The sequence below is a fragment of the Nannobrachium achirus genome, assembly GCF_963921795.1.
Source record: "Nannobrachium achirus genome assembly, chromosome: 18".
NCBI classification, from domain to species: domain Eukaryota; kingdom Metazoa; phylum Chordata; class Actinopteri; order Myctophiformes; family Myctophidae; genus Nannobrachium; species Nannobrachium achirus.
The window spans coordinates 18,094,142-18,163,750 of NC_137825.1; the positions used below are offsets into that span (position 1 = coordinate 18,094,142).

The 69,609-nt window shown below is 42.4% G+C and overlaps 5 protein-coding genes across 5 annotated transcripts; 3 read left to right on the forward strand and 2 right to left on the reverse strand.

Moving 5' to 3' along the window:
* The first annotated feature begins 184 nt into the window (after positions 1–184).
* Positions 185–8,379, forward strand: LOC308303453 (outer mitochondrial transmembrane helix translocase). The gene is made up of 10 exons (XM_080747832.1): positions 185–204; positions 1,861–2,049; positions 2,318–2,416; positions 2,604–2,724; positions 3,428–3,628; positions 3,881–3,987; positions 4,179–4,268; positions 4,611–4,661; positions 5,206–5,336; positions 5,748–8,379. The coding sequence occupies exons 2-10, from the start codon at positions 1,870–1,872 to the stop codon at positions 5,872–5,874; spliced, it is 1,107 nt and encodes a 368-aa protein (XP_080603958.1). The 5' UTR covers positions 185–204; positions 1,861–1,869; the 3' UTR covers positions 5,875–8,379.
* Positions 8,380–19,971: 11,592 nt separating this feature from the next.
* Positions 19,972–24,047, forward strand: LOC308302928 (outer mitochondrial transmembrane helix translocase-like; the record flags this gene model as incomplete). The annotated part of the gene is made up of 9 exons (XM_080747246.1): positions 19,972–20,088; positions 20,342–20,440; positions 20,674–20,794; positions 21,494–21,694; positions 21,942–22,048; positions 22,231–22,320; positions 22,630–22,680; positions 23,202–23,332; positions 23,807–24,047. 9 exons carry the CDS (start codon positions 19,972–19,974, stop codon positions 23,931–23,933), a joined length of 1,044 nt encoding a protein of 347 aa, XP_080603372.1. The 3' UTR covers positions 23,934–24,047.
* A 3,758-nt stretch (positions 24,048–27,805) lies between these two features.
* minpp1b (multiple inositol-polyphosphate phosphatase 1b) lies at positions 27,806–36,796 on the reverse strand. Its single transcript, XM_080747910.1, has 7 exons — positions 36,299–36,796; positions 35,271–35,462; positions 34,589–34,783; positions 31,779–31,876; positions 30,727–30,857; positions 30,111–30,244; positions 27,806–29,615 (listed from the first exon to the last, which is right to left on the reverse strand). Exons 1-7 carry the CDS (start codon positions 36,681–36,683, stop codon positions 29,353–29,355), a joined length of 1,398 nt encoding a protein of 465 aa, XP_080604036.1. The 5' UTR covers positions 36,684–36,796; the 3' UTR covers positions 27,806–29,352.
* On the reverse strand, positions 32,262–33,534 carry LOC308303757 (kelch domain-containing protein 3-like; the record flags this gene model as incomplete). Its single annotated transcript, XM_080748252.1, has 3 exons — positions 32,262–32,361; positions 32,687–32,862; positions 33,046–33,534. The coding sequence occupies 3 exons, from the start codon at positions 33,532–33,534 to the stop codon at positions 32,262–32,264; spliced, it is 765 nt and encodes a 254-aa protein (XP_080604378.1).
* A 16,456-nt stretch (positions 36,797–53,252) lies between the features above and the next one.
* sgms1b (sphingomyelin synthase 1b) lies at positions 53,253–60,366 on the forward strand (the record flags this gene model as incomplete). Its single annotated transcript, XM_080747020.1, has 5 exons — positions 53,253–53,735; positions 56,446–56,563; positions 58,680–58,833; positions 59,311–59,477; positions 60,181–60,366. Exons 1-5 carry the CDS (start codon positions 53,299–53,301, stop codon positions 60,364–60,366), a joined length of 1,062 nt encoding a protein of 353 aa, XP_080603146.1. The 5' UTR covers positions 53,253–53,298.
* Positions 60,367–69,609: the final 9,243 nt, after the last annotated feature.

Below are 69,609 nucleotides of genomic sequence, written 5' to 3' on the forward strand. Positions count from 1 at the left end.
GGACTGGGGGGGGGTCCCTGCTTCATCTCTCTCTCTCAGCTAAGGGGTCCTTGGCCTTGAAGACCCCTTCTTAATTTATCATGAATTCCTATACACCAGGGGGCAGGAGGTGGTTCCATCCACTCCGGGGTAACGTTTTAGTTTTCCTTCAACAATCCACGCCGAAGAAGACACTCAACACGGAAGGGTTTCAGACGCGACGAGGTGAGTAGAGGCTGTCCGCCGGCAAATAATATGTGTTTACTCACTTTACAACGTACAGTTCAATCATATTCACCACCACAACATAGCTGTGAATTAATACGATGTGATGTAACACGGTCCCAGTCTGACTCAGTCCTGTAATGTAGTATTTGAGAGGGAAACAGCCACAATGCTAGTAGGAAGGTCAAGCTATCGCTTCAGGGGAAATATGTAATCATTTAATAATACATAAATATATATAACAACACGAGCCATACTTTACTCTTTAGACTAATTATATGTAGAATAAAGTGTATATTTATATTATGTGAGTCAGTGAGTGTGGGAAATAAATCTATGAAATACAGTACTGTGAGAATATTTGCATAATATACATTGATAACAAGTGGCTCAGATAGAAAGAGAAAGCACCTACTGTGGTGCTAGAGAAGTTTGGGTCCTTTCAACTGATTGATTGATTGATTGATTGAAGACTTTATTAGAAGTTTGCATAGGAAAAGGTACAGTTTCATGACGGTACAGTTCACTGTTACAAGGTCTACTAAAAGGAGATCCATGAAAAGACTAAGCTTATTTCCACAGGAAACCATTAAAGTATCTCATATAACATTGAATGACAGACGAATAGAACACAGTACTATACAGTAGATATGTAAAGAAAACTACTGATGATCAAGTCTGGAACATTTTAGAATCAATGTTTTTGATTGTGAAAAAGTCTAGAGCAGGGGTCTTTTTCAGGCCAAGGACCCCTAAGATGTGAGAGATATGAATGAAGCAGACCGCTATCTCAGTTTTGTCCTTAAGTTGGAGTACATTGTGGTCTGTCCACTAGTCATTGATTTTGTCGCCATCGACCCCACCAGGAATTTACAATCACTAGATTAGTTTTTGTATTGTTTCCTTTCCCTATCTCAAATGAATGAATAGACCAATTCTAATGTTTCCTCTGTCAATCTCTGTGTGGTAGGAGGTGAAGATTGTGTCAAACTTGTTCCCTCTGCTCTGACAGTTTTTGTTGGAGGTAAAGATGGTTTAAAGAATGTTTCCGGGTATAGCTAAACAGCATTAGTCGTAAATGGAACCTTACGCCCGAATAGTGACTGACACATTTCAATTTGCGACTGCAACACTAGCTAAATCAGTTCAAAGTAAACATGTGTCCCTTCAATAGCCTACATGTCTCAAAACAGCGGGGCTTGCGCTTGAAAATATCGATAACTTTATCATAGTCCAGACCACTTAAGTGTCTCTCAAAGTATCTCTCTTCAATGGTGCATGTTGTCATGGGCAGTGTAATTAGTGCCTTTAAGAAGTAATGGACACTGGCGAAAGCGCCATCTGAGCACACATCCAAAACCTTAAGTAGTGTCAGTCAGTCAGTGTGCCACATTTAGCTCCCTTGCTTTCTTTGATATCAAGGTGAGTCCAAAATGAAGCAAGCTCATGTTCTTTAACTGTAGCACCAAAAGCACAGCCAGAGACATTGATAAAGATGGTGTTGAACTTGTTTCCTCTGATTATCTTTTGTAGGAGGTAAAGATGGTGTTGTTTCCTCTGATTATCTTTTATAGGAGGTAAAGATGGTGTTGTTTCCTCTGATTATCTTTTATAGGAGGTAAAGATGGTGTTGTTTCCTCTGATTATCTTTTATAGGAGGTAAAGATGGTGTTGGACTTGAAGGAGGTTCCGGTGGACCACATTGTGCGACCTCTGGGCCGCAATGAGGTCATTGGCCTGCTCTTCCGTCTGACCATATTTGGAGCCGTCACCTATTTCACCATCAAATGGATGGTGGACGCCATCGACCCCACCAGGAAGCAGAAGATGGAAGCTCAGAAACAGGTAAATGGCTCCCTTTTTATTACTATTTAAAAAGAAAAAATTAAAATTTAAAATAGTGAAAATAGCCGATCTACAAGCTCACAACGCAAGATCAGCTATATTCACTAGTTTGGGTTCTGGGGAGGGTACTCTTTTGGGTCTCAAGCTAGAACGTTTGGGAACTACTCTGTCAAGAAATAATCAGTGATTCTCAAAATGTCTCTATCTGTGTGTGCGTCTGTCTGTCTGTCTGTCTGTCTGTCTGTCTGTCTGTCCATCCATCCATCAGGCTGAGAAGTTGATGCGTCAGATCGGTGTTCAGAATGTGAAACTGTCAGAATATGAGATGAGCATCGCAGCTCATCTGGTCGACCCTCTCAGTATGCAGGTACACACACACACACACACACACACACACACACACACACACACACACACACACACCTGATTGAACGATACTTACCAATTACTTATACTCCATCCCACTGCTGTGTTGCTCGCCAAAAAGAGCAGATCTTGAAGGTAACAACACGTTGTGATGCAACATGTAGGTAACTGTTCTCCCTGTCATGTAGATAACGTGGCGTGACATCGCTGGTCTTGACGAGATCATAACGGAGCTGAAAGACACAGTCATCCTTCCTGTTCAGAAGAGACACCTGTTTGAAGGGTCCAAGCTGCTACAACCACCCAAAGGTAAGACAGGGAGAGAGGGAGACAGAGCAAGAGAGACAGACAGAGACTGATAGAGATGGTGAGAGAGGGAGACAAATAAATATCAAATTGACACAGAGAGAGAGACCTAGAAAGACAGATTGACACAGACAGACAGACAGACAGACAGACAGCCAGCCAAACATCATTAAACGTTATCATGATGACGCATGACCTCTGAAACATTTTTGTTAGGCGTCTCCTATGTTGGTCTGAATACATGAACACATTGACTGCCAAGAAAGAAAAAAAGAATGTCCTGGTTGCCTGCCAAGCGATTTCATGATTTTTCTTGCCTTTTTATGTGTTCGCTGCTTTTTTCCGTGCACAAGGCGTGTGCACGATCGCTAAATCCGTGTGCACGATGCCATACGGGGAGTCACAAAATCTCGGCAGCACTGAACAGCCGAATTAATGACGGTACCCGCCTCCCCCGAACGTCTGAATGGCGTCATATTTTAGTTTGGAAAGAGCCGAACCGAAATAAATTTGTCTCTAAAAGTCCATCGGCCCTTAAGCTCCAACATCTGTCTTTGTCCATATGTACACCCAGAGTCACATTGGCCAAGTTTAGTGGGTCGCTTAATGAAATTAACTCATAAATGGCACCACTCACTTCACACTGGTGATTCTTCTAAACTTGACTGTACTACAAAGTATATAATTGTTCTGGTCCTGGTAACAGGTGTGTTGCTGTACGGCCCCCCTGGATGTGGGAAGACGCTCATTGCCAAGGCGACGGCCAAGGAGGCGGGCTTTCGCTTCATCAACCTGCAGCCGTCCACGTTGACTGACAAGTGGTACGGCGAATCACAGAAGCTGGCTGCCGCCGTGTTCACACTGGCTATCAAACTCCAGCCCTCCATCATCTTCATAGATGAGATAGGTATTTAACGACACTAATGTGAATCAATTAATTTAGTATCACTAGTTGCGCTACAAGCTAGAATAGATGGATATACCAAACAAAACGAGTGTACCAAACTAAACACATTTTAAAACGAGTTCTGCGCATTGAGACAAGACAATCACATTTACGGAAGCTTGGGTAGGCCTACAGTAGTTGCTCTGCTAGAGCTCTGACATCTACAAACTCATTGCTAGAGTGATAATGTGTGTGTTTTTATTTATTTTTTAGATTCGTTCCTGAGGAATCGTTCCAGTAACGATCACGAGGCCACAGCCATGATGAAAGCTCAGTTCATGAGTCTCTGGGACGGACTGGATACCGACTACAACTGTCAGGTACACACAGACAGACACACACACACACACACACACACACACACACACACACACACACACACACACACACACACACACACACACACACACACCTGTTGATCTGTTTTTTTCTTTTACTATATAATATTTCATCCTAACAGGAGAACTGAAAGATAATACCAATTACAGTTGTGTCTGTCTGTCTTGTCTAGGTGATCATAATGGGAGCTACTAACCGTCCTCAAGATTTAGACTCGGCCATCCTGAGGAGAATGCCCACTAGATTTCACATAAACCAGCCTGTAAGCTTACACACACACACACACACACACACACACACACACACACACACACACACACAGAATAATGTGTTCTGTCCGTCATTCAATGTTATATGAGTTAAAGAGAAGGATCTCAAAGGAAATAAGCCTTGCCTTACCTGAGTGTCCTTTTAGTTGACCCTGTATCAGTGAACTGTACTGTCACGAAACTGTACCCTTTCCTATGCAAAACTTCTAATAAATACTTCAATCAATCAATCAATCACACGCATAAGTACACACACACACACACACACACACACACACACACACACACACACACACCTGTACGTTTCAGCTGTTTGTGTTTGTGTGTTCATACAGAGTCTTAAGCAGAGAGAACAGATCCTGAAACTGATCCTGGAAAATGAAAGGGTAAGTGTGAACTCAATGCATTTATTTATACAGTGAAGCAGCGAGAGCATTTAAATCATCTCTCCTACGATGGACTATACATTAAGCAGTACACATCTGTGACCAAAACCTCGTGTCGAGGAGCCCTGACTATTTCTCACAATCAGAATCATCGTTTATGTTGTCACGTCACAGTTTTAGAGGCGTAAAGAAGTGGGTGACATTCATTTCTAGTTTTTGTGAGAAGAGGGAACAGAGACGTAGTGTAGAGCAGGAGAGGTAAACAGAAAAGGGTAAAAATAATAAGAAGAAAAATTACCTCGCCCTAAAACATCAGAGCTTCTTAATATGGCACAATTAAGAAGCAGGAGTTAAACTATTAATCTGGCTGGTCGAGTCATCATTGTGATGTCAGAACAGGTCAGCTATATCCATATCTGGAGTCTGTGAGGTCAGATGTAGAGGTATTGGCCAGCTCCATCATGATCTGCAGGTTGTCATACAAAAAAGGTTCTGACGTTTATATCAAATTTGAGACTGGATTCACACGTTCTAAATAATGTAGGTGGAGTTGTCTGTGGACCTCGCCTACGTTGCCAAGGAAACCGAGGGCTTTTCAGGAAGTGACCTCAGGGAGATGTGTCGCGACGCCGCACTGCTGTGTGTCCGAGACTTTGTGCACACACAACATGACAGGTAACACACACACACACACGCACACTATCACATACTACTAGGTGTGAGAATGCAACCCAAAATCTTCTACTTAATATTTTCCATCATGGCAGTATATCGTCTCTGTCCAGCAGAAACCTTGTGTCTCCAAGCTTCAGATTTGCACGTTCTTTCGTAAATTAAATCCCTGCCTTGTCATATAAGACTGTTGCACAAAGCTAGTGAAAATAGGCGATCTACAAGCACACAACGCCTCGTAGAGCCGTTGTGTGCCTGTAGATATGCTATTTTCACTAGTTTAAATCATTTTTAAAATGATGAATACAAAACGAATGCTTTTGGACAACAACGATATTTTGAATTCTCTTCATCCTAACCCCAGCTCTCTCTCTCTCTCTCCTCTGTCTCTCCGTCTCTCATTGTGTCTCTCAGTGGATCAGAAGAGGACATGGTCATTCGTTCCATCAGCCAGGCAGACCTGCAGAAGGCCATCAGTAAGATGAGGAAGTCCAAAACAGCAGGGGGCCAGGGTGCCCTGATGCACGCCGCCCTGGACTAAAACACACACACACACACACACACACACACACACACACACACACACACACACACACACACACACACACACACACACACACACACACACACTGTACATACGTACAGAATACACATACAGTGCTGTACATAAAAACTGAATGCACACATGCTGTACATACAAGCAGTATACACACAGTATTTGCAACACACACACACACACACACACACCCACACACCCACACACAGCATGACTATGTGTGATAGTTAGCCTGAGTGCTGTTAAGTTTACCAACATGTACTGTACATAGTTACATGCCATGGCTATTATATATTTTCTTTTTGTATTGTTGTTATTGTCTCATAATACAAAGTCAGACCAGGGAGATGAAAGTATATAGAAGGGATATTTCCCTTCGTGGCAACACTGCTTCCGTATCCGACACGTGAGAGGAATAATCCTAAAAGAAAACGGCTAAAGTCCCGGACCTACTAGGCTGGGTGCTGGATCAAACAAAAGTTGAACAGTTGAGAAGAATAAATAATAAAAAACACCAATATATAATATATTATATATAGTATATCGTCATTGTCGGGTGGAAACCTCGTTTGTCCAAAACCGTTCTTTTCGTATTTATCATTTAAAAAAAATGAAATACTCCTTTATCTCGAAGTTTTGGAGGAACCTTTGAAAAAGGCAGGAGGACGTTTGAGTGCGGCAGATCTCTCATCCAGCCTCTTCCAGAAGGCTACCTCTGACTCCTTGCTGTCAAAGTCAAAGAAGACCGGGTGTTCCTGGCCTGCTCCGGGTCCGGGAGTGTTTCACCTGGTTCCGGGGCCGGGTCTGTTCCAACTGGATTCAGGGACGACTCGAGTGAGGGTTTGGGACGCCTGCTTTCTTGTACCTGATGGGCTTGAGCTTCATGTTGAGCCACAGCGTTTCAATCCTCAAGGATTTGTCTTGAGTCCCTGTATTTTTCATGCTGATCTTCTGTGCCTTCAACGAAACGTTTGTGCTTTTCAGCAGGAATGGTCGGGGAACCAAGGATGGTCGATACGTAGGGATGCGGTTGCAGCTACAGGTTTTCCGCACGGCTCACGATTTAAAATCACACCATCACAATGATGATGCTGGGCTTTACGGTACTTTTACGAAAATACGTGCACATTTGGAACTTGGAGATACAAGGTTTCTGCCCGACAGTGACAATATAATAGTAACGCTTCGAGCCACCAGCCTTTTCCTCAGTCCATCGTGAAGGTGAAGGGATTTGAAGAAGTAAGTTAACCCTGTAAAAGAAACACCTCATATATTCCAGATTATATAAACATTTCGGACATTTCTGTTCTTCGGCATGGCAAATGTCCATTTAAGTTGAAATTCTGTGTGTGAAATGATGTTGAGTTTGATTTGTGTGTTGAGGTTACTGCACATTGGTGTGGCAAATGTCCATTTTAAGTTGTCCGTGTGTGAAATGATGTTGAGTTGGATTGTGTGTTGAGGTTACTGCACACCAACAATGGGATGTTGCAAATCCTGAATACAGAAAAAAACATTTTAAACCCCTTTATTGATATCTCTCTATCTATATCTATATACTGTATATATATAGAGAGAGAATATGTTTTGTTTATTTCTTTCAGTATGATTGAGGGTCCTTAAACACAAGGGTTTTTTGTTAAGACTTTTGTAGTGTCATGAGTACACTTCCCAAGTGATAACATGTTCAAATCTGAGCCTTAAGTATTGATCTGCCAGTGAATGCTGAATAGGAGTTTTCTTCATCAGTGGTTTTCTACCTTTTTCCCATGTTACAGACTCCCAAAATGATTTGACTGCGGACCCTACCCCCCAACATATATTTTGTGCCAGGGACTTCCAGAAGCAAGGATTTGAGTTAAATGTTAAAATATAAAAATATATATCTTGTTAAAAAACACACTGTTAGCTAATTTAGCTGAGGACCCTGTGGTACCCCCCCCCCCCCCCGATGGACAAACCACTGTTCCACAGCAGTATGACGGTACTGGCTCACCAATGCAGTAGAATAAAGATTGATACCAGGGCGTTGTGTCCACGCACGTCAAGCTCGATTTATACTTCGTCTTACCACAGTGTCGAGCTCCGATAATAGCCAACCTACAAGCTCACGTGGGTTTGTAGGATGGCTATTTTTGGTGTGCGACACCATTTTACTTTTAAAGTTCTAATGACGCCGTTGCCGTCCGTTTTCAACCAATCCCACGCAGCATTGAAACATGACAGCCTTCTTTTATTCTTTTTCTTAAACACCTCGCAGAGGGAATCGAACCCTCAACCTGGGTGAACCTGTACCCCGTTCATTATTGAGTCACAAGGGGTGAAGGAAGAGGTTTTTTATTTTTTACTTTGTCAATCTGTGTGAATATCTGTATAAAATGGTAATATTGCATTGTTGTTAATTTCTGACAAATAGATAATCTGTTCATTTGTTTTGCTTGGTTTGACACTGAAGCGGATGTGCTTTGAGGAAATAAACAGTGGATAAGACTTGTGTTTTGTTCTGAACATCCATTTCCTCTCCTCAGAAAACAATGTCTCCTTCCGTTTGCCTCTCCTACTATACCGTCTCCCTATCTGCTTTCTCACTGCCTGCGTCTCCTATGCCGTCTCCTCTCAGATGTCCTACTCTCTGCCTCTGCTACACTGTCTCCCTCTCAGCGGTTCTACCTCCTGTCTCTCCTAGCCTAGCACAGCTAAACTCTATCCACCCATGTTCACACGAGAGAAAGATATATATACCCACACAGTTAACTGCAGTGTGATACATTATGGCCACGCCAGGCTATGTCTCTCCTAGACTTTCGCTCCCTCAGCTGTCCTACTGGATTGGTGGGGCAGTGACTCACAGGAGAACTGTCAGGGTTGAGTGGAAGGTGTTTCCATTTTGGTTGAATCACATTCTCCTAGAGTAGCATGCTGGAGTTTGGAGTCATGGCCTCACGTCACGCACAGTTGCAGACAAAGAGTTGAAATAGAGCAGTGGTTCTAAAAGTGGCAGGGTTTGGGGATCCCTATTCATGGGTTGCATTTGTAGTCCTAAACCGGCCATATTGAGGACCAACACAGGTGTTCAATGTGTCTGATTGGCATAGAACATATGTTCTACATTAATCAGAACACCTGTGTTGGTCCTCAAAATGTCTGGTGTAGGACTACAAATGCAACCCATGAATAGGACCAGCTAAATGATTGATGGTTAGGAACCAAATGGACCCTTGCAGGTCTGTAACTCCGCAAGTGTACAAATGGACCTATAATATGGAAACTTAAGGGTCCATTTGGTTCCATGTGTACACTCGCAAAGTTATGGGTGTCCATGGCCTAATTCATACCAAAAGGGGGGTCCTTGAAATAACACTAGACACTGAACATGAATCATGGCAGCATCCTCAGTGTGGCTGGGACTGAACTGCACTGCGTGTATCCAGTATGCCATACAATCTCCCTGCTCTCTCCATGACACATCTTCTCAATACTTTCATATCTGGATGCATTGTATTACCCACAGAGACGTCATGGTATATTCTTTAACTCAATATCTGATATGTTGTAATGTTAAGTTTGGCATTACACAGCTCAATTATGAAAATTAAATTGCATAAAAGTCTTTCTTAAAGCTTTTATTGAGTAAAATGTTTAAGGCACCAGGTTTCAAAACTCTACAAACCTCAACTGATTCTAACCTTTACTTAGTGGTAGGCTACCTGTTAGCCTTACAATCAACTGCATGACAGTTTAATTTAAATTATAAAGGTGGTCCATTTCATTTTTATTTTTTAGAAAACACATTGACAAAAACACAATAGTGATTTCAAAATTGCTTATTTTCATCTAAACGTCACTCTTGAACAGAGAACTCTGAACCTGGTCAAGACAGACACGTGTTCAACTCATTTCTACAATTTCCAATGTACGGAAGGCATTTAGCAGAAGCTCTTATCAGAGTAACTTACAAGTGCAAGATGGGAATAAGCAGAGGAAGCAAACAAGGCAAATCTGGAACTTTAGGCTGAAAATACTTATATCAAAACCAATACGATTTATCGACTAAATCAATTATCTAATTAACCACTTAACCCTGTTGTACAATGGTGGTGATATTGATTTGAAGTGATATCGTATCGCCCAGCCCTAACTTATCCTGAGTCAGCAGGTAAGAGCACTTTGACAACACAAACTGATGGGGATTGAACCTGTGACTTTGGGGTTACAGGTCTTAACACAATTGCTAATATCCATCAGTCATCAAATAAAAACAGTGAAAGTAAATAGAATCAAAAGGCAGACAATACAAATGTGCAAAGAATGAAAGATAAGGGAATACAATATAAAAACCCACTCAACCATAAATATAAAGCTGTAATAGAAGCAGAACCCTAACGGTGCAGAACACACTGCTTCTTTGGAAACCAGCGGTTGATGTTATTATAGATAACATAAAGAGCACACATTCATGAGGTTTAAGCACTGATGCTAGGTACCTGTTGCATTAGCTCCAATCCTAGTTGTCAGCAATTATTGCCAGTCAGAGATGAGCTTACTACCTTGCCTAGACACAGGAGGGCCACATTTTCTTATTATTCTGAGGAGCTATATACTAACTAGACCAGGTCAACCTGGTTGTGCCAGACCCCTTGTCTGTCATCATCATTTATGACATCATGCCTTTTGTAGGTATGTCATCATCATGTCATCATCATATATACCCTTTATATAGAAAACCCGGACCGACATTTGCTTATGTAGGCCTACCCATTTCATGGGTCTGGCAAACAGTGAAATCTGATCAGGAATTGAATGTTGGGTATAGGTCCCTAATAGACCTGGTGACGTAAATAGTTGACGGTTATAAGATCTATAAGTCAGTTTGATTGATTGATTGAAGAATTTATTAGAAGTTTGCAATAGAAAAATCACACTCGTGTGAACTGAGCGGTGGTGTGTGTGTGTGTGTGTGTGTGTGTGTGTGTGTGTGTGTGTGTGTGTGTGTGTGTGTGTGCCCCCTGTGTGTGTGTGTGTGTGTGCCCCCTGTGTGTGTTTGTGTGTGAGTGTGCCTGGCCTATGCCTGGCCTATCCTGAACAACAGCGCCCCTCCCTTAACATGTGTGGTCAGAAAAGGTTACTGCAGGCTACATACCCGGAGACAGACAGACAAACAGACAAACAGACAGACAGACCCACACACACGGCCACGTATAGGAGCGTTGTGACCACCGCTCAAAAAGTACAGTTTCATGACAGTACAAATCACTGGTACAAGGTCAACTAAAAGGAGATCCTAGAAAGCCGAGGCTTATTTCCACAGGAACCACACTTTAAGTATCTCATATAACATTGAAAGACAGACGGATAGAACATAGTACTTTATCTAGGATAATATCAGTTTCAAAAGCATAACATCAAATACAAAGGCAGAAAGAAGAATAATAAAAAGGGGGGGGGGGGGGGGGGGGGGGGGGGCATGGGGGCTTAGTCTATTTACAAGTCACGGGTAGCAGCTGTCTGAAGGTGACTTTTCATACCAATTTTGAAGGAGGCTAGGGATTTGCTCTCCTTTAGGGCTTGAGGAAGGGCGTTCCACATGTTGATTCCAGCAAGAACCGTGGACTCTCTGCGTCCACGTCTGAGACGCGTCTTATGACGCGTCTGATGACGCGTCCGTGCTTAAATAGCGGTCAAGACGCAGCTTTGCGTCCAGGACGGAGCTCCCGCGGCTCAAGACGTGAAACCGCGGCTCAAGACGCGATTCGAGTCAAAGGACGGGGCTTTGACACTACAATCGCGTCTTTTCGCGTCTTTTCGCCAAAAGACGCGGCTTGGATCGCGTCTTTGAGCCCAAAGACGGAGCTGGGACACTACAATCGCGTCTTCCGTCTCATGACGCGTCCGTGCTTAAATAGTGGTCAAGACGCAGCTTTGCGTCCCTGCACGGAGCTTGCGTCTTCTAGACGGCTCAAGACGCGATTCGAGCCGAAAGACGGGGCTTGGACACTACAATCGCGTCTTTGATCCCAAAGACGTGGCTTGGAGGCTACCGCGTCTGGCTGGAACTCGGAGCGGAGTCAAGTTCATTGAAAATAACGGGGCCGTATGTTTTGACGCGGCGCCTCCGTGAGGCCGTTGAGGCTAGTGTGTGTTCCCCTTCAGACGTCTGCTGTCTGCTCTCCGTGGAAAAAAAAAAAAAAAGGGTGTCTATTGTATGTATTTTTTGATGGAGAATTCAAATATGACCTTCTTTTTTGCATAGGACAACTCTAACCTGCATCAATTGGTATTTTATGATTGCCAATTGTACCCTATCCATCTAAAAAAACAAATTGGATCTCTATTGTATGTATTTTTTGATGGAAAATTCAAATATTACCTTCTTTTTTAGATAGGACAACTCTAACCTGCATCAATTGGTATTTTATAATTGCCAATAGTACCCTATCAATCTAAAAAAAACAAATTGGATCTCTATTGTATGTATTCTTTGATGGAAAATTCAAATATTGCCTTCTTTTTTAGATAGGACAACTCTAACCTGCATCAATTGGTATTTTATAATTGCCAATAGTACCCTATCAATCTAAAAAAACAAATTGGATCTCTATTGTATGTATTTTTTGATGGAAAATTCAAATATTACCTTCTTTTTTAGATAGGACAACTCTAACCTGCATCAATTGGTGCATCAACCTTCTCTCTATCTATCTATCTATCTATCTATCTATCTATCTATCTATCTATCTATCTATCTATCTATCTATCTATTTATACTTCACCTTTAGTCAAGAAGAGAGTTCAGCCTCAGGAACTTGCACACCTGGAACTGTGTCATGACTGTGTCATGGAGCTAAGCAGAACTATGTGAAATACTCACAATGAGTCTGATGGACCAATCAGAGTGGTGGTGGGGGGAGGGATCAACAATAGACAGAAACTGGATAATGCTTTGTTAACTGTCCCACCTAAGTCCCTGCTAGTCTGAACAAATCACCTTCCCTCTCATAACACTACTACTACTACTACTACTACTACTACTACTACTACTACTACTACTACTACTACTACTACATTTATATAAAGCTGCTCTTGCATTTGAATTCAAGTCTGACACAAGTTAAGGTTAACTTAGGTAGTAGTTCATTTTGCTGGCTTTTGTGTGTGAGTGTGTAGGCCCACAAATTATTATAATTGTCTGTCATTAAGTGACTCAAAGGGAGACGTCTAATGGGTGTTTATTATTTTAATATTAACTGTGGGAAGATTATATATATTTTATTTTGCACTTAAAGTGTTGTGATATTATTCCTGAAGGAAGAGGGGTATTTTCACAGCCCAGGCTTTGAACCTAAATGCTGTTTACATGCTCTATAAATATTTATTTCTATATAAAACTCAGTTGTGTGGAGTTATTGTGTGCCTTTTCTTGTAGCTAAAGAGTCCATTTGTTCACTAGACATTAAGTCAAGGTTACTATTTTGAGTTGAAGCCAAGTGTTTTATTACTTTGTGGTTTAACATTATTTAAAAGGCAAATTCATTGTTATGGTTACTTTAGAAGACTGCTTTTGCATTCATGAGTTATAAAGAGAGCCAAGCTAATTCAAAGAGTTAAGTTAAAGGAACACAAAACGTGACTTAACTCACAGCTGCCATTGGACAGACAGTTATAACATACTCTTATCTTTCACAGAACAGACAATTATCATTTAGTTTATCTATTTGAGACATGTAGCTGCTCTAGGGGAAATAGAGCATTAATTTGGGATCAGCCTATTCAATTGATAATGACCAATGGGTGCCAGTTTCTAAGTAGTTAAGCATATTACCATAACAATATATGTGGCCTAGACATGGATATTGCCCACTCAACTCGTAATCTACAGAAATGTCCACCACATCACACAGTATAAAACCTAGTAGAGAAATCTGCCTTCTCCTGTATTGTATTAGTGACATTCATTAATAAATAGTAAAATAACAGGACAGAGCAGAACAGGCCTCTGCTGTGTCTTTATTATGGGTGCATTCCAATGCAAATGGATACTCTGGAACAATCTGAAACAATGTATCTTTCCTGTGGCTGTTATAATGAACACAAACAGATCAGAACGTAATTTAACATTAACCAGTTACATTTATCATACAACAATGTAAGGGATGGATTCCTTTCTATTGTGTGAGTTACTTAAATGCTGATCAATATGTGAATCTGGCTCTTATCAGGTGGGTGTCCCTCTCCCTGGCCTGTGCTGTCCTCAGTTAAACCAAGACAGTGCTGTTGTCACCAATGTGGAAAAAGCTTCAGCTCAATTTATTATCTCAAAGTAGACCAGAAAATACACACAGGAGAGAAACCATACGGCTGTGTCCAATGTGGGGAAAAGTTCAGTTTAATGGCTGCTCCGAAAGTGCACCAGAGATTTCACACCGAAGAAAAGCCTTACTGCTGTGAACACTGTGGCAAACGTTTCACTGTAAAATCTAGCCTCGTACAACACAAGAAGATTCACACTGGAGAGAGACCTTACTGCTGTCACCAATGTGGGAAAAGGTTCACTCTGAAGACGGCTCTGAAAAGACACCTGAAAATCCACACTGGTGAGAAGCCATATACTGCTGTCTCCAGTGTGCGAAAATGTTCAGTGATATGCATCATCTTCGGTGTGAAATCTCTGGTGCACTTTCGGACTATCTTTTCACCACATTGGACACAGCCGTATGGTTTCTCTCCTGTGTGAATTCGTTCATGTATTTTGAGATAAGACAATCGAATAAAGCTTTTCTCTAGTGTGAATTCTCTGGTGTTCTTTTAAAATCCCCTTTTGAACAAATCTTTTCCCACACTGGTCACAACAATAAGGTTTCTCTCCAGTATGTGAACGCTTGTGATCTTTTAGCAAAATACTTCCCACAATGTTCACAGCTGAATGGCTTCTCTCCTGTGTGTATTTTCTGGTCTACTTTGAGATAATAAATTGAGCTGAAGCTTTTTCCACATTGGTGACAACAGCACTGTCTTGGTTTAACTGAGGACAGCACAGGCCAGGGAGAGAAAACACCCACCTGATAAGAGCCAGATTCACATATTGATCAGCATTTAAGTAACTCACACAATAGAAAGGAATCCATCCCTTACATTGTTGTATGATAAATGTAACTGGTTAATGTTAAATTACGTTCTGATCTGTTTGTGTTCATTATAACAGCCACAGGAAAGATACATTGTTTCAGATTGTTCCAGAGTATCCATTTGCATTGGAATGCACCCATAATAAAGACACAGCAGAGGCCTGTTCTGCTCTGTCCTGTTATTTTACTATTTATTAATGAATGTCACTAATACAATACAGGAGAAGGCAGATTTCTCTACTAGGTTTTATACTGTGTGATGTGGTGGACATTTCTGTAGATTACGAGTTGAGTGGGCAATATCCATGTCTAGGCCACATATATTGTTATGGTAATATGCTTAACTACTTAGAAACTGGCACCCATTGGTCATTATCAATTGAATAGGCTGATCCCAAATTAATGCTCTATTTCCCCTAGAGCAGCTACATGTCTCAAATAGATAAACTAAATGATAATTGTCTGTTCTGTGAAAGATAAGAGTATGTTATAACTGTCTGTCCAATGGCAGCTGTGAGTTAAGTCACGTTTTGTGTTCCTTTAACTTAACTCTTTGAATTAGCTTGGCTCTCTTTATAACTCATGAATGCAAAAGCAGTCTTCTAAAGTAACCATAACAATGAATTTGCCTTTTAAATAATGTTAAACCACAAAGTAATAAAACACTTGGCTTCAACTCAAAATAGTAACCTTGACTTAATGTCTAGTGAACAAATGGACTCTTTAGCTACAAGAAAAGGCACACAATAACTCCACACAACTGAGTTTTATATAGAAATAAATATTTATAGAGCATGTAAACAGCATTTAGGTTCAAAGCCTGGGCTGTGAAAATACCCCTCTTCCTTCAGGAATAATATCACAACACTTTAAGTGCAAAATAAAATATATATAATCTTCCCACAGTTAATATTAAAATAATAAACACCCATTAGACGTCTCCCTTTGAGTCACTTAATGACAGACAATTATAATAATTTGTGGGCCTACACACTCACACACAAAAGCCAGCAAAATGAACTACTACCTAAGTTAACCTTAACTTGTGTCAGACTTGAATTCAAATGCAAGAGCAGCTTTATATAAATGTAGTAGTAGTAGTAGTAGTAGTAGTAGTAGTAGTAGTAGTAGTAGTAGTAGTAGTAGTAGTAGTAGTAGTGTTATGAGAGGGAAGGTGATTTGTTCAGACTAGCAGGGACTTAGGTGGGACAGTTAACAAAGCATTATCCAGTTTCTGTCTATTGTTGATCCCTCCCCCCACCACCACTCTGATTGGTCCATCAGACTCATTGTGAGTATTTCACATAGTTCTGCTTAGCTCCATGACACAGTCATGACACAGTTCCAGGTGTGCAAGTTCCTGAGGCTGAACTCTCTTCTTGACTAAAGGTGAAGTATAAATAGATAGATAGATAGATAGATAGATAGATAGATAGATAGATAGATAGATAGATAGATAGAGAGAAGGTTGATGCACCAATTGATGCAGGTTAGAGTTGTCCTATCTAAAAAAGAAGGTAATATTTGAATTTTCCATCAAAAAATACATACAATAGAGATCCAATTTGTTTTTTTAGATTGATAGGGTACTATTGGCAATTATAAAATACCAATTGATGCAGGTTAGAGTTGTCCTATCTAAAAAAGAAGGCAATATTTGAATTTTCCATCAAAGAATACATACAATAGAGATCCAATTTGTTTTTTTAGATTGATAGGGTACTATTGGCAATTATAAAATACCAATTGATGCAGGTTAGAGTTGTCCTATCTAAAAAAGAAGGTAATATTTGAATTTTCCATCAAAAAATACATACAATAGAGATCCAATTTGTTTTTTTTAGATGGATAGGGTACAATTGGCAATCATAAAATACCAATTGATGCAGGTTAGAGTTGTCCTATGCAAAAAAGAAGGTCATATTTGAATTCTCCATCAAAAAATACATACAATAGACACCCTTTTTTTTTTTTTTTTTCCACGGAGAGCAGACAGCAGACGTCTGAAGGGGAACACACACTAGCCTCAACGGCCTCACGGAGGCGCCGCGTCAAAACATACGGCCCCGTTATTTTCAATGAACTTGACTCCGCTCCGAGTTCCAGCCAGACGCGGTAGCCTCCAAGCCACGTCTTTGGGATCAAAGACGCGATTGTAGTGTCCAAGCCCCGTCTTTCGGCTCGAATCGCGTCTTGAGCCGTCTAGAAGACGCAAGCTCCGTGCAGGGACGCAAAGCTGCGTCTTGACCACTATTTAAGCACGGACGCGTCATGAGACGGAAGACGCGATTGTAGTGTCCCAGCTCCGTCTTTGGGCTCAAAGACGCGATCCAAGCCGCGTCTTTTGGCGAAAAGACGCGAAAAGACGCGATTGTAGTGTCAAAGCCCCGTCCTTTGACTCGAATCGCGTCTTGAGCCGCGGTTTCACGTCTTGAGCCGCGGGAGCTCCGTCCTGGACGCAAAGCTGCGTCTTGACCGCTATTTAAGCACGGACGCGTCATCAGACGCGTCATAAGACGCCGTGGACGCAGAGAGTCCACGGCTGTCTCTCGTTGATGGTGTAGCAGGAGAACGAGTTAGAGCCTTGTTTAGTGTTAAATCTACGTTGATGATGATTAGTGGAGCTGCCTCTGGTGTTGTGGTCGTGAACATCCTTGACCTTTAAGAAGTAGTTTGTCAGGTACATGGGAATCTTGGAGGTGTAGTGTATCTTGTACACCAGGCCCATTGCAAGATGCTGTACTCTGTCAGCTACTTTGAGCCATCCCACGCTTTCGTGGTGATGATCGGTAAGGTGGGTCAGAGGAGGGAGACCAAGCACAACCCTAATTAGTTTGTTTTGGGCTGTTTGAAGCTTTAACTTTAAGGCGGCTGGGGCGTCGCGATACCAGACAAGGACTCCGTAATCAATGAGGGGCCCAATAAGAGCTCCTTCTAGTGTCTTTCGGGATTTAGTATTGATCAGCGGGGCAACCCTTTGCAAGAAGCGAATTCGTTGGTTGACTTTATTGATTACCTTGGTGGTCATTTTTTCACTGGATAGGTTAGCCTCCAGGATGCAACCCAGGTAGCAGATGTAGTTTTTATTTTCTATCACAGTGTCACCTACTTTAATTGTGAAGTTCTCAACTAGGCTAAGTTTCTGACTAGATCCAAAGAGGATACATTCAGTTTTGCCTAGGTGAATTGAGAGTCTGTTGTCATTGAGCCAGGTGCAGATCTTGTTAAGTTCACAGTTAAGGGCCTTTTCAACCTGCAATAAGTCTCTGCCGGAGACTAGGAGAGCCGAGTCATCCGCGAACAGAAACAGATTGCAGTCACAAGCAGATGACATGTCGTTTACGTATATTAAGAACAACAGTGGTCCTAGTATACTCCCTTGAGGTACTCCACAGTTTACTGGGAGGGGGGGGGGACAGGGTTCCGTTGACTTCCACCATCTGTTCCCAGTGCACTTATTTATTTCCTGTTTATGTTCTGTTGTTCCAGAGACCACACAATTATACATGCATGCAGAAAGCTGTTGTCAAACTACAAGTTCACACGTTGTGAGCTTGTTGTAGATCTGCCATTTCCAATACTTTAGTGTTTGTGTCATGAAATAGGGAATCAATTTAAGAATATAAATATGGAGATACAAGGTTTCTGCCGGACAGCGAGGATATACTGTACTGTTACTGTATCATGTTGTCAGAATATCTGAAATGAAATCAACGTTCCCTGCAGGAAATCTCAATGAAGATGAGGTCTGAATCCAATTAAAGCCCAAACCTATGTTTCCAGAACCAGGCTAATCAATCAATCCCATGTCTGTCACAATTATTACATGATTAAATTATTTTGCATAATCGTCATAATCGTTTCCATGTTGAAATGTTTTCATACATTTTCCAAAAATAGTGGAAATAGCCAGCTTACAACATGTCATTTTGTGACACTGTAAACTTGCAGATCAGCTATTTCGGCCTTCTTTATTTTTTATGTATACAATTAAATATGTCAGTCATTTCTTTGTATACTTAAATTATTTGTCATATCTGCCCCGTGCAATTTTTGATTACAAAGACTTAAAAGTCAAACAGAAATACATAAAATCAATTTATATGTTCCAGTGTTCAATGCCAAAAATCCCTGATTAAATCGTTAATCGCAGTAATTTCTATGACAATTAATGGTCAACTTAAATGTGGTCATTTCGACAGCCCTGACCCTCCCAGAGTTCAAATGACAGAGGACTTTTAGCCTACTGTGTGCATGGGTTTCAGAGCTCGGTGTTTTTCCTGTGGTCGCAGGTCTTTGGCGGTTCCACCTCACACTCCTTGGTGAAGTCGCAGCCGCCCAGCAGCTCCTCGTAGCACTTGCGTACGTCCTCGTACGGCGGCGCGTCCTCCTCCAGGCCCGGGAATCGGACCGGCGACTCGTTGAGTAGCATCTGCAGCCTGGCGCCGTGGTGGGGGCAGACAGTCGTACAGGACGAACAGCATGTTGGCGGCGTATGGGACGATGAGACCGATGCGGAAACATGAAAAATAGAACATTAAAGGCCCATTCCCACTGGGCCAGATAACAGATATCTGGAGATATTTCTCCAGATATTTTTCCATTCAAAGTGGATGGTAGATACAGATAAAAAAAATATATACCACAGATATTTGCCACAGATACTTTTATCTGTGGCAAAACATTTTTTTATCTGTATCTACCATCCACTTTGCATGGAGAAATATCTGGAGAAATATCTCCAGATATCTGTTATCTGGCCCAGTGGGAATGGGCCTTTAAACATGAAGAAAAACAACCAGGTGCTCACAGACGATAAAAGCAATGAATGTACCGGGGCGGGGTCACATTAAATGTAATACCTACAATTCCAAGTGCTTGTCAGGGCGGGGGTCCACACGGCCTAATAAAGTTTGAGAACCCCAGTAATAGAAGATTTGAGAAGATGTGTTTGTATACCATGCTGCTGTGTGTAGCCATATTTGGAGCCGTGTCAGCCGTCACCTATTTCACCATCACATGGATGGTGGCCGCCATTGATCCCACCAGGAAGCAGAAGATGGAAGCTCAGAAACAGGTAAATGGCTCCCTTTTTATTACTATTTAAAAAGAAAAATTTAAATGGTGAAAAGTGAAAATAGCCGATCTACAAGCTCACAACGCAAGATCAACTATATTCACTAGTTTGGGTTCTCTTGGGTACTCTTTTGGGTCTCAAGCTAGAACGTTTGGGAACTACTCTGTCAAGAAATAATCAGTGATTCTCAAAATGTCTCTATCTGTGTGTGCGTCTGTCTGTCCGTCCATCCATCCATCAATCCATGCATCAGGCTGAGAAGTTGATGCGTCAGATCGGTGTTCAGAATGTGAAACTGTCAGAATATGAGATGAGCATCGCAGCTCATCTGGTCGACCCTCTCAGTATGCAGGTACACACACACACACACACACACACACACACACACACACACACACACACACACACACACACACACACACACACACCTGATTGAACGATAATTACTAAACATTTATACTCCATCCCACTGCGGTGTTGCTCGCCTAAAAGAGCAGATCTTGAAGGTAACAACACGTCTTGATGCAACATGTTATTGTCAGCTAGACACACACGCATTAGGCAACTGTTCTCCCTGTCATGTAGATAACGTGGCGTGACATCGCTGGTCTTGACGAGATCATAACGGAGCTGAAAGACACAGTCATCCTTCCTGTTCAGAAGAGACACCTGTTTGAAGGGTCCAAGCTGCTACAACCACCCAAAGGTAAGACAGGGAGAGAGGGAGACAGAGCAAGAGAGACAGACAGAGACTGATAGAGATGGTGAGAGAGGGAGACAAATAAATATCAAATTGACACAGAGAGAGAGACCTAGAAAGACAGATTGACACAGACAGACAGACAGACAGCCAGCCAAACATCATTAAACGTTATCATGATGACGCATGACCTCTGAAACATTTTTGTTAGGCGTCTCCTATGTTGGTCTGAATACATGAACACATTGACTGCCAAGAAAGAAAAAAAGAATGTCCTGGTTGCCTGCCAAGCGATTTCATGATTTTTCTTGCCTTTTTATGTGTTCGCTGCTTTTTTCCGTGCACAAGGCGTGTGCACGATCGCTAAATCCGTGTGCACGATGCCATACAGGGAGTCACAAAAACTCAGCAGCACTGAACAGCCGAATTAATGGCGGTACCCGCCTCCCCCGAACCTCTGAATGGCGTCATATTGTAGTTTGGAAAGAGCCGAACCGAAATAAATTTGTCTCTAAAAGTGCATCGGCCCTTAAGCTCCAACATCTGTCTTTGTCCATAATGTACACAACACAGAGTCACATTGGCCAAGTTTAGCCGGTCACTTAATGAAATTAACTCATAAATGGCACCACTCACTTCACACTGGTGATTCTTCTAAACTTGACTACAAAGTATACACTGTAATTGTTCTGGTCCTGGTAACAGGTGTGTTGCTGTACGGCCCCCCCGGATGTGGGAAGACGCTCATTGCCAAGGCGACGGCCAAGGAGGCGGGCTTTCGCTTCATCAACCTGCAGCCGTCCACGTTGACTGACAAGTGGTACGGCGAATCACAGAAGCTGGCTGCTGCTGTGTTCAAACTGGCTATCAAACTCCAGCCCTCCATCATCTTCATAGATGAGATAGGTATTTAACGACACTAATGTGAATCAATTAATTTAGTTTCACTAGCTGCGCTACAAGCTAGAATAGATAGATATACCAAACAAAACGAGTGTACCAAACTAAACACATTTTAAAACGAGTTCTGCGCATTGAGACAAGACAATCACATTGATGGAAGCTTGGGTAGGCCTAGTTGCTCTGCTGGAGCTCTGACATCTAAGAACTCATGGCTAGAGTGATAATGTGTGTGTTTTTATTTATTTTTTAGATTCGTTCCTGAGGAATCGTTCCAGTAACGATGACGAGATCACAGCCATGATGAAAGGTCAGTTCATGAGTCTCTGGGACGGACTGGATACCGACTACAACTGTCAGGTACACACAGACAGACACACACACACACACACACACACACACACACACACACACACACACACACACACACACACACACACCGTTTATCTGTTTGTTTGTGTTTTTCTTTTACTTTATAATATTTCATCCTGACAGGAGAACTGAAAGATAATACCAATTACAGTCGTGTCTGTCTTGTCTAGGTGATCATAATGGGAGCTACTAACCGTCCTCAAGATTTAGACTCGGCCATCCTGAGGAGAATGCCCACTAGATTTCACATAAACCAGCCTGTAAGCTTACACACACACACACACACACACACACACACACACAGAATAATGTGTTCTATCCGTTATTCAATGTTATATGAGCTAAAGAGAAGGATCTCAATGGAAATAAGCCTTGCCTTACCTGAGGTTCCTTTTAGTTGACCTCGTATCAGTGAACTGTACTGTACCCTTTCCTATGCAAAACTTCTAATAAATACTTCAATCCATCAATCAATCAATCACACACACACACACACACACACACACACACACACACACACACACACACACCTGTACGTTTCAGCTGTTTGTGTTTGTGTGTTCATACAGAGTCTTAAGCAGAGAGAACTGATCCTGAAACTGATCCTGGAAAATGAAAGGGTAAGTGTGAACTCTATGCATATATTTATACAGTGAAGCAGCGAGAGCATTTAAATCATCTCTCCTACGATGGACTATAAATTAAGCAGTACACATCGGTGACCAAAAGCTCGTGTCGAGGAGCCCTTACTACATATCTCACAATCAGAATCATCTTTATGTTGTCACGCCACAGTTTTAGAGGCGTATAGAAGTGGGTGACATTCATTTCTAGTTTTTGTGAGAAGAGGGAACAGAAACGTAGTGTAGCAGGAGAGGTAAACAGAAACGGGTAAAAATAAGTCCTCACCCTAAAACATCAGAGCTTCTTAATATGGCACAATTAAGAAGCAGGAGTTAAACTATTAATCTGGGTAGTCGAGTCATCATTGTGATGTCAGAACAGGTCAGCTATATCCATATCTGGAGTCTGTGAGGTCAGTTGTAGAGGTATTGGCCAGCTCCATCATGATTATCATACAAAAAAGGTTCTGACGTTTGTACAAATTTGAGACTGAATTCACACATTCTAAATAACATAGGTGGAGTTGTCTGTGGACCTCGCCGACGTTGCCAAGGAAACCGAGGGCTTTTCAGGAAGTGACCTCAGGGAGATGTGTCGCGACGCCGCACTGCTGTGTGTCCGAGACTTTGTGCACACACAACATGACAGGTAACACTAACACACACGCACTGTACAGTACACACGAACACGCACACTATCTTATACTACCAGTAAGTCTCCCTAATCGGGAGATAAGCAACCGTCAGGTCTCATACACAAACTTTAGAAGGTTTGATAGGCAATCAGGAGGGAATATGGGAAATGGGACATATCCATGTCGATCTAGGTGTGAGAATGCCACCCAAAATGTTCTACTGAATATTTTCCATTATACACTTTATGGCAGTATATCGTCTCTGTCCAGCAGAAACCTTGTGTCTCCAAGCTTCAAATGTGCACGTTCTTTCATAAATTAAATCCCTGCCTCATGTAAGACTGTTGCACAAAGCTAGTGAAAATAGACGATCTAGATCTGCTATTTTCACTAGTTTAAATCATTTTTAAAATGATGAATACCAAACAAATGGTTTTGGACAATGGACAACGACGATATTTTGAATTGTCTCTCATTGTGTCTCTCAGTGGATCAGAAGAGGACATGGTCATTCGTTCCATCAGCCAGTCAGACCTGCAGAAGGCCATCAGTAAGATGAGGAAGTCCAAAACAGCAGGGGGCCAGGGGGCCCTGATGCACGCCGCCCTGGACTAAAACACACACACACACACACACACGCACACACACACACACACACACACACACACACACACACACACACACACACACACACACACACACTGTACATACATACAGAATACACATACAGTGCTGTACATAAAAACTGAATGCACACATGCTGTACATACATGCAGTGTACACACACACACACACACACACACACACACACACACACACACACACACACAGCATGACTATGTGTGATAGTTAGCCTGAGTGCTGTTAAGTTTACCAACATGTACTGTACATAGTTACATGCCATGGCTATTATATATTTTCTTTTTGTATTGTTGTTATTGTCTCATAATACAAAGTCAGACCAGGGAGATGAAAGTATATAGAAGGGATATTTCCCTTTGTGGCAACACTGCTTCCGTATCCGACATGTGAGAGGAATAATCCTAAAAGAAAACGGCTAAAATCCCGGACCTACTAGGCTGGGTGCTGGATCAAACAAAAGTTGAACAGTTGAGAAGAATAAATAATAAAGAAATCACCAGTATAATATATATAGTATATCGTCATTTGTCGGGTGGAAACCTTGTTTGTCCAAAACCGTTCTTTTTGTATTTATCATTTCCAAAAAATTAAATGCCCCTTCATCTCGAACTCGAAGTTTTGGAGGAACCTTTGAAAAAGGCAGGAGGACGTTTGAGTGCGGCAGATCTCTCATCCAGCCTCTTCCAGAAGGCTACCTCTGACTCCTTGCTGTCAAAGTCAAAGAAGACCGGGTGTTCCTGGCCTGCTCCGGGTCTGGGAGTGTTTCACCTGGTTCCGGGGCCGGGTCTGTTCCAACTGGATTCAGGGACGAGTGAGGGTTTGGGACGCCTGCTTTCTTGTACCTGATGGGCTTGAGCTTCATGTTGAGCCACAGCGTTTCAATCCTGAAGGATTTGTCTTGAGTCCCTGTATTTTTCATGCTGATCTTCTGTGCCTTCAACGAAACGTTTGTGCTTTTCAGCAGGAATGGTCGGGGAACCAAGGATGGTCGATACGTTGGGATGCGGTTGCAGGTACAGGTTTTCCGCACGGCTCACGATTTAAAATCACACAGTCACAATGATGATGCAGGGCTTTTATTAATCTACGAAAATACGTGCACATTTGGAACTTGGAGATACAAGGTTTCTGCCCGACAGTGACGATGTAATAGTAACGCTTCGAGCCTTTTCCTCAGTCCTTCGTGAAGGTGAAGGGATTTGAAGAAGTAAGTTAACCCTGTAGAAGAAACACCTCATATATTCCAGAATATATAAACATTTCAGACATTTCTGTTCTTCGGTATGGCAAATTTCCATTTAAGTTGAAATTCCGTGTGTGAAATGATGTTGAGTTGGATTTGTGTGTTGTGGTTACTGCACATTGGTATGGCAAATGTCCATTTTAAGTTGTCCGTGTGTGAAATGATGTTGAGTTGGATTGTGTGTTGAGTTTACTGCACACCAACAATTGGATGTTGCAAATCCTGAATGCAGAAAAAAACATTTTAAACCCCTTTTTCTATTGATATCTCTCTATCTATATATATATATATATATATATATAGAGAGAGAGAGAGAGGATATGTTTTGTTTATTTCTTTCAGTATGATTGAGGGTCCTTAAACACAAAGGTTTTTTGTTAAGACTTTTGTAGTGTCACGAGTACACTTCCCATTTTGTTCTTTTTCCAAGCGATAAAATGTTCAGATCTGAGCCTTAAGTATTGATCTGCCAGTGAATGCTGACAGTGGTTGAAGAAAACCTTTTCACTTGTTACAGACTCTCCCCCCCCCCCTCCAACATATATTTTGTGCCAGGGACTTCCAGAAGCAAGGATTTGAGTTAAATGTTAAAATATAAAAATATATATCTTGTTAAAAAACACACTGTTAGCTAATTTAGCTGAGGACCCTGTGGTACCCCCCCAATGAACCCCACTTTGAGAACCGCTGTTCTACAGCAGTATGACGGTACTGGCTCACCAATGCAGTAGAATAAAGATTGATACCAGGGCGTTGTGTCCACGCACGTCAAGCTCGATTTATACCTCGTCTTACCAGAGTAGTCGAGCTCCGATAATAGCCAACCTACAAGCTCACGTGGGTTTGTAGGATGGCTATTTTTGGTGTGCGACACCATTTTACTTTTAAAGTTCTAATGAAACATGACAGCCTTCTTTTATTCTTTTTGTTAAACACCTCGCAGAGGGAATCAAACCTTCAACCTCGGTGAACTTGTACCCCGTTCATTATTGAGTCACAAGGGGTGAAAGAAGAGGTTTTTTTTATTTTTTACTTTGTCAATCTGTGTGAATATCTGTATAAAATGGTAATATTGCATTGTTGTTGATTTCTGACAAATTGATAATCTGTTCATTTGTTTGGCTTGGTTTGACACTGAAGCGGATGTGCTTTTTCTTCGGATGTCGATGAAATAAACAGTGGATAAGACTTGTGTTTTGTTCTGAACATCCATTTCCTCTCCTCAGAAAACAATGTCTCCTTCCGTTTGCCTCTCCTGCTCCTACGCTGTCTCCTCTCGGCTGTCCTACTCTCTGCCTCTGCTACACTGTCTCCCTCTCAGCGGTTCTACCTCCTGTCTCTCCTAGCCTAGCACAGCTAAACACTATCCACCATGTTCACACAAGAGAGAATGATGTAAATACCCACACAGTTAACTGTAGTGTGATACAGTATGGCTACGCCAGGCTATGTCTCTCCTAGACTTTCGCTCCCTCTCAGCTGTCCAACTGGATTGGTGGGGCAGTGACTCACAGGAGCACTGCCAGGGTTGAGTGGAAGGTGTTTCCATTTTGGTTAAATCACATTCTCCTAGAGTAGCATGCTGGAGTTTGGAGTCATAGCCTCACGTCACGCACAGTTGCAGACAAAGAGTTGAAATGGAGCAGTGGTTCTAAAAGTGGCAGGGTCTGGGGATCCCTATTCATGGGTTGCATTTGTAGTCCTAAACCGGCCATATTGAGGACCAACACAGGTGTTCAATGTGTCTGATTGGCATAGAACCAATGTTCTACATTAATCAAAACACCTGTGTTGGTCCTCAAAATGGCTGGCGTAGGACTACAAATGCAACCCATGAATAGGACTTCTTGAGGGGGTTACAGGGGGTCCCCAGCTAAATGATTGATAGTTAGGAAATGGACCCTTGCAGGTCTGTACCTTCACAAGTGTACAAATGGACCTGTAATATGGAAACTTAAGGGTCCATTTGGTTCCATGTGTACACTCGCAAAGTTATGGGTGTCCATGGCCTAATTCATACCAAAAGGGGGGTCCTTGAAATAACACTAGACACTGAACATGAATCATGGCAGCATCCTCAGTGTGGCTGGTCCCTAAAGACTGAACTGCATTGGGTGTATCCAGTATGCCATACAATCTCCCTGCTCTCTCCATGACACATTTTCTCAATACTTTCATATCTGGAGGCATTGTATTACCCACAGAGACTTCATGGTATATTCTTTAAGTAACTCAATATCTGATATGTTGTAAAGTTAAGTTTGGCATTACACAGCTCAATTATGAAAATTAAATTGCAAAAAAGTCTTTCTTAAAGCTTTTATTGAGTAAAGTGTTTAAGGCACCAGGTTTCAAAACGGAACTCTACAAACCTCAACTGATTCTAACCTTTACTTAGTGGTAGGCTATACTTGTTAGCCTTACAATCAACTGCATGACAGTTTCATTTAAATTACAAAAGTGGTCCATTTCATTTTTATTTTTTAGAAAACACATTGACAAAAACACAATAGTGATTTCAAAATTGCTTATTTTCATCTAAACGTCACTCTTGAACAGAGAACTCTGAACCTGGTCAAGACAGACACGTGTTCAACTAATTTCTACAATTTCCAATGTACGGAAGGCATTTAGCAGAAGCTCTTATCAGAGTAACTTACAAGTGCAAGATGGGAATAAGCAGAGGAAGCAAATCTGGAACTGAAACTGGGCTGAAAATACTTATATCAAAACCAATACGATTTATCGACTAAATCAATTATCTAATTAACCACTTAACCCTGTTGTACAATGGTGGTGATATTGATTTGAAGTCATATCGTATCGCCCAGCCCTAACTTATCCTGAGTTAGCAGGTAAGAGCACTTTGACAACACAAACTGATGGGGATTGAACCTGTGACTTTGGGGTTACAGGTCTTAACACAATTGCTAATATTCATCAGTCATCAAATAAAAACAGTGAAAGTAAATAGAATCAAAAGGCAGACAATACAAATGTGCAAAGAATGAACGATAAGGGAAAACAATATAAAAACCCACTCAACCATAAATATAAAGCTGTAATAGAAGCAGAACCCTAACGGTGCAGAACACACTGCTTCTTTGGAAACCAGCGGTTGATGTTATTATAGATAACATAAAGAGCACACACATAAAGAGCACACATTCATGAGGTTTAAGCACTGATGCTAGGTACCTGTTGCATTAGCTCCAATCCTAGTTGTTAGCAATTACTGCCAGTCAGAGAAGAGCTTACTACCTTACCTAGACACAGGAGGGCCACGTTTTCTTGTCCCTACTGGACCTGGTGACGTAAATAGTTGACGGTTATAAGATCTATAAGTCAGTGCACTTATTTATTTCCTGTTTATGTTCTGTTGTTCCAGAGACCACACAATTATACATGCATGCAGAAAGCTGTTTGTTGTTAAACTACAAGTTCACACGTTGTGAGCTTGTTGTAGATCTGCCATTTCCAATACTTTAGTGTTTGTGTCATGAAATAGGGAATCAATTTAAGAATATAAATATGGAGATACAAGGTTTCTGCCGGACAGCAAGGATATACTGTACTGTTACTGTATCATGTTGTCAGAATATCTGAAATGAAATCAACGTTCCCTGCAGGAAATCTCAATGAAGATGAGGTCTGAATTCAATTAAAGCCCAAACCTATGTTTCCAGAAGACTACCTGGCTAATCAATCCCATGTCTGTCACAATTATTACATGATTAAATTATTTTGCATAATCGTTTCCATGTTGAAATGTTTTTATACATTTTCCAAAAATAGTGGAAATAGCCAGCTTACAACATGTCATTTTGTGACACTTTGTAACCTTGCAGATCAGCTATTTCGGCCTTCTTTATTTTTTTATGTATACAATTAAATATGTCAGTCACTTTGTATACTTAAATTATTTGTCATATCTGCCATGTGCAATTTTTGATTACAAAGACTTAAAAGTCAAACAGAAATACATTTTCAATTCATATGTTCCAGTGTTCAATGCCAAAAATCCCTGATTAAATCGCTAATCGCAGTCATTTGTATGACAATTAATGGTCAACTTAAATTTGGTCATTTCGACAGCCCTGACCCTCCCAGAGTTCCATTTACAGAGGACTTTTACTGTGTGCATGGGTTTCAGAGCTCGGTGTTTTTCCTGTGGTCGCAGGTCTTTGGCGGTTCCACCTCACACTCCTTGGTGAAGTCGCAGCCGCCCAGCAGCTCCTCGTATCGCTTGCGTACGTCCTCGTACGGCGGCGCGTCCTCCTCCAGCCCCGGGAATCGGACCGGCGACTCGTTGAGTAGCATCTGCAGCCTGGTGCCGTGGTGGGGGCAGTCGTACAGGACGAACAGCATGTTGGCGGCGTATGGGACGATGAGACCGCTACGGAAACTCCGATCTGGAGAGAAAACATTAAAAATAGAACATTTAAACATGAGGAAAAACAACCGGGAGCTCACGGACGATAAAAGCAATGAATGTCTCTTGCTCGCCCTCTCCCACACTGTTAAGTTACACCTCTTTCCTGTTAATAATGACCTGGGTACAATGTGGGGCATTGGGAGGCAAATGGGAGACAATTTACTGTGAAGGGACGACAGGAAGAGGAGAGGTGTTGTTGCTGCAAAGTTGTCGAGAGATGGTAGGGTGCGGTATTGAATGGTAAAATGTTTTTGTATCAATCAGAGTTAAAATATGCCGTAGGCGTAGACACTTTCAAACGAGAGGGCGATGTTTCTGCGGAACCGAGTCACATTAAATGTAATACATACAATTCCAAGTGCTTGTCAGGGTGGGGGTCCACAGTTCATATATGTTTATTTTGGGGGTCACGGCCTAAAAAAGTTTTTGAGAACCCATGTAATAGAAGATTTGAGAAGATGTGTTTGTATACCATGCTGTAAGTGGTAGTTGCTAGCAGTAGGGGGTGTGTGGTCTTTATGCAGGCCCAGCAGGGAGAGAAGGGGCAGTAGAGTCTCAGCGTGTCCCACCTGCACCGTCACAGCCTCAGGCAACCTCTGACCCGACCTGAAACACACACACAGACACTCTTTAATAGCCGTCTGAAATGGGTGTGCAGTACAATGATTGTGAGGATCAAAATGTCCCCACGAATTTCAAAAATAAGACATTATTGAGGACCGTTTTCCTGATCCAAAGGCTGTTTTATGGTTGAAAACAAGATTTGGCGAGTCAGGTTTACAATTAAGAAAAGATCTAAATTGTCCCATACAAGTCTGTAAACTCTGACAGTGTACAAATGGAACCAAATGAACCCTAACAGGTTCATTTGGTTCCATTTGTACACTGTCAGAGTTAAGGGGAGACCTTGAAAATTTGAGAACCACTGTTGTAGACTTTGTAAACTTGTATTAAAAAACTTAAAAATAGCAATAATAAAATCGCTGTCCACACATGTTGATGTCCTTACAAGTATAGTAATACAAACGTGTGTGTGTGTGTGTGTGTGTGTGTGTGTGTGTGTGTGTGTGTGTGTGTGTGTGACATACCTACTGTATTGAGTGCTCAGGTCCAGTCTGGAGAACAGGTCATGAAACAGAGAGCAGCTGGACTTCCCGTTGATGTCGTAACCATGGCCTCTCTTCCAGTACTGTTTCAAATCCCCCTTATACTCCAACACCTGGTACACACACAGCACACACATGTTCATGTTAAGGACCCCCAAATTGATAGTTTTATGTCAGGAGTCTTCAACATTTTCAGGCCATGGACCCCTTAGTTGAGAGAGATGAAGCAGGGACCCCCACAACCTTTTTCCATAGATTCCATATAGTTTCATTGTTTGATAGCACAATCATCATTGCATTTTGGATTCACGTCAATTTGTGTTTTCAGATATTTAACCACTTGAACCGTCAATACTTAATAAAGTTGACCTTTCACTCTGTACTTGGTCTTCTCTTTTTCCCCTCTACAAAACCTCTTTGCCGAAAATAGCTGATCTACAAGCTGCGAGGCATTATGAGCTTGTAGATCTGCTATTTTTGGCTAAAGTTCTCAGAATATGGACGCTAAGGTTCAAGTGGTTAATATAAAATAGGAGAAAAAAAAGACAACCATTTGAGGACCCCCTGTTGAAGAACCATTGTTTTATGTATTTAGCAGCAGACCCTCATCTGGAAAGATTTTGTGCCATGGGACCACCATAAGAATAGATTTGTGTTAACGTTTTTCACAATCAGAACAAAATTATTTTCCCGACCACAATTTCTCCAAGATTTTTCTTCCCCGAAAGCAGAACTACTATCCCTCCTCCCAGAACCTCATCCCCTGAACAGACACCCAGACGAACCAGTCAGTCACAAGTGCTTCCATCTGTGAACACAACTGACAACTGGCTGTAAGCTTAACTGTACCAGTTCAGATGGTGGCATACCCAGCAAATTGAGAGAGACACACATGTGAAGGCTGGGCTGTCACGATTATGATATTTTTCTCAAGTTGAAAAAGACTGCAAGGTCGAAATATTGTTCTGGTTCTACACGTTATTCCACAACATATTAGTTGTGGGTGCTCCTTGCCTCGTGTGTCACAGACTCACCTTAGCATCTTCCGTATCAAACAGCTGACACCAGGGAGAATGAAGGTCCCTGATGGAGAACTCATAAGAACACAGGAAGAATGCTGCTTCTACAAGGTCTACGAAGAGAAAGAGAGAGAATACTGGGTTTAATTATTAAGTATTTTTCTTTTTGTAAGTGATGGCAGAGGATAAGGTGCATTAACCATAGCATATGCATATGCATAGCATATAAGATGCCCCCCCAGATACATTTACGCCCTAGCGTCAGAATACATCCTTTAAAAAGTAATTCTGATTTCACATCTACTGACTACTGCCTGCTTTATCATTGCCTCAGAGCATCACAAAACAAACAGAAAAGAAAAGAAAAAAAAAACACAAAAGGTCTCCACCTTTGCAGTAATTTTTTCTCTCACTCCAAGTGCTTACTGGAGTCCTCTTCCATAACCACCTTGTTCTTTTGCTTCTATGCTCTTTTATCAACTGGCCGTAGAAGGTTTTCTATTCATGCTGATCTTCTCTTTTGCAGCCGTGTCTGCCGTAGGCACGGTTCAGTTGGTAGTAGAGTTCCTCTATTCTCCTGTATGATGTTGCTTCATTTCTAGTGGGTAGTAGCAGCATCTCCACCTAAATTATGTCTTTCCCTTTCTTCTGATCCATTTCCTGGAACATGTTCTTTGCCATCATATTTGTCGTATGCTGCCAGCGAATTGTATGCTGCCACGTTTATGTTTCAGTTTCTGTCGGTAGTCATGGTTTTCAGTTCCCACCTGATATCTTGTGGGAGTCCCACCTGCTCCAGATCGTACTGAATAACTGCTAGCTTGCATAACATCTTCAGACTTGGACTTAAGTCTAAGATGTACAGGTCATCGGGTGTGTCTCCTCCAAAGAGGATGATACGATCTCCCACCATGCAACAGCACATTCTAGACATCCAAGATGGGCCGTGGCCCTTGGGCTCAACCTTTTTCCAGGAGAAGGTCTCTGGACTGAACTTCCACAGGTCGTTGAAGGTGTGCTTCCAGTTGTTTCCACCAAATATGTACAGCTCTCCGTTGTAGGCAAACGCTGAATGACAACAGCGTCCTTCTGGAAGGAGCTGTGCAGAGGGCATGCTCAAGTAGTTGGTCTCTGTGTCAAACACGCCGATGTTGTTGTAGTAGTTTTGGACGTCCTTCTCAGCTATTCCCCCAAATACAAACATATTTGTCCCGATGATGGTGGCAGAGTGACATAACGAAATGGGTGCCAGAGTGCCCCTGGTGTTAATCGAAGTCCAGACCATTGTGGCGGTGTCCAGCTTGTGGATGTCATTAGTGCGTCCAGTCAGCTGGGTGTATCCTCCATAGATGTACATGACCTTCCCCAAGACGGAGGCAGAGTGGCTCCTCCTCGGCCCTGGAACGGTCCCAGAGATGCTGGGCTTGAACCACCTGTGGGTGTCCACTTCAAACGCGTGGAGAACGTTGCATCTCTCCAGCGACACTATGCCCACTCCCCCCAGGACGTAGATGATGTCTTCGATCAGCACGGCTGTGTGGCCCCAGCGCATGTACGGAACCTCGGGCGGACGACGTTCTCCTCGTGCGGTCGTCACCGGGGGTAACTTCATCCAGCGCAAGGAGATTGTGTTGAAGACGTGGACGTCGATCTGATCCGTGTCGTTGGTGTCACCGTCGCCTCCAAAGGAGTACACGCTCTGTCCCACGGCCACAGCAGCATGACGGGTCCTCTTTGGTCCTCCTTTCAGATGTAGTGTCCAGCGCAACATCTCTCAGAGACCAGCAGAGTCTTTGAAGGAGTCCTACTGCAACGTGCTACACTTATATTGGTGCAGCGGCACAAGCGTTATGCAAAGCTCAGCCAGTCCGTGAAGCTGATGGGCTGCGTTGACCAATCGGATTGCCTGGAGTAAAGCTAAATAAAGTCTGAATCTGTGATTTGTGAAGCGGCAACAAAGGAGCCTGTTTAACACGGTTATATAACTAGACCAGGTCAACCTGGTTGTGCCAGACCCCGGTTCTGCCAACCCTCTGGGCCTATAAATTTAATGGTACATTTATAGGCTGTCTGTCCCTTTATAGGGACAGACAAAGCCTTATGTAGGCCGACCCTCTGGGTCTGGCGGTCAACCTGGTTGTGCCAGACCCCGGTTCTGCCAACCCCCTGTCTGTCATCATCATTTATGACATCATGCCTTTTGTAGGCATGTCATCATCATGTCATCATCATATATACCCTTTATATAGAAAACCCGGACAGACCGACATTTGCTTATGTAGGCCTACCCATTTCATGGGTCTGGCAAAAAGGCAGTGTTGTTTCCGCTGTTCTATATAAAACCAACCAATTGAAGAAATCACATTCAGGCTTTAACCTTTGCTTTAATGAAATATCATTCATGTTTATGGATTCAAGGTGCCTTTAAACATGTAATCTATGTCTAGTTTGACCACATCAAATACTCTTTCATCTTAAAATAACAAATAAGCTCACAAAGATCGGCTATTTTCAGTGCATGACATGCTAATGAATGCTTCCATATAAGATAAAGAAAGATATGCTGGCTTCTATGATGGAAATCAGTTGTGGTGACTGAGAACTTTAATCCATGAGGTTGTGATCTCAGAATCAGAAAGATATTCAGGAATTAGGTCCTTGTCCTTCTGGCAGTGTGCACAATAAACATGACTCTGTTCCAGCAAGTAGTTTGCAAGATTAGTTGCAGAAAGACTAGACAGACACAGTCAGGCAGGGCTGAATGTAATATCTCTGCCTGGCAGAGACACACATTGAATTGCTTTAAATCGAAAGCGTCATCTCACCCGGTGTGAGGCGGTGGCGAGGAAGGCTCAGCCTCTCCTCCACCCTCCTCATCACTCTCTCCATCTCCTCTCCTGCTTTGAACTTCTCCACCTCCACCAGTGCCGTCTTGTTTTTCTCCACCCCTTCGACGTAGCCACGGCAATGCTCAAAGAACCGCATCAGTTCATCGTTCACCTCGTGGCGGTATGTCACCTCTGAGAGAGAGAGTAAAAATTATCTTTCTCATAAAAAGACAATCCAACCTACGTGGCTCTGACAGAATCAGTTAAAAATCCGCCCCTTTTCAAATAATCATGTTGTCTACACCTCAGTGCTATCAATAGGCTCTGATATGCACAGCAGCCGTATTGGAGAGAAATTAGACCTCTTCTTCCTTACTTCTTTTTATATTTTTATAAAAAAACACTTGAACCCTAGCATCCATATTCTGAGAACTACACATTAAGTACAGACTGAAAGGTTCAGTTTTATAAGTATTGACAGTTCAAGTGGTTAAATATCTGAAAACACAAATTGACATGAATCCAAAATACACTGATGATTGTGCTGTCAAACAATGAAACTATATGGAATCTATGAAAAGGTTGTGGGGGTCCCTGCTTCATCTCTATCTCAGCTAAGGGGTCCTTGGCCTGAAAATGTTGAAGACCCCTGAGCTAGAGCCTATGCACCCTTCCATACCTTCTATGTCCCAGTATTTGTGCAGTCCTTGCTGGAAGGCCTCTATGCTGTCGACACAGCGGTGTTTGGAGCTGGTCTGGAACCGGAGCCTCCCTTCTCTCAGGTTGGCCTCGTCCACCAGCGAGGGGAGGAGCTTGGCGAGTCGCATGGCCAGGTGCCGGTGGTCATCTCTGCCTTTCTCCACCAGTCTGCCTGGATAGTTAGGGAAAGTTTAGTGAATCTAGTGGTTTAGTGATGAGTCATGACTTTTCACAGTTTTGTGGGGTCAGTTTTTAGCCCAAGGAATGTTTTTTGTGCAAAACAAATGCTTGCATTGGATTCAGAAAAACACATCTTATTTCTTGACTATGAGCATCTGCAGCATGGCATACAAGTTGTATAATTTCTGTCCACTACCCTGTTTTACTTAGCACAAGAGAATAACATAGTGACACCAAGCGGTGCAGAAAAGTAACTAAATTCAAAGCAAAACATACCTAGTAGGCAGGCCATCACGACTTTAAGTTTCATTCTCTTTTTAAAAAATATGTTATGCTGTAAGTAAAATGAGAGACTGAAACTGCATAGCATATGATATGACAATAATGACATGACACATCACATATGACTGAAAAGATGACCTCTAAATACTTGCCAAAATAATGCCTATTTCACTTAATATGTAATATTATATTCATTGTGAGTCAAAAATGGAGAGAAAATAATGCTGCTATTTGTTCAAAAGCTTTATATAAAATGTCACAATGTGACAGCTCTGTTTACACAATGCCCACAGTACCCCCTCCAACTGTATACTGTCACTGTGTATAGTCTATATTTTCCCCATATTCAACTGTTTTTATTTTATTTTTGACACTTGCTTTGGCAATGTAAACTTTTTCTAATGCCAATAACGCTCATTTGAATTGAAATTTGAATTGAGTCATCCTCATACTATGTTAAAAAAAAAACTATTGTGATATGGATTTTGGCCCCATTTGCCATTTCCAAACAGAGATTTAATTTCAGGGCACACATTGCTGTGTTACCGTCCATGTCGTCTTTGTACCACATGGCCCAGCTGCTTTTGATTTCTTCCAACCAGCTCTCAGAGCTTCCCGCAGCCTCGTTCACCACCAGCTCGTGGAGCCTCCTCATCCGTCTGATGTTCTTCACCGTCGGGTACCGGCTGCCGTGGCGCACGATCGCGGTCAGGTGCACCGGCCTGCAGTCCGCCGACGGCGGTTTCAGCACGGATGCGTCCACGGAGAGGATATCTTGCAACAGGTGAGGCTTCACCTCTTCATACCGGCCTTTGGTGCCGAAATAGTGTGCGATGTGCGGTATGCTGGTGGTGGAGCAGTGAGCCACGCGCGTTAAAGAGAGACTAAACGCGGTGAGAAATAAACTTTGTTTGTATAACAACGGCGTCATGGCGTGTTGGGAGTGTGTTTTAGTTAGTTTTGAGGTAGACGAAGTTAGTTTGTCTGTTAGTGTGTGTTTCTGGTGGTTAAATAAGTGGACTTCTATAAGCTACGACATCCCTGCTTTAGTTGTTTGCACTTTGGGTTAAAGCTAGACTCGAGATCCCATATCCCGGAGTGCAGGTTGCGTGGTGATTGGCTGGTTTGGTTGTCAGGGGAGATTACTGTAAATGTGTAATAATAATAATTTTCACAACACAAGTGGCGTAAAGTTACGATTGAGGCAATTTTGAGGTATTTGTACTTTACTTGAGTAGGTTCTATTTCCAAATTTCTATACTTTTAGTCTACTTCTACTCCACGGCACTACATCTCAGAGCCAAATATTGTACTTTTACATCACTACAGTTATTTGAAAACGTAATACTACTTAGATTTTGACAAATTAAAGTAATCATTAACAACTTGGATCCTATATTTTATGCCATTTTTAGGCCATCTACAAGTTAAAACATTTGGACAAAGTGGCTGCTAGTGTGTACTTATCAATGACGTTATTTATATTGTTATTTTATCTATTCTGACATTCTGATTTATGTTAATCTCATGTGCGACCAGAGGTTGCCTAGCAACCAACTAGCCAATCACATGGCGATAAGACACTCCGGGCTATGGGACGGGTTGTTTTGTTGATATTCCGGGTCGATGGGACCTTTCAACTTTGACCTCCGCCTCGTTGTTGTTGGCCGACCAAAAAAAAAAGAAATACACATGAGTTTATTGAAAATATCTCCACGCACGCTGCAAAAATATTCTCATAAATTGGGATAGAAGAAAACAAACGTGTTTCTCAATCTAACAACAAGGAGGGTTTAAGGCATCCCTTGATAAGGCATTTGCTTTATGAATATGGGTTGGAAAATGTGTCCCGTGGTTGCGGTTCTTGCTTTGTAGTGTCTCTCTTGTGGGTGCGTTTGTTCAGCTGCATTCCTGTACCCGTGTTTTATTTTATTTTTACGTTTTGTGTGAAACACTGATATTAAACCCAGTCGTATTATCATAATGGTGATATAAAAGCTCCCATGCAGTTCCCAACAAAAATAAACAAAAAAGACTTCTCTGACATTTTACGGGAGCCGGGAGGGCTGACCCTGCAGTCAAAACACGCGCCACCGTTTGCAGGCAGCGTTACTCCAGCGCTGGATTCATTGCCTTTGCACTGCAGTCACGTTTGTAATGTTTTACAGCGGGTTAATTAATTCTAACCATAGCTCAGTGGTTAGTTACACATACAGTACAGTCAGTTCTTCTGCCCTGAAGCTGGACATATTTGGGTAAGTTCTGCTTCTTAAGAAACTATAACCGTTGTTTTTTGTCTTTAAATACATGCCGGGTATACTCTAGTCTAGTACGGTACATTATGAAATGAAATTGCATTGTTGTTACTTGTGTTGTGGTCTAAAAAAAGGAAAGACACAAAATGTCAACAGCCAACAGATTTGTACCAAAATACAAAAAATATCTCTGCAAAATATCAAACAATGCAACACAAGTAAATAAACAGTAGAATACTGGTGTGATTGGTTAAGCATAAATCCACACTGTACATCAGTAAAACAAACTACTTCGAAAGGTATATAATATACTTAACACTCAAAGTTACATTAACCCAACAAGGCTGATCCATCATCAAACAAACAATGCAAGTTAACAGACAGCAATATTAACAGCAAACATAATTTGATAATCAAATCAGGTAGGCTACAAGCATGAAATAATTATAATTTTTTTAACACATGAAAACAATTATGCATTTACAATTAATATAGTTACACAGTTACAGTTGACGTAATTGTTATTAATTAAGTTACATTCTTACATTCAATCACAGTTAATACAGTTATATTGTTGCATACTGTTATTGTTTATAGTTTATTATTGGTTTATAATACTTTGTTTCTTACAGTTACAATACAATTAATTGTTACACACAGTCGTTACTTACAGTTGGTTATCACAGTTGCATTGTTTCCTGCAGAGCAGCATCTGTGCGGTGTCTCCTTCATCAAAGGATTAGTGGATAAGGATCGATGGATGTATCGATTGATGGATGGTTAGAACAAGGATGGATGGATGGAAGGATGCACCTTGTCCATATTCCAGGTATGAGAAATAAAGAGATTTGTGAAAGAGGCCAGGCCAGGCTAGGCCGTGGGTTCTATAAGGATAGCCTTATATTAGTGGATCTATTTCAGTGTAATACATGGGTAACACATCAGTTTCACACTGATCGAGACAGTTAAAGGCAGTTAAAGGGTTCTATAAGGATAGCCGTATATTACACTGTAACAAACTAGGGGTTCAGAATGATGGAAGAACCCCTAGTTTGACCCCTCACATGCTACTTAAAGCAGATTTCTTTTTCTTTTTTTTTTCTAGTGGAGTCAATGGGACAGTGAATATACAAATGGCCATAACTTTTTTTCACGATGTTTCCGGCAGAGCATGTCTCTCATTCTGTGGACCTTAATGACCAAACTAATAGATAAAACAGAAATAAAAAGTGCGGCAGAACATCACAGGTTCAACCCTATTCCTTGAGCTTTTGGGCATGTGGATCCCTGACTATTATTGGCCTGTTAGAGTGCCACCATGAGGCTGATTTGAAAAATGTATGGTGGCATTTCTTCCTTAGCCTATTGCGGGGGACATCAACCTGTGGCTCTTTGCGGCCACTCCAAAGGACAAGTTGATATACTTCCAGCAACTACAAGCATCTAATCTATAAACTGTAGACGTTATCATAGCTCAAATTCAGTTGGTGCAAATGTCTGTTCATGTCTGTGTGTAGGGGACACAGGGAAGCTGTCACAACCTTCCCTAAAACACCCGGGACAACGCTCCACACGTCCTAGACTGGCTCCCAAACTGTGGAACAAACTCCGCATTGCATTAGAACTACAGACTCACTCCCAATTCAAAAGCTGAAGACACCTTGACTTAGCCTTGATGACCATGTAGTCTTATGCAAAGGTTAGAATGTAATTTACTATAGTTTCAGTGTACACAGATTTTATTATGTATTTATTTTAACCGTTAAGAGTTTAGACTGATGTCTGATGCTGTAAATTCTTGGTTGAACTGGCTAGGATCCCAGATTACTGACTACACTGTCTCTGTACTTTATACTGTATGTACAGGTATGTGTTTACAGTACCTTGCTTATTGTACATCGCTCTGGACTAAGCACGTCTTCTATATGCCTAAATTGAAAATTGTAGGTCTGTTTTGCAAACCTACAGTATGGTACTGCACAGGCTAATGGCACTTCTCTTTTTCATTTGTGGGAGAAAACTGAAGACAAAAAGATAAGAGAAGTATGACTAAGTTACAAAAGTCGTCGATTTTGACACTACTTTCACGCTATGGGAGGAAACTGATTACAAACAGATAAAATAAGAGAGAAGTGACCAGTTACAGAAGTGGACAATGTTATTTATCAACCTCATGTTGAAAGTTGTGGACCTGTGGATCATATCTCACACTAAATATACAGGAAATGGTGCTAAATAGCAGTAAAAGTGGTTCTCTGGCTGTGTACGCAGTGTAAAAACTACCGTTACCATTACTACCTTAGTTACACTATATTATAGTGTAACTAAGGTGTACAGTACAGTTTGACACAGGTTTAGTTTGCAGTTGCTTAAAATGTGTTCCTTGAAGTACAAGCTTAAGGGCAGTCCAAACCAATGCAACTCCTTGCAACATGCAACTACAACATGCAACTACATGCAACCATTATCCCCTTTGGTGTAGCCTCGTAAACCAAGCTCCTCCAGGAGTCCGTTTACTAGGCTACCATTGGTGTGGACTGGCCTTAAAACTGTTATGTTGCAAGTAGTTGCGACTACTTGCATTGGTGCAGTCTGACACACACACACACACACACACACACACACACACTGACTGATTCGAGTGTGTCCTGTAATAGCTCTATCCCTCATACTGTAAATGTTTGCTACAATCCGTATTAGTTTAAAAAGCTTAAAAGTGTCAATCAGTGGGTGAAATTTGTTTTTGTGCAAGCTCCATCCTTTTCGTTGTTTTTAAAGAAGGCAAATTAAAGAAAGGGAAAAGGGAGGGAGGGGATAGAGCGAGAGATCAAGGAGAAGATCTGCATATACTGTATACGCATAATAATAAGCAGCAGGTACAGTATGTACATGAGGTTAGACAGACATAATGTGCAATTGAGTGGCAACACATTGGTAGGTCCACAACCTAATTCAATAAGGTTCAAACCTACTAAACAATCTTTTGAGCCAGCAATCAAGGTTGAGTTAAATTAGGGTAAGTTGGTTGTAAGACAATGAAAGACGTGGGTTTCAAGTATTTACTATTTATGAATTTATCTATGATGAAGGTGGAAGCCAACTACATTCTTCTGCTGTTGACCATAGCTGATCAGTATAACCATAGTCTTCTGTTGGTCACGACAGTTTGGCTGTCAAGCTGTGTCACTTGAGGAAGGAAGTTATGTCACAGTCACACCTACAGTATGTTCTTAAAGTCTTTCTTTAGGCTAGTTGTTAGGAAATGTACTTTGTCAGTGAATCTATGGGACCATAGTCACACGGTGAACGCTATATGTACACTTGAGTGTCATCATCTCTGCATATCTACGGTAATCTATTTATCTTTTTATTTTATTTTTATTTTATAATTTGGCGAGGCCAAGAATTCTACCTAGGGGGCACAGTGACGCATTTGGTAGCGCTGTCGCCTCACAGCTAGAAGGTCCTGGGTTCAATTCCCGCTGGGGACGCTGCGGGCCCCTAGTGGCATGTTCTCTCCTCTGCGTCGTCAGTGCCCATAGGTAGGGTTGGCAAAAGGGCCTTTCTGTGTGGAGTTTGCATGTTCTCCCCGTAATATCATAGGGTAGGTTACCTCACAAAAACATGCAGTAATCCTTGTCAGCCAGGGCACCTGATGGAGGGGAAAGGAACTGTTTGGAATAACGTGTTCCTTCCACGCGCTATGTCCAACAGGGGAAATCCCAGGTGAAAAGAAGCAGCTTGGACTCCTCATGCATAGAAAGAAGCATGAGGTCAGTCCGTTGTTCTCCCCAGGTTGGCAGAGGGAGTGTAGCGCCCAGGAATACATTAGGCAATTGATAATCTGAGTTCCCAGAAGTTCTTTTTTTCAGGCAATTTACACCGGGTGAAAAAAATGGGTTACAAAACATTTACCTTGGGGCACTCAAGGCAGGGGTTATGTTAATGTTTTCAGAACTTATGCAAAAATCTTTCAAGAGAATTTCATATCTTAAAAGAATTATAAAGACATTCCATAAATAAAAGCCTTTAGGAAATAGACGCAAATTGTGAGCATGTTGATCGGCTATTTTCACTAGTTTGTGTCCTGGGGAGACAACGTTTCTATTTTGGGTTTTGAGTCAACCACTGCTCTATATCAGTGGTTGCTATCATAGATAGTGCTTAACACTTATTATTTTATTTTTTAAATACGTATATTTTCAGCGAAAGCTTTTCCCACAATACGAATGCTGGGGTTTAAGTTTAAATTTTGTCACAATAGTTAAAGAAGATTCCACAAGAGGTAGCCTACTTTCTAGATGCTTTTTCAATACATAGATGGATTAAGGAATAGATGGGTCATACACAACCACTTACCACAGTTGACTAACTGTTGGTCATTGCGTTTTGAGGAAGGAGGAAGGAGGCAGCCATATTTTGTGTTTTGTTTGTTTCCATGGTTACTGACTGGTTGTCGCCAACCTCCTCTGTGACATCACTCGCTCTCACTGGATAATCAGTTAAGCAGATCACTGGTCTTTTACATATAGAAAACAAAGGTGCATTTGTGTTTGGGCTGAGGCCAACCGCTTTCTCTCTGTGTGTGTGTGTGTGTGTGTGTGTGTGTGTGTGTGTGTGTGTGTGTGTGTGTGTGTGTGTGTGTGTGTGTGTGTGTGTGTGTGTGTGTGTGTGTGTGTGTGTGTGTGTGTGTGTGTGTGTGTGTGTGTGTGTGTGTGTGTGTGTGTGTGTGTGTGTGTGTGTGTGTGATTTGTATTACTGTACTTGTGAGGACCAAATATCCCCATAAGTATAGTAGAATGTGAGAAATAGACATTATGATCACCACAAAAAAATGGCATTCATAAAATCTGCGTCCTAAAATGTTGATGTTCTTCCAAGTAGTCCAGACAAATACAAACGGGTGTGATTGCGTGCGCTTGTATGTGTGTTTTGGCCTGTATGCAGTATAATGGTTAATGTATATAGACAGTGAACTGAGTTGATGGCATTCTATAATTCCAGTGAGATAAAGGGGTAAAGGGAAGTCTGTGCTCCAATCTCAATGCTTACGAGAGGCCAGCAATTGCATGAAAGTCCATAAACCAGTTGATGAGGGTCTGCTGACCTAAACGTCCACTCTCTGTGTCACTTTGTATCACCATGTCACTTTTTTCACTTTTGTATGTAGAGGACTAGTTTTCATCTTTCAGTGGGCAAGCCTTTAAGTTTTTGTTGTTTATGGTCTTTGGTTCCAGACACAACTGGCATCTTTCCTTTTTTGTTGTTAAAATTCAACTTGTAGCCCGACCATGTATGGGGTCCCTGGCACAAAATATTATCATTTGAGCATTTTGAGGCGTAATTCGGGGGTCCTTCCTTGACATGGAAGAGTTAGAGAAGCAGTGCTTTGTGTGTCATGTTTAGTCAAGTGTTTTGATTATGACTCATGGTACTCTTGACATTGCTGCTAAACATTTCCCAATGTTTGTTAGATTTTAAAGGAAGTTAATATCCGTACAGGATAAGGGGTGTGGTGCTTATACAGAATAATACATTTGAAAAGAATTGATTATGGACAAAACATTTGAATTTCTATTCCGCAAAAAGAAAAAAAAAATATATATAATAATGATCTACAAGCTCACAGTGTGTGATAAAAAGTCTAAATAATGATCTCCAAGCTAACAGCGGGTCGACACCCCTGCACTTCACGACACGCTGTGAGCTTGTAGATCGACTATTTGTGCATAACACTGTTGTACTAAATAAATAGTTATATAATAGAAAAAAGTGTGTAAATTCAAGTTTTCTGTTAGTAGTTTACTTTACATATTGTCTTGTCTATTAATATGTTCGATTCATGTCCATGTGTATTTTCAGACATTTAATTTAACCACTTAAACCGTCTCTGTACTTGGTCTGCTCTTTTGTCTGTCTACACACCAAACCTTGCCGCCGAAAATGCCTTATCTACCAGCTCACAACGTGTTGAGCTTGTAGAACAGCTATTTTCAGCGAACGTTCCCCACCAGAATAGGGATGCTTTCAAGTAAAACAAGGTTCCTATCACACAAAGATTTGGCCGACACCCTGGAGCAACTCTGAGGACCCCCTATAGGGACCCCTAGTTGAAAGATTACCTGGAGGAAAGATTGATTAACTCCTCATGCACTGAAGGAAGCATGAGTTCAGGGTTCTCCCCAAGTTGGCAGAGGGAGAGCAGTGCACAGGATTACAGCTTAGGCAATTGGCACTGGGTGAAAAATGGGTTACAAAATCGTGGGATATATATTTTTTTTTTAAGAGAAAAGATTGATTAACAAACAAGATTGAGTTATCTCTTCTTAATGGTGCAGTGAGGTTTATCGAACATTGATTCAGTTCTTCAGCTAAGTTCAGTGGCCGTTTAATAACCACGGAGAACATACAAACAAACATATAAATCTAACAAGACAAAGGCCTGGCGCACTGACAAATACTGAGCACCTTGTTTTCTTGGAGTTCCATGCGAGCGCTAATAAATTCCCCATCAAGTGCTGAGATTCCCACGTATTCTGAGCCAAAACCATTGTCTAGGTCAGTGGTTCTCAAACTATGGTGTCGAGACCCCTGGACCCAAATAATTTTGTGTGGGTTCCCCAGACGATTACTTGTTTATGTGAAACACTGTTTTCTCACTCAACAGTGAACAAACCATACAGTAACCAATACAGTATAAGTGTATACACAGGGTATCTGCGCATTTCTAAAGTGACATTTGAGGACTTTTAATTCCTCTAAAATTAAATCAATTAACGCAGATGTATCAACAATGTCAATTGTGTAGTAGATCTACTAATCGGAGTCCCCAGAAGTAATTTTCTCGCCACTATCGATCTACTTACTCAACATTTTTGCGACCATAGGTCGCATTTACTACCAAAACCTCCCCGGGCTGTCTGTCTGTCAGTGAGTGAGTGAGTGAGTGAGTCAGTGAGTCACACTTTTGCCCTGCTCATATCTCCACAACCGTTGCCTCCATCCATGCCAAATTTTGCACACACACTCCTTGACTGCCAAACTACAACCTCCAAGGACCCCCGGAGCCCCAGGGACCCCCAGGTCCCTGGGGGACCCCCAGATGTAAAAAATGACCAAATGTGCTCACACGTCACACGTCACACTTTTTCCCTGCTTATATCTCCGCACCCGTTGACCCGATCCATGCCAGATTTTACACACACACTCCTTGCCTGCCAAACTACAACCTCCAAGGACCCCCGGAGCCCCAGGGACCTGGGGGTCCCTGGGTACCCCCAGATGTAAAAAATGACCAAATGTGCAAAAATGACCAAATGACCACCCCAACGGGGCTGCTCACGGGGAATTCCCGGGGACCACCGACTCCTGGTGCTCCAGAACGGATGCAAAAGTGGTGGCGCCCCCAGTGGAGGACCCCCTGCCACTGCAGCGCACATAAAATGCTGTACCTCGGGCTAGGAGCGTCCGGGAGAGCCGGGGCCGGTACCTATTCGTCCGCCAAGGCAACGCGGAGACCCCACCCCTCATTTCTCACATGGCCCTATTCTAGCGCCACCTTCAGGCCGATTTTTAAAACACATTTTTGGACACTGCTCCTACAGTTTTTGCCCTAAAATCACGAATATCACTACACAGCATGTTTACACTCATGTCATCAACATGGATCAGGAAGATTTGGGCAAAACAAATTTTTGCCCTATTTGTGGAGATAAGCCACCTACGGTCGCTTATCTCCCGATTAGGGAGTCTTACTGGTCATAATAGTTATGGAAGTGAGTCAAACAAAATGTAATGACTCAACTCCTACAATTCCAAGTACTTGTCAGGGTGGGGGTCCACAGTTCAAATATTATTTTGGGGGGTTGCGGCCTGAAAAGTTGGACAACCACTGGTCTAGGTGTACGCGATCGCGGTTTTCCCAGTGAACCTAAGCACAAATGTGGGGGCCGATGGGCAAGGAGGGTCGCAAGCTTATGAGAAACAACTAAAATAAGACCTTAAAACCTGGCGAAAACAGTTGCGTGCATTAGCGCAAGATGAGGATAAAGGAAATCATTAAATGGAAAACATTAAATTAACTTCTGAAAAGCCTACACGCCCTTAAAACCTGGCGAAAACAGTTGCGTGCATTAGCACAAGATTAGATGAGAATAAAGGAAACCATTAAATGGAAAACATTAAATGAACTTCTGAAAAGGCTTCCTACACTAATAAAACTAGTGGAACCGTGATCTTGCCACACGTGAATAATTATGGTTGTAAACAACAATAACACAGACAATATAAATCCTATATAAAATTAGTCTAGTAGTGGGAAGAAGAGGTTATCATCATGGCCCCAAATAACTTTTAAATGTCTTGCAATTGGCGACGAGTCTCTTACGAAATCAGCAAGAGTGCCTCTCATTTCATAAAGCTATTATAACCTCTCCATCATCGGCAATAGTCAGCGGTGTGTGTTCCCCACACTCCCGCGCCCCCGCCGTTGCGTTCAGGTTCACCGGGAAAACCGCGGTCGCTAGGTGTACAGGGGCGATCATACTGACTTCCTTTTAGGTTGTCGACTCCTGCACACGGCACAGTGCACAGATCTTTAAAAGAGGACGAAACCCATGGCTCTGTTTGTAGTTTGTTTTCCGAATCGATCAGGCTAAAAACTACAGCTGTAAAACATGGCAGGTTGCATGATGAGACTGACCCTAGTACACTGTGACGTAAGCAAGACAGCTGCAGCTAATCAAATGAATAATCAATTTGTTCGTTTTAGGTGTGTCAACACTGTCTGTGCTTTTACACATTGTTTGCACACCCATGGGCTCTTGGCACACCTAAATCAAACCCACCCACCCATTCATCATTTTATTAGTTAGTGCAACAGGATTGCTTAAGTTACTAGCCTGCAAATGGCACTGACAATTCACCCTTTGTCCCGCCCATTGTCCTGCCCCTCTCCACACCCATTGGTTGCTGTGTCTTGGAGGGACATTCAGTGGGACATTCCATCCACTGCCATGTTAATTCAGTTGCTTCATATTGTTATTCTGTGTGCTCAATTCTAATTTCAAACTTTGTTTCAGTCAATTGGAGCTGCTCAGTGGCAGCATAGTGAATCAGCATGCTTTTAAATGTTTTTATTTCTCAAAAAATTATGTTTTAGCTAATTCAACATAAAAAAGGCGGAACCAGGGCGGGACAAGGCAGATAGAGCCTGCTGGTTGGTCAGTCAGGGACCAACCAGGAGCCTAACAAAGGGTGAATTACTCATTCTAGGCTACATGTCCTTTGCACTTTCGATTGGGTTAATGACTTTCATTTATGTGTATATGCTCGACTCCTTTCACATTCAATTGTAATATTTCTGATATAGATTTAATAGATATGATATTGTAGCTAATCTAGGCTACCTATCTAAGACAAGATCTTACGTTTGTTTCTCACTTTTCGATACTCCCTTTGGAAGCTTAGCAGAACTTATTTGAAAACACCTTTTTTGTTATCACCAATGAGCTCCTGTCCATTAGAACTATGATCCCTATGGTGCTTCTTTTTCTCTTTTTAAACACAAGTTAGTGACAAATATAACCTTCTTGATTACTTTCGCCAGCAGAGCGTGCAAGTACTGCGTTTGGTCGTGGCATATCCGTTGCGTATCTATCTGTGTTTACACCCGTAGCCAATCAGGAACCAGCATTCCTGGTGACATCACCATCAACAGCCAATGAGGGACCAGCATTCTTGATGACGTCACCATCAATAGCCATACATGGCCACGAGTGCACAAGACGCAAGTTGGCACCTCGTCAGAGCGCAGTCTAGTTCTTGATTTCCATGTTTCTTTTAACCTGAACATGGAAAACAAATTAGCCTTGGGTTCCATGACCCTTTAAAATACAGTTCGGACATCCCTGGCCACAAGGTGTCCTCACCTAGCTGTCCAATCATAGCCCCCTTTTTTTAGTTCCTTTATTCCCAAAAGACAGACCTCCGTGGAGTGGACATTTTGCGAGCGCATCGCTCCTCGTTAGCACCTCTAGCAGCAGCTGCTGCAGGCCCCAAATCACCTCAGCAGACCTCCATCATCTTGTGTTTGGCACAAAGTTTTCATTGTCCGGCAAAAGAAACGATGCCTTTTAGGACTGACAACGCCCTTCAACAGGCATTTCCTGGTTGTGCGGGCTGTTCATGATACATTCATTTGTGCCCTGGAGGGCGGCCCTGATTTGTGATGCACATATAGTGGCATGAGCCTGCCTGTTTTGAGGGGACAGGCAGACATAGATACCGGTATGAGCACATACAGACAAACCCTGTTCTATCTACTGGCTCTCAACATGGGGCCGGGGACCCCCAGGGGTCCTTGAGGTGTTAAGTGCCTTTCAAGATACGAAGTCCTAAGTCCCACGACGAACTAAGGGGGAGACAAAAAGGGGGCGGGGGTGGGTTGTTTCGGTCAAATCGACTATCCGTCATTTCAGAGCTCATGAGCCCTATGTATATAACTGCAATACCAGTGTCAACTACTAGCTGCCTGCAGGAGTGAAAAGAGTTGGCAGAAGAAATATGAGGTGAGGTGAGGTCTATAAATGAGAGAGTGTACAAAAGGAACCTGTAGGAGCCAAAATATAAATTGTGTTTATTGATATTGTTTGTTAATAAATCACCTTAACTGCAAGATAGAAGTTCCCTGGTTTTGTTTGGACAACAACGCGTCACAGTACAGCCTACACTCAGCCTCATAGCGCTACTTTTAAATGGTTTTCAATTTTCATAAAGAAGAAGTAGTTGTTGCTACAATAAAACCAAAGGGACCTGTAACACTGAGGATTTTACAGCCTAGATTTCGGGGTCCCAGAGATGAAGGAGGTCCTTTTTCCTGGAGGTCCTGGTAAATCAAGAGGTTGAGAATCACTGTTCTAGACGGCGTCCCCCTCGTGCCGCCGGGCCTGTATCAGGAGTGTGTGTTTAAATGTAAATACTGGGTAAAGAATTTTGACAGACTGTGATGTGGACTAACATCACAAGCTGCAGTATATTTGTGGTGTTCAGCCCTGACTGCTGAATCAGACTGCATGATGAAGACACCACAGAATAAGAATGAAGGCTTCTTCTATGGTGGGGAAACAGCACAGACTGCCAAACCTCTCATTACATACCCACCACCCCCCTCCCCTGTTCTCTCTCTCTCTCTGTTTATCTATTTATCTCTGTAGTATTCTCTTCTATGCATCTCTTTCTTTCAGTCTTTCTATCCCTCTGTCATTATCTTGTTTTCTTGTTTTCCTCTCGCTTTACTCAACCATCTCTCTCTCTCTCTCTCTCTCTCTCTCTCTCTCTCTCTCTCTCTCTCTCTCTCTCTCTCCCCAATCTTGTATATGACTCATCTATAGCAACCATCTTAAACACACACACACACACACACACACACACACACACACACACATTCTCTCTTCTCTCTCTCCACCTACCCTCATTCTGTTCTCCCACTGTCTGTCTTCCGTGACATTCCCTCCCTCCCTCTCTCTCATTCTTTCTCTCCACCCGTCTCTCTCTCTCTCTCCTCCCTCACGCTGTCCCTGACCCCTCGCTGCCTCTCCTCGTTCTCTCTGCCATGCCTTTTATTTATTTCTCTTTATGTTTTATCCTGGCATACTTTTATGTAGCAGTTTTAGTTCCACTTGCACACATTATTACGCATTATTACTTTACCATTATTTTACGCTATAACTATCGGTGCCGCGCTGCGAGCTTGTAGATCTGCTATTTTTGAGAAATCCTCAACATTTGTGTAAGTCTTTGAATATGTTTCACACGATTCTATAAGTGTCTTCTAAATCCTTTTAAGGTTTTTGAAAAACGCATGTTTCTACGTCAGTCGCTCTCAAACCTTTTCATCTCGAGGACCCCTAGAATTATATGTATTTGGCCGCCAACCCCATCTCAGAATATTATGTATCAGGGACCCCCCAGAAGCAAACATTTGAGTTAATAAGGTTCACTTTAAAAAAATATATATTCAAAGATTTGCACAAATTCTCATGATTTATTTTTAAAAATAGCTAAAGTATAAAATAATTCCAGGTAACCTCTAGTCTAATCTCTAATGCTGCGTTCACACTGGCAGATACTGTAGATACAAAGCTACACAGCATATTTGTAGCTCTGTATCTTTGTGAAGTTGAAAGCAGTTCAACCTTTTTTGTAGCGCTTGCAGCTTTTTGTAAAGTATGAGGTAGGGGTGGATATTGGCAAGAATCTCGCGATGCAATACGTATCACGATACTTGGGTCATGATGCAATAGTATGACGATATTGCGAATATTTGCGATACGATACTATTGCGATACTATTGCGATATATCAGCTTTAAAAGCTGAAAGCGCTGCTCTAATGTTGCTGCTTTCGTCGTTCGCAGCCATTTTCCGGAGAGACCTAACTCACTGAACCGTGGGAAGGGAAGTAGCTACTATAGTAAAGCGACATCTAGAGGCAGCGGAGTGTCAGGACCGGACTTCTACCATTGGTTCCTATGCATGGGAACATATTTTATTTTCCTCAAAGTATCGCGATACTACGGCATGAAGTATCGATATAGTATTGGCAAATAAACTATCGCAATCATGTAGTGCCATATCGATTATATTGCCCACCCCTAGTATGAGGACTACGGATGGAGAATTAGCGTTCTTGCTAAATCCGGTGTATTTATTTACCCAGCATTGTTTGTGTGGTGTTCATTAATAATGCGCTGTCCCTTCCTTCCAAATAAACATATAAATAAATAAATACATATAAAAAATAATAACAAAATAAATAAAATAAAATAGTAGATATATAAGCTCATTGCTCGTCACATCGTGCCACGCTCTCTCTCTCTGTGTGTGTGTGTGTGTGTGTGTGTGTGTGTGTGTGTGTGTGTGTGTGTGTGTGTGTGTGTGTGTGTGTGTGTGTGTGTGTGTGTGTGTGTGTGTGTGTGTGTGTGTGTGTGTGTGTGTGTGTGTGTGTGTGTGTGTGTGTATGTATGTATGTATGTATATATATATATATATATATATATATATATATATATATAGTGATTAATGCTTTTGTTTTTGCTTTTCAGTTTTTTACATACATGATGATAAAAGCAAAACATTTTTAACTTGAATCTTCGTTTTTACATGGTGGGTCCGCAGCCAAATAGATTTTGAGGGTCCTACATGGCTAGCCAGATTGCTGACATAGCAACATCAGAAAACTTAGGAATTTAGAAGACATTTGTGACTAGAATCTGCCTCAGGTCTTTAATGGGTTAACCCGTTTCACTGCAAGGGAGAGAGAGAGAGAGAGATAGGGAGGGAGAGAGAGAGAGAGAGAGAGGGGATACCACAACCCCCCAACCTCTCAGAAAGCCCTTTTCAAAGAGCTTGATTTGTAAACAGAGGAGTTTCCCCCCCGCGCGCCCCGCCCCTGTTTAGACACATCCCACCCTGGCGGAGTTCTCCGCATGCCTCCCCTCTGACTTAGAGTTTCCAGTGTCACTCCTCCTCCTATGAACTCACACACACACACACACACACACACACACACACACACACACACACACACACACACACACACACACGGTGAGCTCCTGACTTGACTCAACTTCACTCACTCAGCCAGATGGGCGTTGTATTGGGAGACAACACACAGCAGCCTGGGAGAAAACTTTGGGAAAAGGAAAAACTTGACTGTCTTGATTTGGTTTTGGACTGAAGAACTTTTATGCCTTTTCAGTGAGATTGTTCCTTTTTTTTTTAGATATACATAACAAGGATAGACCTCTACATATAAAGTAGACTCACAAATGAAAGGATTATTTTTGAGAGTGGGGAATAATCTGGAGACAGTTTGAGTGGATTTGAACAGCGCTCATAAATATCAGGTAAATACTGCCAGTTGTCTTTTTCTTAGCTTTGATCCTCGCTCCATTCTGAAAGCTAGCCAACATACGAACCCCAGCGTCCCTATTCTGGGGGCGCAAACATTAGGCGAAAATAGCAGATCTACAAGCTCATGTGAGCTTGTAGATCTACCTTTTTTCCCTCCGGTGTAGAGATTTGCTGTAGATGGAAAAAGGGAGTGGACCAAGTGCTGGAGACCTGGAGAACGAAATATTTGGGGTTTAAGTAATTATTTTATAATACAAACAAGTGATTTCATATTGATGTGTAATAACAAACGTAGCTTATATTAACACAACCTACTGTATGGCCACACTTATTGTATTTACTTAATTGGCTTCAATTGTTTGTTGGTTTGTTTTGTTTCTAACTGTAGATTATGAAATGGGTTGACGCTCCAGTCCATACAGCATTTGGATGGTGTTTTTAGACTGAGCAGGGGGGGATTATTTTTATGACGTAGTTTATGCTGGCTGTGTGTACCGTATGTGTGGAACAGCTGTCTGTTTGTGTGGTTGTCATAGAGATTAAAATATTAAGATTTGCCAAATAGAAGTCGCGTGGGCTCTCCTCTGTGAAACACGGTGACACGAACACGTGCTTCCAGGCTCTGTGTGTGTGTGTGTGTGTGTGTGTGTGTGTGTGTGTGTGTGTGTGTGTGTGTGTGTGTGTGTGTGTGTGTGTGTGTGTGTGTGTGTGCGTGTGCGTGTGTGTGTACACACATGCTTGTGTATGCGCCTGAGGCATGGAATGATGTATCATCATGTCTTAATAGATGAATAAGTTTTTCTCATTTCCTTTTTTAAGAGTAAATGGCTTCATCTACAGTATGAGCTTACGTCATCGACAGTAATTAAGAAAGAGTCAAACAAAGAACAATGTGGAGCCCCTTGAATGTAAACTAGAATTAAACACATTTATCACTTCATTATTATCATGTCTCTGTCTCTCTCTCTCCCCCCCCCCACCCTGTCCCGTCCAGGTGATTCGTAATGAAGAAGCTGTGTGATTGGTCGAGGGAGGACGTGGCGCACTGGCTGGTGGACCAGGGGCTGCAGCAGTACCGCGATTCGCTGGGGCACCTGGACGGGCGGGGCCTCCTGAGCCTCGCCCAGTCGGACTTCCGCGCCGCGCCCCTCTCCCTGGTGACGCCCGACGGCAGACAGCAGCTCCTGGAGCGGATCTCCGCCCTGAGGAGCCAGCCCCACCAATCATCATCATCATCGCACGCCAACGGGATAGCCAATGGCCTCAACGGGATAAGCAGCGGGATTGCCAATGGCCTCAACGGGATAAGCAACGGGATAGCCAATGGCCTCAACGGGATAACCAATGGCCTCGGCGGGAACTTGTTTGCCGTGACCGCGATGGCGACAACGAAGGCCAAGGCGGAGGATAACAGCGGCAGCAGCGCGGTCATCGTCGTCAACGGCAACGAGAAGGAGTGGAGCGGCAAGCACAACGGGACGCCGAGCAACGGGTTCGTCCACCACCACAAGGGGGCGCCCGCCGACAGGATCCAGATCCGCGTGCCCGACGCCTGCGGCGCCGCCCGCTCCGCCTTTCCGGAGGAGTGGAGCAAGACGGGCCTGGCGGTGCTCTACGCCCTGGCCTGCTTCGTCTCCACCACCGTCATGATCTCCATCGTCCACGAGAGGGTGCCCGCCAAGGAGGACACGCCCCCTCTGCCCGACAAGTTCTTCGACTGGTTCGGCCGGAGGGAGTGGGCGTTTAACATCTGCGAGGTGATCGGGATTCTGCTGGTCGTGGCGTGGCTCGTGCAGTGGGCGCTGCTCAAATACAGGTACAGTACTATGACCAGGGTCTTCTGCTGTTGGCCCCTGGGAGCCGACCAGTACAACCACAGGCTAATACTGTTGATCACTGTGTGTGTGTGTGTGTGTGTGTGTGTGTGTGTGTGTGTGTGTGTGTGTGTGTGTGTGTGTGTGTGTGTGTGTGTGTGTGTGTGTGAGAGAATCGGATCAAAGCCTTGAGTTCTAAACAGAAAGGTTGGAACCAGATTTGACCCTTGAACCCGGCCTCCTGTCGGTGCCTCATAAACTTCCTGTCGCTGTCACTTCCTGTCTAACTCGTGTCTCACTCTCTTTTGTGACACACTTATTAGACCCTCAAGGGGGGGAGGGTAGAATAGTTAAGTTAAAAGTCAACTGAACTGAACTGACTGACTGAGTGACTGACTTGTCTGTTGAAACATGTGTGACATTCACATCCTGTTATCTTTGCAAGCAGCCAGTGAGGTGCCGTTACCCCAACTTAAAGGCTAGTCCACACCAATGCAACTTGTTGCAACATGCAAGTGATGCAACTACTTGCTAAGGGGTCCTTGGCCGGGAAATGTTGAAGACCCCTGGTGTAGGGTATCATGTTCCAGTTCTTAGGCCCGCCCTATTCAGACTGCAAGCCCAGATCTGATTTGCATCCTATCCAGATTGGAGTCTAATGCAGCAAAAAGACACAATGGAAACGGATTTGGGCAAATCAAATTTGAATTACATGCCTTGTGACAGGTTCAGACTGCCTCAAACAAATCCAACTCCGATAGGAAATCAGATTTGGGCTGCCAGTCTGAACAGGGCCTTAGATAATACCCCTTATAATATACCTAGAATAGGGACACCAGGTTGAAAGTACTTTAATGATCCATTGGAACTTATTTTCCCCATTTACACGGTTTTGGAGATAAAAAGAATTCCGCCCGACAGTGACAATATGATCATTCATATCATTGATCCCAGAGACGCAAGTTTTGTTCGCAAGCTTTTATAACCGACAAAACAGGGATAGAGTGGAATGCACTCATTTGGTCTGAATTTATGATTTGTTTTCCTAGTGTTCCTACTGTTTTTCCTGTCAGTAAAATATCAAGTCAATCTTTCCTAGCCCAGTTGCTTCCATAAATCTATATTATTTAAAGGAGTAGTAAACCCGCAAAAAGATTTTTCTCTTTCTATTACTCACCCTGTGGAGACTTGAATTCATTAATATTTCCTTGTTTTTGTCGCATTCCTAAGGCAATAATCTTATTATAATAAATGAACCCCCATTGATTCCGGCTTGGAGAGACAAATGCATTTGTGTCTCCATCTGCATACGATGGCTTTGATGCAGAACTTATCTGAATGAATAAAAAGTTTTCACCAATCTTAACTCTTACAGTGCCTATCCCGAACAAGTTCAGCTTTATTTCAATCCAATACAATATTTTATTTGCTATTTTACTTACCCCGAGCTGCTTGGAGCAACGTGGGTGGTCCTTGCTCGTCCAGCGCTAGCCAACGAGAGACGCTAGATGGTCCGACGATTTATTCCATTGAAAATGGTTTAAAATAAAGTTTAGAGCCCCCCAAAAAAAACTCAATATATACTGTCGGCGGCGCGACGTATGCCAGGGTGCCTATCCCGAACTAGTTCGGGATATTTAATAAAATGAATTATTTAATCGGAGGCCTCAACGAAGCCCCGGTCTAAATTTCCATCCATGGCCGGGACTTAGACTCGGCCATCCACGGGCCGTAGTCGTGCTAACGGCCGCATCGCGCCGCCCACTCCAATGATAAATCACATCTTTAGACAGGATTTTCTCCGGATTGTGTTCCCAGACCCAAAGAAAAGTTTTTTTGCGACTGAAATAGCTTTAGATCGGGCTTCTAAATGGGTTCGCATTTTGGCTACGTGTCAGCTAGCTTCCTCCTCTCGTCACCCATAGCATTGGCTGGAGTGAAATCCCAAGGCACTTGGGACAGTGTCGACGGAAGCTAGAGCGAAGGTCTATGGAGAAATTTCTGGCACTCTAGCGCCCCTTGTGGCCGGCGGCACTGTATGAGTTAATACAGAGATTATCACTAGTACATGTGCAGTGGTTGGAGCCTGGAGGTGGTCTCCCAACTCTTACATTGAGACATTTAGACCCTGTGTCGGGTAGGACACCTACTGTTTGACAGTGGTAGTACAGGTATTTGTAGCACCAGATAGAAACTAGAATAGATGCACTGCCATCTTTTTTTGTACCACACCATGGGGAGAGGGAGACAACAGAATATACGGATTCTAGCTTTAACTGATCAGCAAATCAGATCTAACAAGTTGGTCACATACAGGTTCTTACTGTACCTGACTCTAGAAATGTCACCATCTAGTGTATTATCCGGTGCACTAACTACTTCAAATGATGTAATATTTCTCTGCCATATTTATATTACAGTGAGTGGAGAGATATGACAGGAAACAGGAAGAGAGACAGGGAGTGAACATGCAGCTATTGTCTGTCAGGCTTGGGAATTGAACCTGTGACCTGCTGTCCGGCTGCAGCTCAACCAAGTTGAGGTAGTTCAACTTTATACTTTGTCCCACAGTGCACACTCATAATCAATCTCTCTCTCTCTCTCTCTCTCTCTCTCTCTCTCTCTCTCTCTCTCTCTCTCTGTCTCTCTCTCTCTCTCTCTCTCTCTCTCTCTCTCTGTCTCTCTCTCTCTCTCTGTCTCTCTGTCTCTCAGGTCTATAGTAGGGCGTAGATTCTTCTTCCTGGTTGGGACTCTCTATCTCTACCGATGTGTCACTATGTACGTCACCACTCTGCCAGTACCGGGAATGCACTTCCGCTGCTCTCCAAAGGTAACACACACATACGCATACGCGCACACACACACACACACACACACACACACACACACACACACACACACACACACACACACACACACACACACACACACACACACACACACACACACACACAGATGCGCATGCTCGCACACTAACCCACCCAGATGTAATCACCGGCCTGTGTTTATTCTCATGTTGATAGAAAACGTCTAGATATCACATTCATGTTTATGTTCATTTTAGAGGTTTCTAGGCCTAGCTTTTCTATATTTGACTTTTGGCAGTTTTCTTCTGCCAGTAATAACTTGCCCAAAATAGGGTGTTGAAGGGTTTCTCACACTAAATCAGTAGCACTATTTGGCAAAAATAAATTCAGCTTTAAACTAAATTATAACTGTGGTTTTCAACCTTTTTCTGGATCAGGGCCCAAATCTTGAAAGCGTTCACGGCCCACCCATTTGACCTCCACCGTGTTCAGTGGTCAGATGAGAACATTTTTAGAACATTTCTATTTTAATGATAAATCAATCGATTGTGTTCCACCTTGGATCAATGGAACTAAAGTGGTCTGCTTAAAGTTCTTATTTATTGTTATCGCTTTTTTATGTTATCATTAAAATCTTTTTTTTTTTGGCCAATTGTTTGGGGGCCCTCTTGCAATACCCTCGCGACCCACCACAGGTTGAGAGCCACTGAACTATTAGTAGTTTGAAAATAATAATCTAAATAAAATATAAGTGATATATATTTGTCCCTATGCATTGCCAGACAGCTGTGACCTTATGGTCCTTTTTTTCCATCCCAGTTGGAGGTCTGACATCTCAGGCTTGTTCCCACACAAGCACGCATGCAGAGACACACACGAACAGACAGACCGACACACACACACACACACACACACACACACACACACACACACACACACACACACACACACACACACACACACACACACAGACCTTGATCAAACTATAACTACATGTACTCAGCAGTTCAGATTCAGCAGAGTACAGTCTAGAGCACTAAGCACATTTGAACAGGGCCTCAGAGCCAACCAGACACATTTTATAGACGGGCCCAACATGGACACAGAAAAAGAACTTGGCAGATGCCTGCTCATGCTTTGCCTCCCTGCGGACATGGAGCGGATCCTGAGAAGACCTCCACACTTTGCTCTAGGGAGAAATTGCATTTCTTCCATGACACTGTAAACATGACTAGAACACTGCTGCGCTGAGCACAGTACACTGCTCCGAACCACTTCAACCCCATATACTTTGTATGAATGAATGGCCAATTTTGTATTTGCCTGTTTTTGCTGAAGTATTGCCCTTAATACCTGGGACCCCAATGCCACCCTGCTCAGCACTCGGTTTCAAGGGTTGGATTGTCGCTGTGACATACTAGCGTCCTCACTGTCATGTCCAGGGGGTGTACATGTTTACGCCTCACTAACAGAAACTGGAGTTAGGCTCCTGCCCTATGGGCCACATGGCTTGGCAAAGCTTACAGTCAGGGTTCCCACGGTCATGAAATTCCTGGAAATATTTTGAAATTAGAAAAATATTTTTCCAGTACTGGAAAAGTTTTGGAATTGATCAAGGGTCCTGGAAGTGTCCTGGAAAAAATAGCTATGCATTGTCTTTGGTTATTGATTTTGTTAATACCTCTGAAATGACTAATTAAACATGGGCCAAATTGTCAAATATTAGAGGCAGAAATTGTGAAAATAGCAGATCTATGTGAGCATCTCTTGTGAGCATGTAGATCTGCTATTTTCACAATAAAACCGTGTTATACAAAATTCCTCAACTCTTAGTGCTCGCCAGGGTGCCGGGTCCCCAGTTCAAATATGATTTCGGGGGTCACGGCCTGAAAAGGTTGAGAACCACTGGCATACACTACCTGTCTTTGGGCACTGCGCATAGGAGTAAGTAACTCGTTATTGAGCTGAATTATTGTCATATAGTCCTGGAAATTGGGTTAAATATTCTGGGAAAGTTTTGGAAAGGTTTTGGAAATGAATAGGTAAAAATGTGTGGGAACCCTGTACAGTATATATCCTCATGAACGTAAAAGATACTGTATCATGATGATGGTGGTGATGATGATGATGTGTCTCCAGGCGTCTGGTGACTACGTGATGATGATGTCGAGGGTGATGAAGATGCTGTGTGGAGGAGGTCTGACCATCACGGGGTCTCATCACCTGTGTGGAGATTACCTTTACAGTGGACACACTGTGATTATCACACTGACATCACTGTTCATTACAGAATGTGAGTACACAAGCACGCATGCATGCACACACACACACACACACACACACACACACACACACACACACACACACACACACACACACACACAGCTGTGGCTTGCTGCTGCAGCAAGGCTGACCCCTAGTGGTTGACAAGTCAGATGTTAAAATCAATGAATATATCCATGGACATTGTTTTGAAAATTCAACAAGAGTTCTGCTCTGGCCAGTCATTAGAATGCATTACACGTGAATTTACAGAGCAGTATGCACAGTAAGTGGGACTCTGAACAACGTGATTACGTTTTTATTATAGGTTTTTATTATAGGTTTTTATTATTTTATTATTAGAAAATGGCAAATGATGGAAACAAATGACTTATTATCAGGAAGCTTGCCAGCATATTTAATCACATTAAATGTACATAGATATGAAGATTATAATAATAATAATTGTAGAATTTTGCAACTAATTGTGTTGTGTTGTTGTGTGTAGACTCTCCTAGGCGTATGTGGTGGTACCAGTGGCTGGTCTGGGCTCTGTGTGCTGTGGGACTGTTCTGCATCCTGTTGGCACATGACCACTACTCCATAGACGTCCTGGTGGCATATTATGTCACTACCAGACTGTTCTGGTGGTACCATACCATGGCAAATCTACAGGTACTACTAATATAACTGCTGTTACTGCTATTAATACTACTAGTAGTACTACTACTACTAGTCTGTGGGTTCTAATCCACTGTGCTGGTGCACCTGGCTTTGTCGAGTGTTTATACAAACACAATTTGCCAGGGGATAGAAGCCGTGTGGGGAGGGTGTTATTTGTCACTGCACAGTGCACATGCTGTAATACTACAGTCTGGGAGTGTTGGGCGGGAGGAGTAGGACGAAGGCCCTGCCCTACGTCCTCCCGGTCGTAGGATTCAACAGCAGTGACAACACAAACACATCTGTGTGGAATGGATGGAAAATAATAGGCATGAGGACTAAAAAAAACTTTTTTTTAAATACCAAAAAGCTAAAAATAAAAGGGGTTTTGGTCAATTGATGAACCACTTGAACCCAAGCATTTATATTCAAGGTGCAACATTTGCCAAAGGAGCTTGTAAATCTGCTATTTTTTGCAAAGAGATTTGACGTAGAGGGGAAAAAATCTGTATAGAAGCGCTTCCCCACTTCTAAAAGTAGCACAACTACACTCCTGACTACTACACTATTAATACTGCTACTACTACTATTGCTGCTACTACTATTATATAGTTTTAAAATGTGTGTTACATGTGTCAGTCACACAGAAGTTAATAACATCATTTTACTGACTCCTTCTGCATAGTTAACATGATCTGTTTGTGTGTGCGTGTAGGTCTTAAAGGAGTCGTCTCACAGTAACTTCGTGTCCAGGGTGTGGTGGTACAGAGTGTTTCTGTACCTGGAGAGGAACGTTCAAGGAATCGTGCCGCGCCACTACCAGCTGCCTCTGCCCTGCAAGCGTTTGCTCAGGAGCACAACGGTCAAGTACAGTCGACTGGCAGACAGCGACTTTCCCTGACTGAGAGACGCAGACAGACAGATCAGTGGATAGACGGTTGGACTAATAATTATTGAATAGGAGACTCATGGATGGATGGGTAAATTGAAGGCTGGATAGACAAATCGACAGATGGATAATAAACAGTGAAATCGTATCAATTCTCTTTGTGAATGGGCAGATTTCATGGAAATTTTGATCAGTAACTAAAAGTCACAACTGAGAACTGATTGACGGTTGGATAGACGCAACGATGGACGGACGGATGAATGAATAGATGGATGGGTGAAATAACAGATGGATGTTTTTATATAAATGAACGAACAGAAGCATTAATGAACAGACATGACAGGACAGAAGGACGCGGGTTCAAACCCACTACTTTCTGAGCACACGGTACGTTCATCCCTCTGGATGGATGCCGGCAGGTTATTGGACGGATGTTTGCACATTGATGGGACTGAGAATCAGCAGATTAAAACACTGTCTCTGTCTCCTGTGGAAATAGAACCACCAAACGCTGGTTTGCGATGGTGGTGCCTTGCTCTACCGGTTTGGAACCACACAGGGAATGGAGCCTCGCAACCCAGTGTGCTCTGCGCTCTAGCTATTAAAGACGCAAGACAATCTATGGCCAAATGGAGGTCCGGGTGGAGTAACTTGACCAGTTCTGCAGTCTTTTGTCTCCCCCCCCCCCCCCCTGGTTCCTAAACATTTTCATACGTAAGTATTGGTCTGCGGTCCCCAATCTGACTGAAAGTATTTTGTGCCAGGGGGACCCCCATAAGAGATAATTTGTGTTGTTTGTTAAACTGTTCCCCATTCTGTTGGGGAACCCCCTGGAACTACCTAAGGGACCCCCTCCCCTTCCCTGGGGGGGGGGTCCCGGTCCCTGGTCCCCACACTGAGAACGATTGTTCTAATTTAAAGCTCAGGTTCAGATCCCCCAAAACAGTCAATGTGTTCGTCAGAAGTGTCCTTGAGCGAGTTGTTCGCAGATAATAGACCAGCACATATATTGTCTTTTCTGTTAGGATCAGTTGCTCCTTTACTGATCTTGATCAGTGGTTCTCAACCTTTTCAGGCTGCAACAATCTTCTGTTGGTCACTGGGAGCTGACCAGTACAACCACAGTCTTCTACTGTTGGTCACTCAGAGCTGACCAGTACAGTAGCAATTGCGATTACCTCAAATAATTGCGATTAGACGATTATGTAATAATTGTGACAGCTCCTACCGACCAGTACGACCACAGTCTTCTACTGTTAGTTGGTCCCTGGGAGCTGACCAGTACAACCACCAGTCTTCTTCTGTCACTGGAGTTAAACTAAGATTCTACCACTTTTTCTAGTCACGTGTTCAAATACTGGATTCTGATTGGCTAAATTCCGGAGGTTATGAGAGGACAAATGCCGCAAAGTTGTGTGTCCGAGATCAGTGCGCCTCAGTGTACATCCGGGGACTTTCCCCCAACCAACAAATGAAGGTCGCAGCGGTCCTATGTTTACTAACGTGCGTACTATCGTCGCCGATTTATTTGGATCCAATGCAATCCGCCAACTTTAAAGCCCCTTTTCTCTGAACCTATGCCTTTCTGGAAGCGAACAGCCTCTATTTACGGCCGGAACGGTGCTTTTAACTGACGTTAGCTTAGCTGTAAGCTAGACGCATGGATTAGTATGGAGTTGGCGCCATCTGTTGGTGAGTAGAAGATGTTGTTGGTGGAACTATCTGCTGTCTCACGGAAGTTTTATAGGCAATAATGATTGTAACTTAAGATCCTTGCAAGTTACAACTATGTGTTTTCTTTCATGTATAAGGGAAAAAGTGGTAGAAAAGCTATTTACCACTCGGGGTCGGACATTATGCTCTCATAATGTCCTGAGTGATGGTGTTATCGGACTCGGCTGCGCCTCGTCCGATAACACCATCACTGCGGACATTATGAGAGCATAATGTCCTCTCACTCGGGGTAAATTGCTTACGCAATTCATATTGTTGTTGCCTTGTTCAAGAGGATCTTGTTTGGACCATGCAACAAACCATAGGTAAAATATTGTATTTAAAGTGTCGAAGCCTCATATTGAAATGGTGCGCCAAATCCGCCAATCCATACCAGGATCTTTTCCACACGTGTCTGACTGAGTCTTTATATTCATGTGATCTTGTTTTTGTACAATGTGTTGCTTTGAAAGTGTCATATCTGCACTATCCTGGTCTGTGTCAACATGCGGAAACAGAAATGTACTGTTTTCCTTTTTTTGTAAAAGCATCAATAGCATGTGAGGCCAGTTCTGGCTGTTAACATTGAAACCCAGCTATAAGTGTTAAGGAATCCTGTGTTTTTTATATTGACTGATTGACATTTGTATGTATATTTGTTACTGCAGTAAGTTCTCACCTTGTTGAAAAGAACCACTATATCCCATCCCACCCCCTCTGCCCTTCATTAATACCCAGAAGGTTGAAGTGTGTCAATGGATAACTTTTTATATTAGCTGCTAATGGTACTCACGAGACAATTAAAAATGGCAGTTTACCGTCAGTCCCTGTGCCTTATGGATGTGGTAAAGCCCTAATCAGACAGTTTATTATTATAATTGTTTTATATATATATACGAATGCAACCAATACAACCTTGTTTTTCTCTCTCTCTCTTTTTCCCCCAATACAACCTTTTACCCACTATTTGACAGCTCCAAAAATGTCAGGATAAAAGGTATAATCCAACCACAATTTCCGGTACAAGACAATCGCCCTCAAGAATATATCGGCTTAAACATGTTTCACTTTCAAACATGTTTGCGGTCATTTTAATGTCTACGCAGGCTTTTGTGAGCAGTGAGCACCCCAGACAGGTTTTACGTTGCAGTATTTAGATATTTGATATTCATTTAATCAGCCAAATTGCTTTTGGACTTAAACCATGTTAACTAAAACCATGTTAATATGCTTCAGACGAGAAACAAGTCCCCAGTTCATGTACCAGCTCAAAACCACATAAATGAAATAATATACAGGTTGGGACTCATTCATAGAGTTGATATCGATATATTTGTTTACCATGATGATGCTTGAAAACTATATATTTTTTTTCCAACTGTCCACACAAAATGTTTTGTCTTTGTGACATCAGACTGAATGTGGTAGAAAAACAAAACCTTTTGTTTTTGTTTAGTTTTTCTGAAGGATTCTGTTACTTTCTCTCCGTTTGTCTGAGCTTTCAAAGTCCGAGTCATTTCTTTCTTGCTATAATTATAATTTGTATTAATGTATTTATTTTCAGTTATGTATCTTTGTGTTGTGAGTGAAAGTCACAAACACAGATCAGCTTAGGTCAGTGGTTTTCAAACTGTTAAACCAGGGGTCTTCAACAGGGGGTCCAGGACCCCTAGGGCATCCTCAGAGTTACTGCAGGCTGACCACCAAATCCTTGTGTGATAGGATAATTCTTTTAAATGAACAATTGAACCCTCGCATCCCTATACTCTGAGGAGAACTTCAGCCAAACACAGCCAATCTACAAGCTCTCAACGCCTCACGCTGTAATCATCTCTCCCCTCAGATGAATACCTCACCACTGCTCAGTTTGTAACCAGCCAATCGGAGAGCTGCTTGTTGTAACCCATGGAGACAGAAAGACATGCTGGTGGGAAGAAAAAAAAGATTTATTAAATAAATATTAAGAATGAGGCTTTCTCATTGTCGTTTCTGTGTTCTTTCTATCTATCCTTCTTTGTGTGTATTTATGCTTTAACTCCGATGACTTGGCTGTGACATTTCATTTTCCATTCACCTCCAGTTTGTCCTGATGACAGCCAGCAGTGTTGGACAGTGACCTATTTAGTGATATTACAGTAATATTGGGGATATTTTGACTTTCCGGCACTACCACTTATCAGCCAGAAGGTGTCCCACCCATAGTCAATAGAAGAGCAGGGAGACCAGATCCAACCATGGCAGTTGGCAGCTCTCAACGCCTCACAGCGCCTCTGCTTTTGATATACCCCCTCTGGTCATTAATTTATTCATTCATCTAAATCTAAACAAGACAAGCACGCCAATTGCAAGGCCTGCATGTGGCTTGTGTGTAAACTGGCCTCTGTTTTTGTCTGGTGAACTTTGAACCCAACAACAGTGTTTGCATGTTAGTGCATGTAGATGTATGTTTTTTGTCACATAGGTAATATCTCGGGGCCCATGTCTGAGTTGTCTTTGCTCCTCAGATTTAAGAGTTTTGTATCCTTTTTACCAGCCTTTATTGAAATGGGTCACGTGGATTTTGATGTAAATAGTCTGACAATGTCAAAAAGATGAAAAGTTCTGACACAATGGGCCCATGGGCACGGACATGTAAAAGGCCTCCTTCTCTGGCAGGGCACTTAAAGTAACCTGACTTCACCGGCACATTAATTCACCTTTTATTGTCAACTTTATTGTCACATGACTCACATCACAGGTTTGCAGGTGTAAAGAAGCAGGTGAAATGTTCATGTTTGTGCAAGCTCCATTGTTTGGTAAATCACAGTAAAGACAAACATGTCATTGAGAGGCAAAAATGTAAACCAGCAGGTACAGTATGTACATGAGGTTAGACAAAAGGTGCCAGCTTAGACGTAAAGGTCCACATAGCAGCAGGTATGTACATGATGTTAGATATTAAGGTGTGAAAGAGTATCAATGCATGCATTGTAGGCCTATATGAGGTTAAAATGTGCAAAAGGTTGTCAGGTTCACATAGAACATGGTCTGGTAACTTTGAAGAGATCCATTGACAGTGCAGAAGTGATGATATTGACGATAAGGCAGACCCACGAGTGTAATATTGCGATTATACAACCGTTACCCTTTAAAAAAAACATGTAAACTTAATTTCATTGTAATTAAGATATTTGACATTTGTAAATTTTTAATGCCACATTTAGCTACTATGAGCCTGAAATAATGGACCCTGCAGCACAACAGGAAAAGCCCTGGATGGAGTCTACACAAGAATGCAACGAATGGCAGTAGGGCTTGACATTTTGAGGCACCTGTCCTTTGGACAAGTACATTTCCCATTCACTTGTTCGGGCACAAAAGTCACAGGCCCGGATAAAAACGAGACATTTCACAGTAATTTCTTTCAGACATTGAAATAGAAAAAATGACAAAAGTACTGCTGACGACCCCCCTTGCTCCCTCCACCCTCCACTCCATAGTATCGCCAGTCCATAGTCTGCATACAGCACAAAGCTGCTAGGATCATCACAGATAAATGTGAAACCAAGTGCCACTTGTCCAACGGAGAAGTACATTTTTAATGAGCTTGTCCGGAAGGATTCATTACTTGTCCCTGACAGCAGGACAAGCCTTAATGTAAAGCCTTGGGGCACTATAAATGTGACACGGGCGGACCACATCAGAAATGTGGACCTCTACGGGGACCTACAGTACAAGGTTACAGACAAGGTCAGAGAGAGAAGGATGAGGCTGGCAGGGCACCGCGTCAGACACCCGGAACTGGTGGCAAGCAAATGGACACTGTGGGAGCTAACCCAAGCCACAGCCAGGAAAGGAAAGAGGCACACCACCTACGTAGATGTGCCAGCCTGATGACAGTGCATGGCCACTCCAGCCTGATGACAGGCGGAGGTCAGGCCTTGTTCAACAGTCTGATGGTAGCAGGTTCGAACTGTCCAGGAACCTGGTGTGATCTTGCCCTTGCCCCTGCAGTATATCATTTATATACAGTATAGGCTGCATAGGTTAGGTTAATTGTTTACCTGGGATCCTAGTTTACTGGGGCACTGTACTGTTAGCATTATTTATCTGTATGTGATTACCTTGCTTATTGTAAATCACTCTGGATTAAGAGCATCTGATAAATGCCTACATTGTAAATTGTAAATTCTAATTTAAGGACACAGGTATGGAGGTTACAGAGGTTACAGAGGAGGACACAGGCATAAGCACCACCAACAGGGTCAACAGCACGGCAAGTGCCACAAGAAAGGGAGGGAGAGCCGTGTGGTAAGAAGCAGTTTACTTCAAAACATTTCCCTTCTCAAATGTCCCTGGACCACACCTTGAGTGTAGCAGATTGTTTCCAGTGAGCCAACATGCACAATGTCTGTCAGCAGCACTGTGACTCTTTTAGACCAGAATGGAACAGAGCCTTCATTAGTAGTATTGGTAACATCTGTGAGGGAAGAGAGGACAATTTATCACATATTAGATCTACAAGGTCACAACGCATTCTGAGCTTTTAGCTTGGCTGTTTTCAAATAGTTGATGTATATACAGCAGTGCTTAAACAGAATTTGTATGCTTTATTGACACATTTAGCTGGGAACTCCCTCATGGACCCCTTGGAACTTTGAGAACCACTGGAAACCATTTTGACACAAGCTGAGACTGAAACTGATGCTAGGTTCTTGGTTTATCTGTGATCCTAGACTGGGATAGTTTACTGTGGCACACACTGTCTCTAGTTTCTATGTATGCAGTAACGTTGCTTACTTAAGTCACTCTGCTAAATGCCTGCATTGTAAATGGTAAGTAACATGGTAAGTAACATGGTAAGACCAACATGGTAAGTGTTGGTCTGTTTACTGTTGAGTGAGAAAACAATGTTGCATCTGGGGACCCCCCCAAAATCATGAAGGGACGCCCCTGAGGGTCCCGACCCGCAAGTTGAGAACCACTGATCTGTGTGTGTGTGTGTGTGTGTGTGTGTGTGTGTGTGTGTGTGTGTGTGTGTGTTTTCAACAAGAGATTTCAGAGATAAGATAACATGGTTCATCTCCAGTACGGTATTTCAGAGCTGATGTGTCATTGTGTGTGTGTGTGTGTGTGTGTGTGTGTGTGTGTGTGTGTGTGTGTGTGTGTGTGTGTGGCTATTTTCACAATAGAATCATGTTAAACAAAATGTAATGCCTCAACTCCTCCAGCTCCAAGTAGTACTCGTCGGGGTGGAGGTCCCCAGTTCAAATATGATTATTTGGGGGGTCGCAGCCTGTAGAGGTTGAGGACCACTGCTCTAGTGTTGTGGCAGTGGATGTGGATGTCAGTATAGGAGCTACAGTAGAAGGGCCGGGGTGTGGTCACAGCATAAAAGGTTGGCACGCTTGGAGAAACAGCTTACTTCTACCTGCTGCCGTCTGCTCTACAAGACCAAGTAAGATCTGTCTGTCTGTCTATCTGTCTGTTTGTCTGTCTGTCTACACAACATAGTTTTCTCACTTAAACAGGCTTACCTTTCCCCTCTTCAGTTTTCTATTTCAGATGCACAATTCTTTTTTCAATATTTCAACTTATATGTTTGATCATGTTTCTTTTCTGTGAATGAATGGCTTACTTAGACATAAAAGAAGTGCGTCGCACAAAAATAGAAGATCTACAACCTCACAATGCGTCACATTGACATTTCTTTAAAATATTGAAAAAGGAGCATTTGTTTTTTAGGAAATTCTATAACCGTGATGGTATGTTTTCCATTCAACCGCAATACAAACATGGTGTAAGTGTGTACTACTAACCGTACACTGTACAATACAAACATGGTGTAAGTGTGTATTACTAACCATACACTGTACAATACAAACATGGTCTAAGTGTGTACTAACCATATGTACAATACAAACATGGTGTAAGTGTGTACTAACCATATGTACAATACAAACACGGTGGTATTGTGTCATGTACGTACAGTACTTACATGAATACCACAGGCTTGTAAAAGATTAGCTGAAAGGCTTAAAAGGCTTCCAGGTGATTTCCTCTGAAAGTGGTTGTAATTGCTCGACATGTACAATTCTATTCATGGATTTCACGTCCAATTACACACTTTCAAAGGAAGGCTCAGGATCAACGGCAGAATAGGAATTCAACCGACCCACAGGTTGAGAACCACTGGTCTAAGGTGTGAACTAAGATATAAGACTCAATTGAACTGATCAAATTTTTTCGTCTGTTAAAAGCAGGCTCTGTTAATCTGTCATCATGTACAGTATCCTGTGAGTTTTGCCAAGTTGATGTTCAGCAGTTTTGAGCACTGTGTGCCGTGTTATTGTAGCATTACGCAATGCAAGACTGAATAGTCTTAGATATGATCAGAATTTTCTTGGATACAATCTCACGAATCAAGAAGGGTTCATTTGTCACACTGCACAAAATTCCACACGATTCCACACGAAGACACAAAGAAACGCCCAAGAGAGAATGTAGAAGGACCACATATAAAAAGAAGATAATAACATAGAGAGGGAGCATAGTGGAACACGTGTGATTTAAATAAAAGACACTAAGATGACAGTCATCTGAGGTATGTGTGTTTTGTTTCAACACGTGATTTCAGAGATAAGAAAACATACCTCATCAACACATTTCAGAACTGAGGTGTCACTCAATAAAAATAAATAGAGAGTGGCAAAAATAATCTCTGCATTTCAGAGCTGAGGTGTCACTCAATAAAACATATATAATAATTAATTAAATGCTGTTTGAAAAATAGCATGTGGATCTGCTATATGCCTACTTTTGATGCTTTTGTGTGATGCTGTAGTACAGGGGTCGTCAACGTTTTCAGGCCAAGGACCCCTTAGTTGAGGGAGAGATGACGCAGGGACCCCCACAACCTTTTAATAGATTCCATTTAGTTTCATCTTTTGACAGCACAATCATCAGTGCATTTTGGATTCATGTCAATTTGTGTTTTCAGATATTTAACCACTTGAACTGTCAATACTTATTAAACATGACCTTTCACTCTGTACTTAGTCTGCTCTTTTTCCCCTTTACACCGAAGCTCTTTGCCGAAAATAGCCGATCTGCTATATATCTGCTATTTTTCATAGCTAAAGCAGAAATAATGCCCCTATAAAGAACATTCATGGGGGGGCCGCAGTAAATCCTTGTACCCAGGGCCCAGAATTTGGTGCGACACCCCTGGCTGGTAGTATGAACAAGTGGGGCGTTAATTCACAAAAAAATAGAATCTCTTCCAATTGAGGTGTTTAAGTATTATACATTTATGACAGAGCTGTCATTCTTAATATTAGTGGTTCACACTGTTGTTTACCTGCTGCCACATGCTCTGCCTCTTGCTACAACTACTCACTCTAGTTCAGTGTTTCTCAATCTTTTTTGGCTCGAGTACCCCCTTTCCCTGATCTCTGAATCCAAGTACCCCCTTTACCCGACAACAACATGTTTCCAATAAATAGTGGTAGGCCTATATGAAGCTATGATAACCGCCCATTTCAAGAATATAAAATCACAAAT

Bases quoted from the DNA above. Each gene is read 5' to 3' on its own strand.
- LOC308303453 (XM_080747832.1), top strand. From the start codon at position 1,870: ATGGTGTTGGACTTGAAGGAGGTTCCGGTGGACCACATTGTGCGACCT. The intron at 2,725-3,427 runs GTAAGACAGGGA...TCCTGGTAACAG, and splicing joins GCTGCTACAACCACCCAAAG to GTGTGTTGCTGTACGGCCCC. The intron at 3,629-3,880 runs GTATTTAACGAC...TTTATTTTTTAG, and splicing joins CATCTTCATAGATGAGATAG to ATTCGTTCCTGAGGAATCGT.
- minpp1b (XM_080747910.1), bottom strand. From the start codon at position 36,683: ATGACGCCGTTGTTATACAAACAAAGTTTATTTCTCACCGCGTTTAGT. The intron at 35,463-36,298 runs GTAACACAGCAA...CTAACTATCCAG, and splicing joins GTACAAAGACGACATGGACG to GCAGACTGGTGGAGAAAGGC. The intron at 31,877-34,588 runs GTGAGATGACGC...TTCTCTTCGTAG, and splicing joins TCGCCACCGCCTCACACCGG to ACCTTGTAGAAGCAGCATTC.